The 57803-nt window shown below is 27.3% G+C and overlaps 2 protein-coding genes and 1 pseudogene across 3 annotated transcripts; 2 read left to right on the top strand and 1 right to left on the bottom strand.

The window, feature by feature from the left end:
- Positions 1-9291: 9291 nt before the first annotated feature.
- Positions 9292-19900, bottom strand: LOC145837957 (3'(2'),5'-bisphosphate nucleotidase 1-like). Of its 2 annotated transcripts, XM_082945457.1 has the most exons (9): positions 19758-19900; positions 17848-18054; positions 16852-16900; positions 16545-16648; positions 15627-15665; positions 13973-14155; positions 12968-13019; positions 12336-12410; positions 9292-9941 (listed from the first exon to the last, which is right to left on the bottom strand). In XM_082945457.1, exons 1-9 carry the CDS (start codon positions 19872-19874, stop codon positions 9793-9795), a joined length of 975 nt encoding a protein of 324 aa, XP_082801583.1. In that variant the 5' UTR covers positions 19875-19900; the 3' UTR covers positions 9292-9792. The 2 variants fall into 2 exon arrangements, with proteins under 2 accessions (XP_082801583.1, XP_082801584.1); XM_082945458.1 differs by lacking the exon at positions 15627-15665.
- Positions 19901-36129: 16229 nt separating this feature from the next.
- LOC145839172 (prolyl endopeptidase FAP-like) lies at positions 36130-48002 on the top strand. The gene is made up of 20 exons (XM_082946780.1): positions 36130-36133; positions 36399-36465; positions 36656-36782; positions 36967-37091; positions 38405-38616; positions 38928-39061; positions 39412-39527; positions 39819-39966; positions 40566-40715; positions 41023-41150; positions 41373-41459; positions 41882-42050; positions 42340-42500; positions 42774-42898; positions 44505-44630; positions 45093-45158; positions 45412-45512; positions 45984-46091; positions 47562-47757; positions 47965-48002. The coding sequence occupies exons 1-20, from the start codon at positions 36130-36132 to the stop codon at positions 48000-48002; spliced, it is 2388 nt and encodes a 795-aa protein (XP_082802906.1).
- Positions 48003-54621: 6619 nt separating this feature from the next.
- On the top strand, positions 54622-55545 carry LOC145839173 (ubiquitin recognition factor in ER-associated degradation protein 1 pseudogene; annotated as a pseudogene).
- The last annotated feature ends 2258 nt before the right edge of the window (positions 55546-57803 follow it).

A 57803-nucleotide genomic window follows, 5' to 3' on the forward strand; every position in this document is an offset into this window, starting at 1 on the left:
TGACTGCATTGAAAGTATCAAAAAATTATTGTAAGTGTAAATTAAACTATATTTTGAGTTTGATTTGTACATTTCTTAAAAATTCTTTAATTTATACCATAATTACTCTCTATTGACAAACCTTATAAACTAAATAAGTAATGATATGTAAAATTATAAATCAACAGAAATTCAAAAGAACTATTAAAAAATTAAAACACTTCTGAATCTATTTTTTATATCTATTTTTATTGATAGAAAATCAAATTATTTTTATTAATATAACAATTTTTTTAAAAGTCTTAACCTAGACTAAATTTTCCTATCTTTTCTAAGCTATCATTTTTAGCATAAGTTTATTCTGATGCATTTTATAAAAGAATACAATGCACAGCAGTGTTAAAAAGTTATTTTACTAAGCACACAAAAGTTTTAAAGATATCAAACATTTTGATTTAATTTAATTTAAGTTTTAATCAAGGTCTTTTTTTATCTTTTTTTAAAGTTTAGCAATTTTTTAAACTAATAAGTACAACAAAACATAATAAGAGTGACTTAAGTGTTCAAATGAATAAACTATTGATAATTTTACGTACACGGAACTTTTCTATTAAACACCTTTTGTAAAAAGCTATATAAAAGTATGGGAAGAACTGGTTAAGACTATTTGACATAAAAAACAACTGAAGATTATAAAAAGCATCAACAGAATATCCTAAAAAACCAGTTCCAAGAATTTCAAAAAATAAAAATTCTTGAAGTATGTCATTCTTTACTTTTATCAGTACACAAGCTAAAGTTCTCAACTAAATTCTAAACTTTGACATAGCAATTGCAAGTAATTTGTTATTAATAACTTTTTAAATTATAACTAATTAACAAATTGGAGCTGATTCAGTAATATTCTACGAGTAATAATTAACTTCTAATTTAAGTTCACAATAATTACATGTGATACAACTTTAAAAGCTGCATGAAAAAAAAAATAGGCAGCATGTACTCACAAGTAAACTGAACTTATCTGTAACTGAAATTTCTTGTTTTTTTATAACTAACTTCATAAAAGTTTAAATAAATAAATTCAAAGACACTGTCCGCCTTTAAAAAAAAAAGCAACATACTAAGCAATAATAATTAACATACAAAATAACATGTAGAGCTGTGTTGAATTTTAAAATCTTTATTAATTAAGATGTTATAGACTAACTTTAATTGTTCAAAGTGACCACTATACTACAAAACCTGATTCTTAGTACTTTAGTCTGGACAAATTAACATAATTTAAAAATTGTTTAAATTTATTTTGTCTCAAGATATGCACCTCATTAGGAACTTTTCAGAATTGCAAACTAAAAGATTCTAGATGCATTTTTAAACCTTAAAGTTACAGAAAAAAAACTAAAACACTAGAAATATAACAAAATTTTCTTTTCTTATTTTAATATGTTTGGCTGTAAACTTTTAGACAAAAATGAAAGTTTCTGAAACCATTTAAACTTAAAAAATATGTACAGCTATCCCAAGACACAAGATAAAAGTTTTTTAAGGGTGTATAAAATTAGAAAATAATTAAAGTTTAATTTTTCTTTTCATTCATCTACTTGAATTAAAATATTCATCATTGTATTAAATTTGTCAAAAAATACTTAACTTTGATGTTAAAAACATTATAGTATTTTTCTGTTTAATTTGAAAACTGAAAAAAATTAATCTAACTATGAAAAACCAGATTACTTTTACAATATTCAATTTTTTTTTATATTAACCAAGGTTTTTCAGATTTTTACAGAATAGTTTTTAGTTTTATCATGTAGTAATTATACTGGTACTGAGTTAAAACAGAAAAATTCTTGAGAGGTCATATTTTTGAAGGCTATTTAAGTTGACTTGGTTTACAGTTGCTACCTAAGTTTTTATTTTAAAAGTAAGTTGTTGAGATATGAGGGGATTAAGTTATAGAGATTAATAACTTCTTTATTGAAGGGCCCAATAAAATATACAAAAAGACTGTTTCATAATAAATCTATTTTCTCCTACATTTTTAAGTTCATTTTCTATAAATTTATAAGCCTAAGATAAAGTTCATAATAAATAAATAAATTTGATTGGTCATTAAGATGTTTTTAATTGTCACAATATAATTTTTTCTTAAAATGCAAGGAGTTTTACCCAAAAATTTGAAGTCAGTTCTTTAAAAAATAAAGAGTATATAGACTTTTGTTCAAGGTTTTAGTTTTCATATCTAAAACTTAATTTTAGCTGATATTTGGTAAAAACTAACTTATAGTTGAAGCTTTAATTCTAGAGCCAATTTTTATTTTTCATAAAAAACCTTAAATACTTTCTGATCTCTAACTAGACTTTAATAAAACATTTAAATTAAAGTTTATTTTTCAAACTGTCTCAAGTGAGCCCACCTAAATCTCAGTTTTAAAAAACTTGAACCAAGTATAAAACAGGGTTGCCACTCTTTGAGCCAAAAAATCTTCCCTGAGTGACCAAAAGTTTCCCTGAGTAACCTTAAATTTCCCTGAGTTTCCCTGAGTATTTTTCAAATCTTAAAAAAAATTTAGCTTCAACACCGGACTTGAATGCACCATGAATAATGTGCAAGCTGCAGAACCCTGTGTTAATAAGTTGAGGTAGACCTGAAGCCTCTCTATCAAAGTCAACTTTTTTTGCAAGAGCAACGTTCACATTTGGTCCCTCCATTGAAATTTGGATCAAATTTTTTAGGTTTAACTCTTGAATTTCGGTCAATAGGGCTTTTTTTAAATTATCTGCAGTACAGTGACCTAAAAATGCTGAAGTAAAATATTGACAGTGTACTTTTTTTTTTCTTCATGCATCTCACCACCAAATCGAGTTGAGCTTTTTGCAAGACTTTATTGAAACATTCATCAAATGATATGGAATAAAAAGACGAGCACAGAACTGTTTTTTTTAAGACATCTTTAAAAAAAGGGGCTATACCAAAGTTTGTTATATATGAATATTTGGTTCTATTCATGCAGAACTTTTTTGCAATTTCACTATCAGGAAACATGGTAGTGAATAAAGTGTTATTATTATCGCAAGAGTTTCCTGACCAGTTTTCTTTGGTACACTTGAGAGCCCAATAAATTTCAGCAGCTGTTGAAGAAGTTGCAGCTGATATACTAGTTGAACTATTAGCCCTGGATTAGCAACTTAGAAACTGGATTAACTAAACCTCATTCTAGATCTAGAAAAAATTTCCCTGAGATTTTCAAAAACTTCCCTGAGTTTCCCTGAGTTAAAAGAAAAATGCCAAAATTCCCTAAGTTTCCCTGAGATTCCCTGAGATTTTCTACAGTTTGAAAATTTCCTGAGATTCCCTGAGTTCCCTGAGTGTGTGGCAACCCTGATAAAAGTATACCCAAAAAAAAAAATTATAGTATAGAAACAATACATAACTTATTGTAAGTTAGGTAACATTTTAAATTATAATATATTTCTATTAGTTTGTTGTTCTTATAATAAATATCAGAAAATATTGTGAAATTATTTACATTATGATAAGATTTAAAGCAAAATTAATTACTTTTAAAGTTTTGTAATAATTGATTTATGATTTTTTTTTGTGGTTTACAAAAAAGTCAGCTTTTGAAAATAGGACAAAACAGTTCAAAGTAAGTTAATCTACTATTACAATACGGAGAGTTAATAACTTTTTTGATGCTAGTCTATTTTTACATTAATAGCTTAGCTACTTGAGGTTTACTGCTTTAACTTTCAAGATATCAACAATCAGTTGGAGAGCTTAATACAGAGATTCCTTTCTTTAAGACAAAAACTTACCTGATTTGACTCAAGTTTATAAACTTATTTAAAAATATAATGAAAAAAGTCAAGAACCAAATAAATTAATGTTTGTTTAAAAACCTAATATACCACAATAATAACAAATGGTTTGATATATTTACAAATTTAAAGAAAAAATATTAAAGAAATTAACCAGAGATTTAGCAAATTATTAAAATTACTCAAAGTATTTTAATTAGTTAAATAAGCAGGAGTCAGCCTAAGTTTTTCACAAAAGTTCAAACTAGCCTCTTGACTTAATCAAAAAATTCAAGCTAAACAGAATTATTTTGAGTTTCCTTTGAGTGTGACAACTCTTTTAATAGTTTTCTTATTAAAGACACAAAATAAGTTGGGTGAAAAAATATTTATTATCAAAATCTTTTTTTTTCTTGAGGTTTTCAGCAGTTTTTTGGTAGGAAAAAATATTCTATTTTCAAAATTAAGTAAATAACATTTTACTTTTTAGTGTAATCTAAAAACTTGTTTTTGTTTTTTCAATTGCTTGATTAACTTGTTCTTGTTACTACAAACAACTTTTATCAAAAAATAGAGGTACATTGCTTTAAAATTGTAGCAGGAAATAGATTTACAGGGTAACTCTTTGAGTGTGTAAAATATTTCAGTATACAAAGATAATCAATTTACATCAAAAAATGTGCATGAATCAAGTTTGCAAATGGTTTTTTCCAGGTTTTACTAAATACAAGTTTACTTGAACATTTTTAGTAGAAAGTTAAAGTTACAAAATAAAAAGTGTTCTTAACAACTGAAAAGATACTGTAATTCTACTTTTAATTGTCATAAAATAAGTTATTTTTACCACTTACCACCCCTGGTAACTAACTGAACATTTCAAACAAAGTCCAATGACAGTTTTTTGTAAAAAAAATGTGATCTTTTATGGCCACAGTACAAAATCTTTTTTTTTGTAGAAAAACATCAGTCTTTAATTGTAAGAACATGATGTTTGCAATTTAATTTGCTTCTTTGTGTCATTAACAAACACTTTTGCTCAAATAACAACAAATTTCAAAACCCTCAGTAACTGTTATTTAACTTTGCAGCAATGAGAAATTCATTTCTGCTTTATGTGAATTTACATGTGTGCTATAGCATGAGCTGTTACTTGCCTAAAATGTTGCTTTCAAATTAGAGAGTTGATTCAAATCGAAATGCGAGTATTCAAAATGTGCAAAATATTCACTTTTACTAAGGCTGGTGAAAAATATTAAGCTTATACTTTTTTCAATTTTGAAAAATATATTTAAAAAAATTAAGCTTATATATAAGTTAAGTAATAAGTCTTAGATTATCGATTGAAACATGCAAAAAACTTTTAATTAAATTTAATCGTGCAAGGAATAAAACTTTTCTAATGTATAACCTATATATTTAACAACGTTGTTAGCATTTTTTTTTATTTTATAGACAAGTATTTAGACAATAGGTAAGAAAAATTAAAGCTGTTTTAAATTTAATCATTTTTTTTACAAGCTCAAGTATAATTCAGCAAACAGAAGTACAAAATGGTAGCAGTAATTCAAAAGATTTTTTTAACCTTTATAGCTTGGATTTTTAAATAACAAGGACTAGTTGTCATGAACTTACGGCTTAAAAAGATGATTAGTTTTCCGAATGCATAAAAAATTTTATTTTGGTTAAATTCTGAATAAATAAGAATAAATGAAACTTTTTAAAACAACAGGTTATAAATTAAATTTAGAAAAATCTTATATACAACTACAATATATTATCAATAATTGTAACATTAAAGTGTGTTTGTTTTTACATTAGTACAAAACTCAATCTTTTCTTTTCAAGTTCACAGTTTTGATCCCAGATTTGTTTTTTTTTAATTTAAACGTAAAAGTTACCTTTTAGGTTTATTTTGTAAATAAAAGCTTAGGATAACTAATTTTTGTATTAATTCTATTTCAATTTTTTACCTAACAATAAATGTGTGACAAACTGACATACAAAACTTGTTTATGTCCTTGACAAACCTGGACAAGACATTAAAAGGTATCCAAGTGGTGTGCGATTCAATAAGACTTTTTTGTGCACCAGGTCCTAGGACCAAATATTTTGAGCCCTTTTTTTGTCGTTAAATAAACTATACTATGTCGAGATCGAGACGCTTCGGTTTTGCTCAAAGACAGTTATGCACGTAGGATTACTTTTGCAAAGAGGGTCAACTTTGCACGGTTGACTTATTTAAGCCACCAATGCTCACCAAGCCAGAACTAAGCGCTAACAGGCCAAACAGGTAAGGCCTAACAGCAATAGTAAAAAAAATAATCAAATTTTTAAAGAATGCTTACCGACCAAGGGCAAGGGTTAGGGGTAACGGTGAATGTAAGAAAAAAAATAATAGTCAAGCTTACTGAACAAGGGTAAGGTTTAACAGTGACAGTAAAAAAAAATAAGTAAACAAAAACAAAAAAAAAAACAAATAACAAACTTTAAACCGCCTGTTCTAAATTGACGCCGGGCAACAGAATGCCATAATAAATCCCTCTAAATAAATAAAAGTGACCCTTTAAGCATTTCTGACACATACCCAATAAATGTATACTAAACCTATTTTGTGTTAATAAGCTTAAATTGTTTATAAATTTTGCATCTCATAAATGTTATTTTATAAAGACAACCGAATGATGGGTTGCACTGTGGTTCTCTGACCAAAATATAACATCAGCTTGCTAGATGTCGTAACGACTGTTCTGCTGCTATATGGTTAATAATAGAGGGGAATCATTTTTCAAATCGATAAGTAAGAAGCTATGAAAAAACATTTTATGGATAAAAAATATACTTGTATCAATTAAACCTGTAAAAAAACACTATTAATTGATAAGTATGTAGTGTAAGCTGATAAATTGAATTTTGTTATGTGTCACACAGAATAAAATACTTTCCTCCAATGTTGCAGCAGTCATTAAGATATTCAGAAAATTGAAGTAAAATTCCTGCACAGAAAAACTTGAAATTTTAATATAACGTTCTCGAGACTCATACTTAGAAATAATTTCTAAAAACATGCTTAAAAGTCAACAATAATACGTCAACGAAATTTTGTAATCTGTTATATGGATTTGTGTATGCAATTTTTGTCTTTTTATGAAATCTTTTGTTACAAGTTTTGTTAATTTTTTTAGTGTATACGTTTTGTTCCTAAAAAATTAAAAAGAGTCTTCTTTAAATAAAATTGAGTCAGATCAGTATATCTTTAATTATAAATAAGGCGCAGTATAGCAAGACTATTATGAAAACTTTACCTTCACTAATCACTTTTTATTTAAAAGTTCAAGTTATAGACTGTTTTTAATTGAATTGTTCGAAATTGAAGCGTTTATTGCTCTATATTAAACTAAAATGGTGAGGGAGAACCTGTAAAATTTGTCTACTTCCAACTTAGTAACTTACTACATTGTGAAACATAGTTACCACGAGTTGTAAACCAAACAAATTAAAACAAGCCACATTATTATTCTTGTAACTCTGCAGTAAAAATTCATTTTATTTATCTCTTCTATTGTTGTTCATATGCGATAGTGTTGTAAGCCCTACTAAACAAACACAATAACTGATAGTTTTTGACAAATAATTTTGCACTTGTTGTTCAAAAAATTTAGTTCTTTTGTATAAAAAATCAAACTTAATTCGCAAAAACTGGCTAGCCATCTTTGATATGACCTATTAGATCAGAGTTTCCCCATTATTTTTACATAAGGCCCCCTTTCACGAAACAAAAAAAAAGCTATGGCCCCCTCCGACAAGGTTTCTCAAAAAACTACCCATCTCAAAAATACGCCGAAGACCTTTTTTAGCTTTTCATTATCAAATTCAGAATATCTTGTGTAAGTTTCAAATTATGCTCCTTACCTTTTACAGCTTATGGCCCACTAAATTTCTGAATCTTTGACTTAATATCTAGTGCAAATTTTATAACTTTTTTTATTTTGCTATTCTTCATTAATTCAAGAATATCTGGTGTAATTTTTAAATAAAGACTCTCCTGAATGTCTGAAATGGCCCACTCTGGGAAACCCTGTCTTAGGCATTTTAAATTTTAGTTTCCAACATAAAAAGTTCAGCGGGTTAATTTCATCGGAATAAGTCAAATTTAAATAAGGTAGTATCAATTTAATTAATCTTAATTTATTAACTTTGAGTTTACCAGAACTGTTGTAAAATTCGAATATTACAGAACATTGTTAACACTAATTCCACTATCTCATTTGCTTCTATTTTATCTTATTAGCTATACAAAAAGAATCAGAGAATTTTATTACTACTACTTATATCAGGTTTTAATAACTAAACAGGATTATTAGTAAGCTTCACTTATTTAGTTAAATACAAAATATTGAAGTCATGCTGTGTACAAACTTAGTATATTTAACTCTAAAGTTGTAAAAATATCCTGATCAAAAATTTAATTTAGTTGGACAAAACTTTTTTTGAAGCACTTAAACTTGACCATACACAGGTTTGCAATTTTTTTAAAGTACACATTTATGGATTTATTTTTAGTTTAAAGCTAAGTAGGATTTTAAGTTAAATAGTAAAAAAAAATTGAAAAGATACTCGAAAGCTACTTTAAATGGGTATTTTAATTTGAAACATTTTTGATGGTGACAACATATTTTTATCTATATGATAGCTTTTTGAGTGAAATCGAAATTTTACTACTCAACATGTAAAAACTGTCAAAAATTCCAGGTTTTTTTTAAAGTTTCTCAAATTCAAGGCCTTTTAGCCTAATTAAGTTGTCAAATTTCAGGTTTTAATGCAACCCTGTATACATAGTAAAAATTACTATGCACTGTAGTAATTAATTATTAGTTAGACAGGGTTGCCACCTGTTTGTCAAAATTTTCTCTAAGTTTTCAAAATTTCTTCCAGGTTTTTAAAAAGGTACACATTTTTGGGTCTATTTTTGGTTTAAAGTTAAGTATAAGGTAAGAAACTGTGTAAAATAGTATTAAAAAATTGAAAAGATAATATAAAGCTACTTTAAATATGTTTTTAAATAAATAAATTTTTAAATAAAGACAAATTTTTTTATTTGTATGATAGATTTTTTGAGTCAAATTGAAATTTTACTACTGAACATCTGAAAATTGTTAAAATTCCAGGTTTTTCCAGGTAAAGTGGCAACCCTGGTTAGAGTTTGAGCTAGTTTATTTTTTTCATTCTTACTTAAAAATGAGTTCATCGTTTATTGTAAAAAAAAAGTTATGTTTTAGCATTTAAAAAAAATCAGCACTTATTACTTACTTATAAATTAATTCTCTTGCAAAAATAAAAATTGTTGTAGCTTGTTTAAATATATTAGTTATAACGCGTATTAAGTACATTTTATTTAAATAATATATATATAGTTTAAAATACTTTAATACAAATCTAGCCTTTTTTTTTGTTCTACCAAATAAAAAAAACAATAATTACTGTTTTATTCGCAAAAACCTGAGAGTTATGTAAAAATAAATATAGTTTTTTAAATAACAAAATAATAAAAAATTAAAACAGTTTTACTAAGTTGATAGGTTAAAAAAACTAAAAATGATTCATGAAGAAAAAAGAATTAAAATTTGGTTAACTGAAGCAAAATCTCATTAAAATTATAAAATAACACATACTACTTATAACTATACAGCTTTTATAATATAAACAGTTAAAGAATTTAAGCCACAGATTGAGTTAAATTTTTACAGATTTCCAAATCTTCTAACAGGAGAAGGAGTTACAACTTTTAACAGCTGAAAGCATAATTATGTAAGTTATGAGAATTTATAAATTCTTGAAATTAACCACAAAGGCAACTTGCGGATTGATAGTAATTATTACAAGATTTTCTAATTTCGATAATAATTTGATGCGTTGCTTTAGTGTTAAAATTTAAAAAGACATAAAATAATTAATCCGAGTATAATATCAGAATAATATAATATTAGAAAACGTAATGTAAAATTCTTATTATTTCTACTTCTTCGGCCTCAGCTTGATGTTCTTAATCTCCTCGAGAACCTCGGCGGGCACCAACCCGACAATTTCCTGGTGGTTCCTCAGCGTGGCGATGGTTCCCCGCATGTTCTGCACCTGAACGTCCGCGTGGTACTCCATCTTGTTTCCTAGAGGGATTATTTAATTCTTTTTATTCAATTGAATACAAACGTAATATGTATATAATCGCAAAACGGTACTCCATGTTGTTTCCTTTTGATGAAACAATTCAGTTTATGCGTGATTAAAGTTTATATTTTATGTTATTTTATTCTAAAGTTGTCGTGTTGTTAATTGAAAATACTCCACCTCGTTTTCTTGTACCGAAATGAGTTAATGAGTTTAATCATTAATTAAATGATTGAAATATTATTAAGTTTTATCATAGTCGGGATTAACATTATGTATTTTATATAAAATTAACTTTTAATCTACAATAATTTATAGTACTTATTTTGATTTTTAATAAACACTTATATACATATCTATTTTAGCTTCTATTCTTTCCTTACACTAATTATTTTTTACAGAGCTCCGTTGAAGTGTGTTAATCCGTTAACACGTAGAAACATGTGTTTGTATAATAAAATAAGGATACTGTATAGTTTTTTTATTGTTATATTTTATATATTACTATTATAATTGGTTCATATTATTTTGCGAATAACAATTAAACTACCCCACATATCAGTATGATATAATGAATACAAACCCCACATATCAGTAATAATATAATAAATACAAACCCCACATATCAGTAATAATATAATAAATACAAACCCCACATATCAGTAATAATATAATAAGTACAAACCCAACATATCAGTAATAATAAAATAAATACAAACCCCACATATCAGTGATAATATAATAAATACAAACCCCACATATCTGTAATAATATAATAAATACAAACCCCACATATCAGTAATAATATAATAAACACAAACCCCACATATCAGTAATAATATAATATAATAAATACAAACCCCACATATCAGCAATAATATAATATAATAAATACAAACCCCACATATCAGTAATAATATAATAAACACAAACCCCACATAACAGTAATAATATAACAAATACAAACCCCACATAACAGTAATAATATAATAAATACAAACCCCACATATCAGTAATAATATAATGAATACAAACCCCACATATCTGTAATAATATAATAAATACAAACCCCACATATCAGTAATAATATAATAAATACAAACCCCACATATCAGTAATAATATAATAAATACAAACCCCACATATCATTATTAATATAATAAATACAAACCCCACATATCAGTAATAATATAATAAATACAAACCCCACATATCAGTAATAATATAATAAATACAAACCACACATATCAGTGATAATATAATAAATACAAACCCCACATATCAGTAATAATATAATAAATACAAACCCCACATATCAGTAATAATATAATAAATACAAACCCCACATATCAGTAATAATATAATAAATACAAACCCCACATATCAGTAATAATATAATAAATACAAACCCCACATATCAGTAATAATATAATAAATACAAACCCCACATACCAGTAATAATATAATAAATACAAACCCCACATATCAGTAATAATATAATAAATACAAACCACACATATCAGTAATAATATAATAAATACAAACCCCACATATCAGTAATAATATAATAAATACAAACCCCACATATCAGTAATAATATAATAAATACGAACCCCACATATCAGTGATAATATAATAAATACAAACTCCACATATCAGTAATAATATAATAAATACAAACCCCACAGATCAGTAATCATATAATAAATACAAACCCCACATATCAGTGATAATATAATAAATACAAACCCCACATATCAGTAATAATATATTAAATACAAACGCACATATCAGTAATAATATAATAAATACAAACCCCACATATCAGTAATAATATAATAAATACAAACCCCACATATCAGTAATAATATAATAAATACAAACCCCACATATCAGTAATAATATAATAAATACAAACCCCACATATCAGTAATAATATAATAAATACAAACCCCACATATCAGTAATAATATAATAAATACAAACCCCACATATCAGTAATAATATAATAAATACAAACCCCACATATCAGTGATAATATAATAAATACAAACCCCACAGATCAGTAATAATATAATAAATACAAACCCCACATATCAGTGATAATATAATAAATACAAACGCACATATCAGTAATAATATAATAAATACAAACCCCACATATCAGTAATAATATAATAAATACAAACCCCACATATCAGTAATAATATAATAAATACAAACCCCACATATCAGTAATAATATAATAAATACAAACCCCACATATCAGTGATAATAAAATAAATACAAACCCCACATATCAGTAAAAATATAATAAATACAAACCCCACATATCAGTAATAATATAATAAATACAAACCCCACATATCAGTGATAATATAATAAAAACAAACCCCACATATCAGTCAGTTCTCCTCCGCAAGCCACCAAAACTGCTTCTGGCGCGCAAGTGTCCCATTTCTTGCATCCTGGAAATGTATCTTTTTAAATAACATAAATAATATTAAAATTCTTAAATTCTGTATATACAATAAGCTATTGAATAATCGAAAATAATTCTTGCAACCTGTAAACATATTAAATAAATAAAAAAATTTTACATCCTTTAAATATTTATTAACGATAATAAGGGTTGCTAAATATTTTTGAAAAATTTCTTCCAGGTTTTCAAAATTACAAGTTTTTTGTATAAATTAAGTTTAAGGTAAAAAGTTGTATAAAATAGTATAACAACATTGAGGAGATATTGTAAAACTACTTTAATATGTTTTTTGATAAAAAAATTGTTTTGATAATAACAAATAATTTACATTACAGATTTTTTGTGTCAAATCGAAATTTTATCAGTGTACATGTAAAAGTTCGTTAGAAACCAGGTTTTTTAGTGACTTTAGTTCAAAATTACAGGAATTTTTTTTGAAAATTTCTCAAATTCCAGGCAATCCTGTAATAATAATTCCTTGCAAACTTGTGATAAATGAATTAAATAAACTGTTATAATATTTTAACAATAATATTTCAATACCTGGCGATGGAAACACGTAAGCGTCCGCAGCACCTTCCATTACTTTCAGTACCTAAGAGAAAAAAAAAACATATAAATATCGTAAAAATACATTACAAACTATAAATATATAAAAGCATTGCATTACATTGAATACCTTTGAAGAAAAATTAAATAAATAAATTGAACTGATAAACAAAAATTCTATAAAATATAAATATATAAAAATATTCCATTATTTTTAGTACTTAAGAGAAAAAAAAAACATATTAAAAAAATAATGTTATTTTTTATAACGCTTAAAAAAAAATTTCCATCACTTTAAGTATCTTAAAAAATAAAATAATTACTTTTTCAATGCATTGGAAACTTTATTAAAAATATTAAAACAAATACACTTTAACAACTTTCAAAAGCTGAGAGAAAAATTAAATAGCTCCATCACTTCGGAAGAAAAAAAATTAATTCCATTGTTTTAACTAAAAATATTCAAAATTAAATTTCAAAAGCATCACTCTAGAAACTAAATAAATGTAAGATAAACTAAAACAAGTTCACAACTAGTCTAAAACAATAATTATAAAAACACAACTGCTTCATTAATTTATGCGTTTGTCAACAATGCTTCAATTAAAATAACTGAAATTTAAAAACGTCTTGAAAATTACAAACAAAACAGTAAAAAAAATAAACAAGTTTTAACTACTCATCTATATGTGACTGTAAATAAAGAACAGAGAATTAAATTAAGCATTTAGTTATTTCCTTAACTTTAATATCTAAAAACGTGTTCAAGTATTTTTAATTAAATTATATTAAATTTGTTTTTTAGATGTATTCTTCTCAAAACATGCAAATATCCAAGACAAAAATCTAAATTATAATAAAACAAGAAGTTCATACAAATGGAAATATATTTTCTTAAATTTTTGCTTAATTTATTTCTTTGAAGAAATTCCTAGTATTAAAATAAATCTATAAAAAATTACTTGTATTGAGCAAAGGTTTGATTTTAAAACATTTTACCTTGTTTCCGGCGCCGCCCTGTCGTTCCACTTGAGTGGGTTTCATGTTGTCAAGGCAACTGGTAACCAGCTTGTTGCTATGCGACCTGGTTGTTATGAGAATCCTCCTGTTGTCAGGCACCTCGACCTTGTCCCAACCAAAAGCGCCCAAACCGACAACTCCCCAGATGGTTCGACCCATTTCCTGCGTCGAAAAAGTATTGTGTTTTTATAAGAAAACAATAACAATTTAAGATTGGGGTTTCTGCATTTGATAATAAAAAAAAGAATATTGTAAATCTTTTTGTTAAATTTTCTGTTCATGCTATAAAGTTTATCGATAATTAGTAGTGCATAAGGTAATTAAAAAAGTTCTTCATTTAAATTTACTGATTTCTGCAGATAGTTGGGGGAAAATGGTAACAGTTCAACTTAGTTGTGTTTATTTGAATACAAAAAATTGCTTAGCTTGTCGTTAAATAAATTCATAAACTAAAATAGTCATAAAAACGCCTTTAATTTCTATTAACTTGTTTTTATGATAATTCGGATAAAGCATTGTTTGATCAAATAAATAAAAACATCGTTAAACTTTCAGTATGAACAAATCAAAGCTCTTGACGGTTTTATTATTGTTTCATTAAAAACAAAAAATTTATTAGAATTGTAATTAAGATTTCAACGACCTTTTGTTAATTATTAATAGTGACTTACACACTGAAGCTTCCAATGTTTACTTATTACTCAAATTTATTTACTTTGCGCGTTGTATTACAAATTTTACTTATACTGGTTTGATAAAAAAAAAAGTTTACTTAGCTTTTAAAATACAACCACACAAGCTCATGACTTGAAGAATGTATTGAGTATTTTATTAAATATGTTATAACCATTTAAACTATATCATTATGTATTTTAAATTAAAGTTTCTTAACTGAGCATGCTAAAATTTTTACTAACTAAATTTTCATATGTATCTTTCAACAAACTAGTTAAATAAAATTTAAAATATTCTAATTACAAAAAAAAAGGTAATTTTAGAAATAGTGTTTGCAGGGTAGAGAAAATTGATTATGGTAAAACTTTTGGCAGGCTATTTCATGAATAAATGTTTTACCAAGTCTCACAACAAAAGATGCACTACAAAAACATCAACACAAAATATTCCTTGGAAAAAAAAACTGAGCGGTTCACAAATTTCACAGCAACTTTTATATATCACCTGTATAATTTTACACTTTTTATTGTTTTGTAAGATATGTTTAACATCTTATTTACTACACCAAACTAAAATCTAAAATGAAGCCATGTATACAAGCAACTTTTTTGGTAGCTTTTTAGTTATATTTTATGTGACAAACACTTTACTGCAAACCTATTTCACACAGTTTAACACAAAAACAAAAACAAGGTGTTTAATTCTATTAAAGATTTTTTAAACAAGCTTTTAAATAAAGATGTGCGAATTAAATATTTAATTAGCACATCTTTATCTAAATAAGCTTTTTACATTTCAGTAAATTAAGCAATCTTTTTTAGTTAAAACAAAAAACTATATAAACAAGCTTTTATAAATATAGTAATGTTAACTATCATCAAACTGAAAAAAAGTATTTGTGTTAAAATGTGTGATCAAAAGGCACACAAAGCAAATTGACTAACAACATTAAACTTACATTTTGATATGACTGTTGCATTTTTTCCAGAAAAACTGTCTTAAAAATAACAATCAACTTGGATTCTATCATAAAAGTAATTATGAGTAAATTTAATAGATAACAAACAACTTAGAAAAATGCCTCCTGTTAGTTTCCCTTAACTAAGAAGGTGTTTATATACTTGCTACAATTTATTACCTATTGTTTTAATTAAGTACTTACAACATACATCTTTAACTAGTTTCAACTTCAAGCAGGTAAATAACTTGAATAAATTGTATAACATTAAAAGTTTAGTCAAGTGTTTTACTCAGATGTAATTTCATAAAAGTCATCATATAACTTTTTATGAATACTTTTGAATAAGCTTTAAGACAAAGTGCAAACATATTTTGTCTGACTTTTACAAACCTATCGAGAAAAAAAGATTAAGGAAATTTAATGAGATTATAAAGTAATTACTAAAAGACAATTTAAATGTTATTGACAATAGTAGCTTTAACTTTAACTTTTTATATGTTGTAAACATTATGGCTTCTTACACTCAAAACTTTATTAATATAGCTTTGACAAATTAGGAGCTAATAAAGGTAAGTTTTAAAACTGCTTTACTTATCACAGCTTTGTTATAAGAACAACTTCACAATCCACTGGCTTGCTGGCAAAATAGTACATTGTGCTACTAAATTGATATTTTGAACATCCTAAGTTTTTAAGAATGTGTGGCAACCCTGTAGCAGTACTAAAACTATGAAAATGACATTATTAACAATATTTCAAACTTTACTTAAACTGCATTGCTACAAGAACAAGTTTTCAATAGGGCACTGGCTTGCTGCGAAATGGTACATTTTTTTTCAACAACCTGAGTTTATTTTAGTCAATGACATTACGTAGAAATATTTATAACTTTACTGAAACTGCATACTAACTAACCTTGGTTTTGTCCTGGTAGTTGAAGAAGGGTTGGTTAATGACTCCTCCAACAGCCTTGCCTCCGACGGCCACTCCGATCAGAATGGTCACGTGGTCCAATAAACCTGAGAAAATATTAAACAATTATTTTAGTTCGACAGTGTTGGCCATGATTAACTACTTTAATTTTCATAGAAAGCATGTGTACTAAAAATTTTAATATTCAAGACTTGTAAAATACTTATTGTAGATTATTTTTAAACTAAATTGTTCTAAGTAAAATTATAAAAACAAAATTAATCAATTTTTTGATCAATAATGAAAAAACCTTCAGTGAATTCAGCAGTTCCATCCAATGGATCTACCCAGACAACAATCTGAAAATTAAAATAAAATTAAAAGAAACTAACAACAGTTTTAGATATTGAAACAATTACGTTTAAACCAGAGCAAATTTGATTAACTTAAAGCCTCAGTTGATAAGAAATAACAAAAACCAAAGAATTTGAAATTAAAATATAGTGAAACCCATTCAAGCTCTTAAATGCAGGGGTTGGCAGAAAATTTGGCCCATTGATCATATTAGCTTGAAATGAACAAGTGCAAAATAAGCAACTTAAGATTTTTCAAATGTTTTTTTACATTTCTTAATATTTAAACTGTGGGTAACCAATGGGCTTATTTAAAGACAGTTTACCTAAAGAGTTGTGCATAAAAAGTTTTTTTTTACTTTTAAAATATAATACTCAAAGCAACAGTGTCCCGCAAAAGATACTTTTAATAAATCTAACCTGTCACTTGTAAAACTCTGCCAACCCCTGCCTTATGGTTTTTAATTAAAGTCTTTTATGAATACTGGTACTGTCCTTTTCATATATGAAAATAGACAACCATCTATTTTTTAAGAAATTAAAAAAAAACTTACTTAATAAAAACACATATATATAATGAAATAAATATAATAGATGATATTTTTATTTTGTATATATATAAATATAACTATATTTGTAATAAAACAAATTGTGTTAAATTAATTCAATAGTTACCAAATATAAAATAACTTATTCTCATCTTTAAACTGCTGTTGATAAAAATAGCAAATTAAAAAAATCCAACCATAGTAGTCAGAATTTTAGCATGATTTCATTAAATTGGTTGTAAACACTTGAGTTTATTAAACTTAGATCATAAAGCGTCTAGTTTATTCATAGTATTAACTTAAAAAATTATTAGCAAGTATTGTCTCATTCTAACATATTTATCCAATACTTACCAAACTTAAATTTAAACTATTTTATGATCAAACTACAAAAAAATATCCAACCTCTTGCTCCTTCACATCCTTGTACTGGTCCGGGCACTTTTTACCCGCCACATTCTCGTCCAACCCCGCGTTGGCGTCGCTCGCAGGGTCCAGGGGCTCGTCCTCCTCCCCAATCAACGTTATGCTTGGGTACTTGGACATCAGGGATGCTCTTATCACCTGCTCGCATTTCCTGTCCGCTTTCGTCTGCAAGTTTTTCTGGCCTCCCTGTGTGAGAATTTTGAAGGTGTTTTCATTTATTGTAATATATATATATATTAATTTAGCTTACTGAGGAGTACATGAAACTTAATATTTTATGTATGAAACAGCTGTATAAATTATAGTTTTAATATAATTAGATATATATAGAACTAAAATACACTAAATAAACGTTTGCTTGGGACAGCTGTTTCTGCGTTTATTACGTGTCTTCAGCCAAGTTTTATTCAATGAAAAGCAAACTTGTAAGTACAGCAATAAAATTATACAAAATTAGGTATTACGTAATAATAAAATAGATAGTTATTTTTAGACAAAATTATTAACAGAGTTTTTAGATAAATTGTTTTCGATAATGTATGTAGCCAGTTTGTAATTTGTTTCTTTTGTTTAGAGATTCAGATTTTTTAACTTTTAAAATTTCAATTTTTTCCGCATTGCACAATTTACATCCATTTTTTAAATTATACTTATTTTTTGTTCTTGTTATTATTTTTCACTGAATTTAAAAATTGACTTTGTAATTTTTTAGTTTCCAAACGTACTGCAATAATGTCGTCGTATTTTTATGTTTGAAGCTGTACTTGTGCTTTGTGTAGCAATTCTTGAACGATAGACCAGTAGAGCCAACATAAAACTTAGTCTGATTTTCAGTTATGACAGTCGCTTTATATATAATGTTTTCCATTAGGCAACTTCCATTTACCAGGCATTCTTGTTTTTTGCAGTCACACATTCCCCTCTCTGTGTCCTGCGTGTCTAACATCTTTCAATTGTGTGCCATTATAAGTTGTTTCATGTTTGGCATGCAGGAATAGGACACTTTTAGTGTCTTTCTGTTAAAAACTTTAAAATATGGACGGTCTTCAGTAGAGTTTTTGTCGAAAACCTCTAGGAAGCGCTTCCCAACCCGTGTTGCCACACTTTTGCAAAATGAAGCATTGAAATATAAAACATTTCTTCTCCTTCTTTTCTTGTTCTTACCCTTCTCGCTATGTATATGTATATATATATATATGTTTTAAAAAGGTTTCTCTGCCCTCCCTACTATAATTTTAATACAACCTTGGATTTCTCAATAAAAAAATCAAGCATATAAAATGGTTTTTTATTTTTTATAACCTAAAAACTTTTTTCCAGCCTCCCTGAATGACAATTTATAAAAATATGTATATAATTATTATACAATTACAGATAATATTTGATGTATTAAATAACATTGTTTTACTTTTAAAGTTGAATATTATTTTGAAGGTCAACCTCAGAAATCTCAGCAAATATTAAGCATTTAATTTAGTTGAAATTAACTAACATTTTCAAAATAATAAATTAAGAAAATAATTCTTTTAATATAAATTATAACTTTTGGTTTCTTAGGCAAACTAAAACGTTAAATGATAAAAATAAAATGGATTTTTTTAGTAAGAATTTTGAACTCCCAAAAAAAATATAATTAAACTTTTTGAGTAGTAAAATGTGTAATTATATCAATACTTTATATTCATATAACTAAAAATATAGCATCTTTTGAATCTGTAGTATTATTAACTCACACACAAATTATAAATTACTAAATATACCAAAATTATACTAATTATACCAAAAGAGTTTAAAAATCTTTTATATATAACAACTATAATAACTAATTTAAACCCTTAACTTTTTAAGAATAATATAATTTGATTAATAAACTTAATATTACAACTGACCTTGTCAACAATGCCAAGATCACCAGAATTGAGTATTTCCCTGACAACTTCTGCCGCTTTTTCAGACACCCTGACACAAGATGCCATCAGCCTCATGAAAACTGGTGTGGTTGCCATTTTTTTATTAATATTTTAATAAATGCTAAACACTAAACATATTTAAACATTTTAAATAGTTTTAAAAATATTTTCTAACAGCAAACTGTTTTAGAGTCATAGCTTTAATCAAGCATTTAGTTATGATAAAATTTTAAGTTAAATAGTTGTATAAACCATTGAATTTATAGAAACAATCTACTTAATTACTACAAATATACATTACCTGTTTAACTAAAAGTTTGAAAGTTTTTCATTTTTAACAATTTTTTTTTTTTGCATTTCTTTACAGTATGAATAGCTCATCAAAAATATATATAATTGTTTTAGTTTCCTTTTAAAATAATTACATAAACAGCGACACAATTTTTGAGGCAAAAATTGTTAATGTCTGTAAAGTGTGCCATAAAAATTTTGAGCCTCCAATGTGGATTTATCTAATTTAATAAATGTATAAACGATTCATATAAATTTTTGTGTAATACCTGGGCATAAGACAGGTTTTCATGATGTTAATGTAGATCAATTTTATTGTATAAGTTGTGTAAATAGACTAAACTTTAACATTGTTGGAAGTGATGATTGTTGCAAGTTTTTAAGTCTTTTTTCTCTTGGTACTGTTTGTTTTGTGAAGGATTTTTTAAGTGAATGCATTTTTAATTAGGGTTCCCTAATTAAAGGCAAAAAAGCTAGCCTGGATGACCAAAAACTACCCTGAGCTACATCAAGCTAGCCTAAGTGTTGTTACACCAAACAAGCTTGAGCTTTACAAAATACTCAAACTAGCCAGGAAGTGTGGCCTGATGGTGTAGGAACCCTAATAATGGGTTTGAAAACTTATTGAGTTGAATATTGCAAGATTGAAACCCAGTAGTTGATACTGTATGAAAAATCATCACTGTATTATAAAAGTTAAAGACTAAAGCCAATAGAATATTAATATATGTTTAAATTATAGAGCAATATAAACAACAAAAGTTTTAGTGGGAATCTAAATATAAATCATAAACTAACAACACTGAAAATTTTAGGTTGAAGCCCTAGTAGTATTCAAAATCTTTACATAAAGGCAATCTTAGCTGAAATGACTAAAATTAAAAGTTGAAATGTTCCTATAGATGTGTTGTGGCTGATAAGTAGATGAAATGAAAACATTAATTTTGGTTTAAATTTAATATTGAATATTTGAATTATCGAACTGTTGAAAGATTGGATATCATCTTATTACCAGAATCTATAAACTATTAGCCCCAAAGTCACTAAACAATGAGAACAATGATATTATAAGTTAAAGTTATGAACTTGGTACAATTGTTATACATACAAGAATTTTTAATTTATAGCAAACTTGCTTGATAGTTTTACTAACTGTAGTGTCCAACAGCTGAACTAAAACAACACGCTGGTGATAAATAGCCTTAGTTGAACATCACAAAGCTCAAAACTTGTTAGTTTGCACGTATATAAGTAAAAGTACTTGTGTAAACTAGAAGGTTTTGATTTTTAATACTATTTAATCTTAGTTTTCAAAACTATCATTAGCACCCTAAATCACCAAGCTACCCAAAATAATACTTTTTACAGTTAATTTTAAAAGGAAATAAATCTAAGTTTATTGTTTAAGGTAAAAAATTCAGTATCAAACTCTGCCCTTTGCAGCAATATTTTACATATGTACTTTTGAAATCTAGACTGTCATTAAAGTAGACAATCAGCAAGACCTGTCATTACATAAATAAGACAATAAACGTTTCTGGGAAAAGTACAAAAACCATAGCATTCAAAACCATTAGACTTACTAAACTTTAGCAACTATACTTGTTAACTTGTATTGTTGAGTTAATACCTTTCTCAAACATCTGTTATACGCTAAAAGTATTATCAATTGATTTTAAAATACATATGAGAGATTATAGTGATGGCTTTCTTCTTTTTAATATAATTAGTTATACATTTTATTTTAATCTTGAATGATACAGTTAGTAAAACTATTTAGTATTCAGTGTGAGTGTTTTATACAAACTCGTACTGTCATTTTAATTACTCAAGTTTTGACTGATTTTTAACCACTACATTTAAGATAGCTTTATTTAAAATGGCTCTTGTATACAAACAAACTTGCATTTGATTATTGCAACCAAACGTCAACAAGTCACAAAGAAAATTCAATGTTGCTATTGCCAAATTATTCTTAAACAGATAGATGACTTGACTAAAATGTAAATCATTATATACTTGTAAAGATAAGAGAGAAGTTGCATTTTAGGGACTTAACCTTAATATAAAAAATAGTTTGACAAAAGGGCTTACACGACAGTTGAAATTCTGAAAAATCTAATTCTTAAAAAATGTTTAAATAGCCATTGAAACTCAAAAATTACTATATAAATGAAAAAGATCATTAGTAGGTCTAAATAATGAGATTTTACTAAGTAAAAACTTGGTCTTTTTTTTTTTCAAGGTACTCACTTGGTTACATTTTTATTTTATGTTTTTGTTTTTATATGAAACATTTCATTTCAAAACGTATCAAAAAGACCTAATTGCTTTAAACGCTTTAATAGACTAAATAAATCTTCACTGAACACACTTAAAAGAGTTTAAAAATATTATTTCAAAGTGTAAAAAAAATAAACAGTACAATTGTTACATGTAGCTTGTTGCTATAATCGTCACGTCATCTGTTTAAATTCATAATGACTCGATTTTACATCACAGTAAAAAAAATTGAAGTTATCATTTGTTTTGCACAGACGCATATCAGGGCAAAAATCCAACTTCGTTCGAAATAAACAACTAAAAAGTACAAAACAACAAATAAGTGACTGTTAACAAAAAATATAAATTTGTTGAAATTCAAGAAAAGCTTTTTTAAGTGTCAGAAAGACGAAACAACTTCAATACTTCCTTTAAGCACCTTTTTTTGTTTTAACGCATACACATAGGCAGTAACTTCTTTTAAACATTGCCTACAGTGAGGTACCTTAAAATACGACCTTCAAGTTTGTTGCTAGAATTTTTTTCTTCATGTAGCAATTAAAAAATACTTAATTTAAAGCGGAATTTAACATTATTAAAAAAATAATGAAAGCACTTCTTGGATTTAAAAAATTCTTAAAGTTAACAAAAGTGTTTAGAATTAAAACAAGCCTCCGTAAAACTTTTATTAAACTGTCTTAAGTTCTACAGAATGTGTCTTGTTCTTATTGCTACATGTAGAAAAGTTTCCAGCCAAAAACTTGAATATAGAATTTTTAAGGTCCTTAAAAGTTTACATTGGGGTTGTTTTCAGAAAATTTGATTACAAGCTCTACATTTCTTTAAATCAGCTAAAATTTTGAACAAAGTGTTTTTATGATAATTTTCAAATGTAAACAATTTCAAACTAAAACTGTTGCAGTTTTTATAAGCACCCTAATGGTTGATGTTTTTAAAAACTTAAATCCTGTGCTAGAATTAAAAATCTTTAATTCTTCATGTTTAATCTATCTATTTTAACACTTGTATATGTTGTGTTTTAACCCTTTTCCAAAGTTCAACTTTTCCGCGGAACCCCTAATTTTAATTTTACATAAAATGTTTAATTAAATAAATATTCTTTTTAAAATTTCGAAAGTCTTTGCAGAACCCCTTAGAGGCGTCGAGGAACCCTAGGGTTCCGCGGAACCCCATTTCAGAAGCACTGTATTAGATCATCAATAGTTTTTGTTTTTACACTAGATCCTACGACCAAATATTTTTAGCCATTCAATAAACAATACATTAATGTACAAATATAATGTATATGTGTAAAATTCATATACGTATTTATAGAACCAATAGTTTTTTTTTAACTTGAGGTTTCAACTTTATTTATAGCTTAATATGTTTTTAAATAGATAACTTACTTTAACTTTAAGCATTATTTTAATTAACAAGAGTTGAAGTATCACTAGGATATGACCAAACAATTCGAGCACAGTAGTACTAACTTTTATTTAAATAAGAAGGCAGCTCTAATTCAAAGAAGATATTGAAATTTCACAGTAGGAATGTCATTGTCGAAGAATTGGAATGGCATGGTCAGTTCAAAAAAAATACTCCAATAAAAAACTTTAGAATCAATAAAACAGTTTTAAAAATTCAATGTCTAAAAAAGATTCATGCTAAAAAATCTACGGGAACCTGCTTTAATAAGATCAAGGTTATATCTCTAAAATAAATTAAAGTTTATTACACGTAAACCTACATTCTCAATTATTGAAAATAACTGACTATTGACAATATAACATTAATATATTTTAACTTAAAACACACTTTCAACTTCTAAAAACCTAAAATATTAATTTATTTATTTATAATACTTTTTTCCAAATGAAAAACTTATGCAAACTACTTAAAAGTTTTATTTTATAAACAGGTTCTAAAAGTTAAATTTTCTATGAGACCCTAATGAATTTAGAATATAAAACTGGTAACGGCTGTTTTTTAGTTGTTTATTTCATATTTGTGATAATTAATTTTTAGTACTTTTAAGTATTAAATTGCAATTTCGGCCCCAATCTTTTGGCCAATATAAAGTTGTTTTTAAAGCAGCGCCGTTAGAAAACAAGTTTTCTTAATTCTTGCGTTAGTAAATCTCAAACTTTTTTTTTGAATTTAATTTATTAATGCTTGACACGTGATAACTCAAATACAAAATACCGTAAATTTCAGAACCAATTAAAAAAAGTAACTATAGAACTACTGCATAGTGCTTAGTAGTGTTTTTCATCGAATGGTTACATTTTTAGAAATCAGTTTATAAATTCAACAACTAAATAACTAGTAAGAAAGTGCAGGCAAGTCTTTATACAGCAGTAAATTTATTGATTGAAAAAACTAGAAGAAAAAAAACTAAACTTTTTTATATTACAAGGGCAGCACAGGCTTCAAGAAACCAGCCAGATTTTGTAAACACTGGCGGTCCAGTCATTTTCACTACTCGGCCTGTACGTTACCCACCCCTATTTTTTTACCGTAAAGCTGTAAACATCTGATGTATGAGAAAATTTATACAAAACATTCGTAATCGTAAAAATTTCATAAGCTACAAACAACTTCATATCAAAATTAAAAGTGGCAGTGTACAGTTTAACAAAGTTAAGAATTTTTTGAACTTGATTAACTAGACTGTTGATTACTAATACTAGATTAAAACACTTGAACTAGCTGTCTAATAACAAAATAGTTCATTTACTTAGTAAAAGTATAGTAAACCATTCGCTTATTGGTTTTTGTAAATAATTGCACAAGTTGAAAATATTGTGTCTTGTACAAAAAAAGTATACAAAATCAAACGTTTACAGCAAAAAGAATAAGTTGATAATAGGCTAAACTAATTTAAAAATCAAGTTACTGTGTTATTAATAAACACAGAATTTACCACAAAAACTTACGCAATATATCAAAATGTATAATTAACGTACTTTTACTTACAAAAAGTCGAGTTTTTATAATTGCTAGTAAGTAGTTAGCGGTTAAAAAAAATCTTTTTTTAAATTTAAACACTTATTATACTAAGCATAATTAATATTTAATTAATAGAGTTTGAAACTTTATTCAGCTTTTGATAATTTAGACTTTTGTGCTATTTTGGAACACAAAATGAATAATAATCGTCGTAAGTTTTACGAAATTTTCTGCGTTAGTTTAAAATTAAAAAAAAATCTTGATATATGTCAATAACTTAAATCAATAAAGAAGGTTAACATTATTTACATGAAGAAAACACTTGACTAAAAATAATTTAATCACATCAAAACAAATGATTTTTTTTACAAAGTCTGAAGAAACTTCATCAGCACGTTTCTCGACCGCCTGTGCTTCTGGTTGTAATCCTTGAAAACGCCGCTGAAGTTCAGGCTGTTGTCCTTGACCAGCGTGGGCAGGATCAGCCTCGATTGCTTGGACGGCGGCCGGAAAGTCCCGTTCGGGGTGAAGGACCCCACGGAATGCCTGCGGGGCTTGGTCTTGGGGCCGTGCTGGAAGTAGGACCAGGTGAACTGCTCCGTGAAAACGGGCACTTTCTCCACCCACTTGATCGGCTTCACTTCGGAAGGGTCGAAGAGGGTAATCTTTGATGATCTCGCCGGCACCGTCGCCCTTCTCGTTTTCTCTCTGACGATTTTTTTGGGCTCCTCTTCTACGACTGCTTGCTTCGGAGTTTTCTCTTTTATTGTTGGCAAGTTTTCCTGTTTTTAATTAAAATATGGCAGGATAGTAGAAAGTTCATACAAAAAAGGTATTCATTTTAGCCGAAGTTTTACGTTAGACATTTAAATTCGTATTTATCTTGGCTAAGCTTCATATTTTCTTAAAATCATCACATTTTGTAAGACTTAAAAAAGACCAGAACTTACCGGCTTAGTAAAAGAATTATAAAATACAAAATATAAAAAACATTGAATATATTTTCAACGAAAGTTACCGTGTGATTTTGAACGATGGGGATGACTTTTTGCACGGATTGACTTGAACAGACGACTTCTGCAGGCCTTGATTTTTGTGAAATTTTATCAGCTTCCTTAGCGATTTTAACTGTTTATGATTTGTTTAATAAAGCAATTGCTGTTGAAGAAAATAGATAAATTTATGGCTGTATAATAAGCTAAGTATACCAAAAGTTTCACAAACTTTTAGCAAGTTGTATAAGTTTGACAAAAAAAACCTTGGAACTGTAAAAATTTGTCATCAAGTTTTTAAAGATACTTTGGAAACATAACGAGCACTAGTTTTTGTTAAAATGCTTAAAAATGACCATCTTAAAAAAACATGAATTTATTTATAAAACCGAAAACAGCACAGCAAGTTTACAAACAATTCACAAACCCTTGGATGTACTGGGCTGGTAGGCGATGACGTTTACGAAAGAGTTCGATTCTTTGCTGTCGACGCCGTTCAACCGGGACGAAACCACCGACTTCGACGAAGCCACTTTCACCACAGGCGGCTCCTCGTCTTGCTTGGGCTTCAGTATTTCCTGAAAAAAAAAACTCGAATTGGACAATTACTAGTTGGTAAAATTTTTACTGAACTCATAACAAATGTGAGCGCCTCTTCAAGTATTTTGTTTGAATTGTTGAGTAAAATGCTTGAGTAAATTTTAAATGCTTTTTAGCTTCAACTAAAAGTGTAAAAAAGAGCTTGAGCAGGTAGTAACATAATATCATTTAGTTTTGATTTACCATTTGGTTAGATTTGATTTTTTTTACTTCATCTTTAACTTTAAAATCTGCGTTGAAAGTATCTTTTTTTTTGTAAACTCTATCACTTTCTTTGCTATCGTTGCTAGTTCGTTTAGGTATTGATTTTTTGTAAGGTACGCTTTTTCTTTCAACAGTACTTTTTTTTTCAGAAGTACTTTTTCTTTCAAAAGTGCTTTTTCTATCAGTATTTTTTTTATCTTTCGTCTTCATTTGGTAGTTGCCTAAAACAATAAAGTTTTTTGAAGGTTTCTTTACGGGAAACATCAAGAAAAACAAGTAAGGAGTCTAATATAGAATATATTTATCTATTAGACAATGCGTTATTGAATAAAAAGATTTGTAGAAAAAAACAATAAAAGTTAATTTTTTTTTTAAACTAAGGATGTAGATATTTTACAATACAACTTTCTAATGAGACTAGTTAACTTACTTTTTTATAAAAACTTTCAATCAAATTTTAAAAAAGTATATTATTCTAGACGCATAAAACATGAGCAAAAAAAGTTAAAAATAACATACTTTTTTCTGATTTCTTGAGGTCATCATGCTTTTCCTGTACTTCATGTTCAACATAGTTTACTTTGTCAGTCATTTCTTGGTTGACATTTTTAGATTTGTCTCCAGCAGCCACCTCTTTCTTCGTGATCACTTCTGATTTCTGTTTGAGCTTGCTTGTTCTTTTCGTAGTGTTAACAGTTGGGGGTTTACTCGACTTACTCTCCTTTTTAGTCGTCCCTTGATGGGTCATCGAAAAAACGGTACCTTTGCTGGATTTTCTCGCAACCGAACAATCAGCCAGTAGCTTGCTGTTGTCAACTTCAAAACTTTTGCCACCAAAATCGGTGCTGAAAATATTTTCTTCTACGACCAGCTCGGCATTGGACGTCAACTTTATGTTGTACTGCATTTCGGGCACGTAAGCGATGTCGCTGACCACTCTGTCCGCCACTTTTATGTCCTCGGGATTGAGTTTTGACTTGGAAGGCTTAGCCTTGGGTTTTTCAGACACGTCCAAAGCGCTTTTGCGCTTTTTGTTTTGCGACGAGTTCGAAGCGTTTGATATTGAGATTTCAATGTTGTCAGAAGCTTTGAGCAAGTCAGGTTTTGGTTCAGGAGATTTTTCTTCAGTGTTTTCTTGCTTTTTTATTAAGAGCTGACTCTTGTTGCCTGCAGAATTTCTTTTCACTTCCGACTTTCTCTTATTTTTTTTGTCCTTGTCGTGCTTAGCCACGGTCTTACTCGAGTCCTCCGCGTTTTTTTTCAGCTCTTCCTCGCCTGGTTTCCCTTCACCTTTATCCTCGTCCTTGCTCGTATTCATCTCGCTCGAATTCACCTTGCTCAGATTCACCTTGCTTGGATTCACCTTGCTCGGATTCACCTTGCTCAGACTTACCTTGCTTGGATTCACCTTGCTCAGATTTACCTTGCTTGGATTCACCTTGCTCAGATTCACCTTGCTCGGATTCACCTTGCTTGAATTCACGTTGCTTGGCTTCGCGTTGCTAGGATTCACCTTGCTCGGATTCACCATGCTCTTGTCCTCATCTTTGCTCACTCGCATCCGCGAGCTTGTTTCGGCGGGCTTGGGTTTCGGTTGCGCCGGCGACATGACGTGAATTTCGGACTCAGGTTCGTCGAGGAAGGCGGGTGCGGGAAGGACGGAAGGCTTCCTGACGGTTTTCAGGACTCCTGAAGTATTTTGCTGGTTGTCGATCTCGGCGTTAAGGTAGAAGAGGTCAGACTTGTTCAAGGTGACTTCGTTGTCGTTGGCGCTGAGGAATTAAAAAAAAAGTGTTTAAAGGAAAACTTTACAAGGTCTTATTCTTGGAATTCAATATAAACGACTTGAGTTTAAATGTAGAATTATTAATATAAAAAATAATGCAAAATCACTTCTATTTCAGTTTTATTTTATTTTTATGTTTGACTATTTGTGGCTTCGTTATCGTTGGCACTGAGTACTTTAGGTGTTTAAGGTAGATGATTTTTAAAATAGTTACATGGCACTTAAATAATTTGATGCAAGATAAAAAACTTTGATGCTTATTTAAAGATTAAAGTAACTCATCTTTTTGTTTGCGCTGAGGAGTATCATAAGAAAGTGCAGGATTTAAACAAGTAAAATATTAAACAAGCTCTTACTCTCAGAGTTACAGAAAAGAGTTTTCAATTTAGGTGTAGAAATACTGATGTAAAAAATCATAAACTACAAGTTGTTTAAAATTTTTTTTAATTAGTTTTTGCTAAGATTTTGTGTTATAGTTAGTTTGTGAAAGAATTTGATTAGTTACACTAGATAAAACAGCAAAATTAAACTATTTACAGAAAATAGAAGTATAAAATTCAAACGTACTTGATAACAATATCTGTTTTGTCCTTTGATGAGTTTAAATCAAAAAAACTGTCGGCAATTCTTTTTTTAGTAGCATTTTTCAAAATCGTTTCTGAAAATTTTACATATAACTAGTAAAATTGAAATAAATTAAGTTCAAATACTAGTTTTTTTCTGTGTTAATTACTATATAAGATAATATATGAAAACTATTGGAAAACAACTACAATATGATTTAATGTGAAGTAAAACAAATTAACGATAAAATGATTTAAAAACTAATAAGGTGATACAGAAGTTTTAGTACACCGCAGTAATAAAACTAAATACTAAAAGTTGATACAAATCGCTGCTATACGATAATTTTTTTACTTATTTTCAAATAAGTTACAATATCTTATCAAAAGCGCTTGATTAAATTTTAATAGTATTTAAAAATTTAGACATTTTACATAGGTGTAAAACCTGTAGTGTTTACTACTTTAGCTATTTTAAAGTATAATCTACAAAAATTTATATATTGTAAAAGACTTATTTTTAGTTAAGTACATAAGTTAAGATTAAACATTACTGTTTTCAAAAGTCTAAGATAATAAAAAACACTTTATACTGTACACTTAAAATATTTTTAAAACTTTTATTTTAGTGTTATTATAGTATTTTGAAGTATAAAATTTAAAGAAATATTATAAACAAATATAATAATACTAAACAATTAATATGCTAAAAATGTATTTTTATAATTTCTATTTAATATCAAAAATATTTATCCCATTAGTATTTACAACACATGTACAAAGTATCACTGTTATTTTCCTTATGTATAGTTGTATTACTACAGAAGTTTATATACATAGTGTGTACAAAATGCTACAATTAAACTAAAAATAATTTTTGACTGAAACTTTCGAACGTTAACAGAATAAATTAATAAGTAATCCGCAATTATTAAGCATATTTTAATGTGTATATATCTAGTTTTAAATAAATACTTACTGTACAGTATAATTTATAACATTACATAAGCTTGACTAAAAACCTATAATTTGTTATACAGATTAAATATTCCGTTAGTATTAAAGTTTGTTACTTGTTTAATATATACTTAACAACTTTTTTAAAGTTTAGCGTACGTAAAGCACTGCCTTAAGTTCTTATTGCAAACACTAACAAAATGAGAATTTATATTAAAAAAGCTAAATGTTCTGCTGCATGTATGCAAAGAATTCAGGATGTTTTATTATGAAAATATTTGTTACTTTTGTTTAAGCTTTAAAGTTACAACAAACAAATTTAAAGTATTTTTATTTTATTTTTTGCTTGGAGAAAAAGTGGTACTACATTCTGTTTTAATTTACACAATTTACTCATTAAAAAACCAAAGGAGACTTAAATTTTGTAATAAACTTATTTTTTAATCTCAATAATAAATAACGTTTAAAGCTTTTTTTTATGTTGGATTTAAGCTCGATTTTTAAGAACTAAAAAAATCATAGTCATAATTCATTTTCTATTTAACCCTAGATAGAGAAATACTAAGATAAACAAATTATAATACAATAATTGTTTGCTTAAATTAAAAAGTCAACCGAATTACTTAATTTGAAACGAACATCTTTACTTGACTCATATCAAAAACATAAAATTTGAACAAAACGGTAAAAAAGTGATAAGACAGACATACAAAAATGTTTTGATATAAAACTAACTAAGATAAGATACTGAAATTAAAGAATTAAGAGGACCCCTATTAAAAATTAAATTGCTACAATTTTACCCATCACTCACCGACGTCCTCCGATCCCATCCTTCTTCTTTGAAAGCTCTTCATCGGATCGTGCAGTCCGTGGAACTGCGCCTGATACTTCTTGGGGACGATCGGCATCAGGCTCTCCAGCTCCTCTTCCCGCCTCGCCGTCGTCAGCATCTGCAGCATCTTCATGTTGGCGTTGTTGGTGAAGTTGTCCACCGGCTCCGACTGCCTCGCCGTGTCCCTGACCACGTCCACCGTCGACCAGTGCTGCTGCGAGGAGCCGAGCATGTAACTGCGGAAGACGTAGGGCGGCGGCAGGGAATGCCTCATGTCCCTGTTATCCGGGTTGTACAGCTTCGCCTTGGTGATTCCCATGACGAAGCCGAGCTTGAAGAGCGAACTGCCGAAGTCGTTGGACGACGACGTCTTCCTCAGCGAGTTCCTCAGCTGCGTCCCGGTCGTTTTCCGTTGCGACTTCTTGTCTTCCTCGCGGAGCTCATTCCCGTCGATCAGGTGCTTGGAGGTGACCAGCACCCTCAAGCTCTCTTCTCCTCCTCTGCTGCCCAACAGCTTGTACGAGGAGTTTTCCCTGCTGTTCCTGAGCAGGCTGAGTGCGGACCTCCGGTCATTTCTACCTTCAGTCAGCAGGTGCTTGTTCTCCTCCGTGTTGAGTTCCTGCTTCTGCAGCCTGGAGATGCGCTTCAGCGCCTCGCCGAGGTTGTGCTGGAACACGGCGTCGTTTGAGAGGAACTTTTCTCCTTCGACGCCGCTGCGGCTCTTGACGCGCCCTACTTCGCCGAGCTTGCCTCCTTCCGGGCTTCGGTGGTCGCCGCTCCTACGTATCTGGCTCCTCCTGAGCTCGTGGCTCGTCGCGAACTGCCTGTTGCCGAGTCCATGGACCAGGTTTTCGTCTAAAATGTAAAATTTCCAAGTAAAAAGTTTTTTTTTTATACTGTAAGTTTCAACCAGTTTAAAAAACTTTATAAATTAAACTCTACACCAGGGTTTCCCAAAGTGGGCCATTACAGAAATTAAGGGAATTAAGGGGGCCATAAGCAGTAAAGGGGCTAAAGGGGGGTCCATGAGGTCATAATTTGAAATTTACACTATAAATTCTGGAACTGATGGCGAAGAGCAAAAAAAAAGGTCTTAGGTGTATATAAGGGCAGTTTTGAAAATTACACTAAATACATCTTGTTGGAGAGGGCCATAGCTTTTATTTTTCATTAAAGGAGGCCTTATAAAAAAATTGGGAAACCCTGCTTTACACTAAGCTGATTTAAATAGTTTTAGTTTGTTTTTTGAAACTTATTTGCCATAGTTTGACTTTTTGTAATTCTAGCAGTTAAGAATGTTATGGTTTCTTACACTTAAATAAGTTTTATTAAGAAGGTAAAAATATATAATTTAGAACAGTTACATTTAAAGACTCGTTTATAACGAATCTGCTTCAAAAAAAAAACTCACCTGCAAACCCGTTAGGAATGACTAACAAGTGGTGAACATGTTCGGAAAAATATTATTTACATTTATCATACTATCATTTCAACTTAAACTGATCAGAGTAATTTTTACCTAAGTTATTGCTGAAGCGACCATATTTTAGCGGAGTGTTTTTTGGTGGGGTGTACTGAAACGTGATTCGTGGTCTTTGCTTCGAAACTTTCTGGTCGCCAAGGATTGACAGTTCATCCAAGTTTGAGCCCACACTACCCTTCTGATTGAACTTCAGACCTGTTGTCAAATGTTAATATAGCTTTTAGAAATATCGTATACGGCTGAATTGAGGGTAAAAAAGATAATTCAACTGCTGTGAACTTATTTATTGCTATTATCTGTTTAAAATTAAAGTGTACTAAACGGCTTTTTTGTGCACCAGGTCTTTAGACCAAATGCTTTGAGCGTTTTTTTGTCGTTCAATAAATCAGTATTAAAAATGTTGAAGATCAAACTAGTCATTTTTTAAAATTGAATAAGCTTGTTTAAATAGTTTAGTAATTTTATAAATTTCAATTTATAGTATAAAAAAAACGATAAAATTATTTACTACCTTTGTTTTTCAATAAAAACTGCTGTAGTTATTTTAAAGTGGTAGTTATAAAACTGATTAAAATTACTTTTTTACAGGAAGGCAATTTTAATTAACATTTGGTGATGTTTTAAAAAAATTATTAAAACATATAACATCTCCAAATTTAAATTTTGTAACCCGTAACTAATAGTTGAGAGTGAAAAGTTTAGCAAATTAACTTTTTAGTAAAACTTTAAAAATAAACTCAAAGTAACCTGATCCGGATTTTCCGAAAGTAGACGAGCTTTCATTTTTTTGCGTTTTTGGCCTGCATTTTGGTGAAAACTTTTTAAATATATAGTTTTATAGTGTATTTAAAAGCATATAAATTTCTATAAAGCCTTTTCAATCCCTAATGTTTATACCTTGTAAAGTTAAAACTGGAACGCAAATAGAAACTATAAGATACTAATGAATTTTAGTTTAATTTAGTAGTTTTATCTGTAAGTTTAAGTTAATAAAATCTAGCTTTTTTAATATTTTGACGAAGTATTATAAAGTTTAGAATAAAAAGAAGTTATTTATAAAACTAGAAATTAAGTAGACATATAATAAGTTTTAATAAATTAGACAAATCGAAAACTTAAACAAAATATACAACTTAGTTGAAACAAAAAATAAAGAAACTGATAAAAGCATGAATCGTACACTAATTGAAAAACTTTGGCTTAAATGTTTTAAATAAATAAGAGCTACAGTAAACTAAATTTAGTTTTTAGATGGTAAGATTTTTAAGATACACTATAAAATAAGGTTTTGAAGAAATGAAAACTAACAAATGCAAAAAACAAACTGAAAGTATGAATCTAACCTTATACCGAAATCAGCCCATCTATCTCGTCTTTGAAGACTGGTTTTTAACCTCTAAATTAAAGTAAATAACACTTTAAAACTTCTATAAAGGTTGTAATTGAAGTAAATGCATATTGTATAAAAAGTCATATATATACATTTTAAACATTTTCTATAAAACTTGTAGCTATCAAACTATTGTAAAAATGTTAAATCCATAGACAAACTCTTTTTAAATCTTTGCTTGATTTTCTCGCAGCTTCATTGAACGGAACAACAGTAGGAGCCTTGCTAGTCACAAATGCGTAGTTATCAAGGCCTCCCTGAGGTAATGACCTGCGGTCGCGTCCAGTTTTTTTACTTTCTGGTTCTTTATGATTAATCTGTTGATAACAAGTTTTGTTATAGTTTGATTAGTTTTAGTTCCAGAAACATTAATAAACAAAATATAATAGTTGTTTAAGTATTAATAGAAATATTTGACTTGGTCAGAAAACTTCTTATTAATAATTTATCAATGTACGTGATGAGCATTGTCTACTAAATAAGTATGTTTAAAATTTATAATTGTAATAGCTTAGGTAAAAATATAAGTAAAACTGAACTTAAAAACAAAAATTTACAGATAAAGTTAATATTTACAAAAAAAAAGGCTACGTTTTCTACTTGTTAAGTAATTACTACTATTTGACTCACATAACTCGCATTTAGCGTCTGTCTACGTACAATTTTACGTCTTGGTTTGTTGTAACCAAAATTCATACTCGGCTTACAAAATTAAATACTTTGATGCTTTCAATTGCTCATATCCTACTTGGAGGCAAAAGCTTAAAACACAATAACACAAACAAAGAAAAAAAAAACAAGGTTAATACAACTTATCCATCAAGATAATGACAAATTGTTTTTACTAAGTTGTACAAAACTTCATAACAATAAACTACGTCATAATCAAACGCGTTTAATAGTTTCAAAGAGTTTATAAAACAAGCAGTTATCAGCTTTAGATTTTTAATTAAAAACTACTTCATACAATTTATTAAACCCAAACAAATGTGCTTCTTGATAATTAAAAAATGTATAACTATATTTCAATATTTTAAAACATTTAAAAGTAATTTATGAATGAAAATTTTCTTTCAAATGGTTTGCTTTTATCAGTCATGTTTGAAAAACTATTAATTTACAAAATTACTAGGATAAACTTATTTGTAAACATTTTTTCTACTTGAAATGCCTTTAGAAAAATTGAAAGTTGTTCATGAAACACAAAATAATTATTGAATAGTTAAAAAACTTAGATACGAATCAGAAAAAATAATGAATAACATACAATCTTAAAAGTCAAACTAGCACTTGAATGCTTTACAAAACAAAAATTTTTTGTTCTATTTAAAATTGAAACATTTTACAAACATAATTATGGATGTTTTTAAGCTGCATTAGTATATTAAATTTTAAGGAAAATGAAATAATAAACTGTTGTGAATATTTTAAGTTTTGGTATTAGTTTGTAATCAAAGTTATACAAGAAGTTAAGATTTTTTTAAATGTCTTTGTCAGTAAAGAAACTAAGTTTTATAATTAAAAGGATGCGTTTTTTAAGCTTACACTTAAGTTAAAAACTGTAACCTTAATAATTGTCTTCCTTCGTACAAAATTTTTACGATTTAAAGATTTACTAAAACAAACATAAGGGGTAAATTGCGTTAATTTATGATTTTAGTCAATTATTAACCACTTCTACAAACTTACGCGTGCTACTGGTAATAAAAACAAATTGTTTTTGTTTGTAAGCTAGATGTGAAACCATTTATATTTACTAAAACTAGGACATTCTGAAATATTTTGTTTATTTATTAGTATACTACTCTTAACTTTTTGAAACATTTTTTAAGCTATGATTGTTCTTTCAGATGGCTGTTTTAAATAAAAGTAGTGTATTTTATTCACTAATATTTTTATGTTTCTCTTTTGATTGGGTCTTTTCAAGTTCCTTGTACAAGTATGATCAACAAGTTAGAGGTAAATAACACTTGAAAAAGTTTTTGATACTGTAATTTTGTATCTTATAAAAAATAAATTTTGAAAGAGTTTAAAAAATGAGTCCGTAGTAATTAATAATATCTTAATGTAAGGCATAAATGATTTATTTTTACTTGACATTAAAGAGCCGTTATAATAAAAAGGTCATTAAATAAAATAAAAGTATTTTACATAGCTTTTGCGATATTTGACATATACAAGTGTGAAAAAAACTACTACTAAAACATTGGTATTAAAAACTTATTTAAAACTTTTAATTGGTCGTGTATTTCTTCTTTTCATTAACATAATAGTAAAAATTTATCAAAGTTCTTAAAATTTACAGAAGGTAGTTTAAGAGATGAAGACCTACCCCCAGTGTCGTTTGATGACATCTACAGTTCCGATTTCAGGTTTGGGATAATTTAGCAGTTTTATAGTTATATATAAGTTAGATTTTTTCCAGGGCTTTTTTGTTAGACACATTTTAAAGCTTGAGTAATAGTTTTCTTCGATTGTAGCTAATACAAATAGTATTGAAGTTAAGCTAAACAGTTTTTTCTTGATATCAGTTGTTTTTACAATTTTCTTTTTTGGTCGCAGCTACAGCTCGTTCAGTCCAAATTGGGTCAATGAAAGCACTTACCTGTACCGCGATACCGACGGTGCCATCAAGTTGCACAACGTCCAAACCGGAAGCGACCAAATTGTCGTCAGCAGCGAGTTATACGTGAGTTTGTACAAAAAATAAATAGAAATAGAATTTTGTTTTTATGTTTTTTAAATAAAAATAAGAAATTTAAAATACTTTTAAAGTTTTGGACTATTTAGACTTTTAGAATGTAAGGTTTCAAAATAAACTAGTATAATTAGCTTAATAAAATTGTCTTAAACAAAAAATTAATTGTGGTTAGGAAAATTCGGGAGCTAACGGATACTCGATATCAGAAGACCAAAAATATTTTCTTGCGCGAACCAGCTACGTGAAACAGTGGAGACATTCGTACAATGCCACATACAAAGTGTACGACATTGAAAGGTATAGTTTGAACTTTGTGATGTTTAAAACATTGTTTGAGTTTTTTTAGTTGTATGAACTTTAGATGCGAGAAAATTTTTAAACAAAAGTTTTCCAAATACTTCAATTTTTAGTTCTAAAATAAGCAGAACATGTGTTAAAAAACTAAAATGTTTAAAATCTCTTTTATTTATTGTCAAGTGCAAGTAAAACTCATTTACCAAAAAAAAATAAATACTTTGAAAATGATTCTAATAATAGCAAAAGTATAAATCTGAACGATACAACTAATATGTATAAACTGTTAAATGTTTGATAATAAGTTTAAATGAATTTTTAATTACAAACAATTTATTTATACTATTATGAACTAAATTTGCTTTTCGTTATAAAACATTAAATCTGCGAGTTTTTGGTGAAAATTTTCGAAAATGTTTTTGAAGTCTAAAAACTATCACGATACAAGATTTATCATTTTAGTAAAAGTAATATAACTCAAGTTGTCGTAAAACTTGATTGTACTTTTTGTTTTACTTACAGAAAGTTTTATTTAATAATAAGTTACTTAGCTTTAACTTGTAAGTTTACACAAAATTAAAAAGTTATCCGCAAACTGAAAAATGCACCTTGACTTTGAAGAAATTAAAACTTTAATGGTCTTTGAACTTTTTTTTAATCCTGTTAACGTATTAATACTTTTTGTTTAGCCTTATCTTAAATTAAAATAAACTGAATTTACGAAAGTTTTTATGTGTGTTATGAGTTAAAAGCAAAAGTTTTAGGTCCTGAAACAAAGCCTGTGATCAATTCTGTTTACTAGTTATATATAAAAATATTTCTTACTTTGAGAAACATTTAAATGCTTTTTTAGGAATCAAATTATGACAAATTTTGTTCATCCGGACATTTTAAGCTAGTTACTGGACATTTACCTAACTAAACTTTTTTAATTATTTTTACCGTATGTTTTTTCAATTTTTGCTAAATTTTTAATTTAACCTGCTCAGAGTATCTAAAATAGAGTTTAAGTTTTTCTTTTAAAACTTTTTTATTAACAAAACATTTTCTTACGAATTTTTACATAATTATAAAACTTGTGAATACGAAATAACGAACATTTGTATTATATATTTTATTTAAATTATATATTATACACTTGTATCTTATATATGCGTATATTATTTAGTAATTTTTAAAACAAAAGTATAATTTTTTTACACTGAACAGTGAAACACTTGTATTATATATTTTAGTTATATTATATAAAATACACTTGTATCTTATATATGTGTATATTGTTTGATAATTTTAAAAACAAAAATACAACTAAACAGTGAAGCACTGGTGTTTGAAACACCCGAGAACACGGTGCAGTATATCACGTGGTCTCCGACCGGAAGTCAAGTGGTTTGGGTGGAGAACAACGACATCTATCTGATAAAAGACCTGACAACAAATCTGACAGATCCTGCAAACATTTTTCAAATCACTAACAATGGGGAGATGAACAAAATTTTTAACGGGGTCCCTGATTGGGTGTATGAAGGTTTAAAATAATTATTTGTTTTTAGGATTGTTTTATTAATCTATACTTTATCAATTAAAACTAAGTATTTCCGCACACTTTTGACTATCTTCATCAATTCCCTTAATCCTTACCTGATATAGCTATATTTACAGTAGCATTCATTTTATCTATGAATATGTTAACTACTTTAAAGCATTGAACATTTTTATAAAATTAAAAGCATTAGTTATAGTCGCAAATTAGGATATAAAAAAGTTAAGTAGAAGTAGTATAAAGGTTTTTTAATTGACGTTATCATTATTAATATTATACAACTTACTTTTAAACAGAGGAAATGATTTTTTCTCGTGACGTCATCTACTGGTCACCAACTTCGAACCTTATTGGTTACTTGGTAACCAATGACACGGATGTTGAACAAGTTGAGTTTTCAATGTACAACAATGGTCAATATCCTAAAACGGTTAGTTAAACATTTTAGATTATTTGAAATAAAAAATTAAAGTTAGTAACGATATTTCAAAGAAAAACGTACTATCTAATTTATCTTTAATATTTTTATTTGCTTTACTATGACTAAGAATTTTATACACTGGTTAGTAACAGTTTAAAATCTAACAACGGCACCACTCTAACACATCATAAAAGTACAATGAAGATTTTATAGTGATAAAGTATTATTAAAACTACTTGATTGAGGTTAAAAATGTAACTATACAGTATAAGTTTACAATACATTTTCTTAAAAAAAGGGTTAAAAATAAATGATGGAATTAAATAGGTACAACTATAAACAAAGCTTTATCTGTACAGGTAAAAGTTGCTTACCCTAAAGCAGGATCAAGTAACTCTAAAGTTGAGCTCAAGGTTTATGACGTCAGTTCCGGTAAAGTTTACAACAGTCTCGTGCCGACTGAACTAGCCGACCAGTAAGTTTAATGGTTTTAGAAAAAAAAGCAAGGCTAACATTTTTTCGTTAAATATGTTTAAGTAGTTTTAACATTATATAATATGAATAATAAAATATTTTTTAAGCATGTATTAGTTAAGTTGGTTCCGCTACTTTCGCTTGATTGATTCCTAAAAATTAAAAATTACTTAATATCAAAGTCACTTATTTTATTTAAAACTACAAACTACTAGAAAAGTACTCTATTATCAACAGTAGAGCCGCATTTAAGAACTTGTTTTTAGGTTACTGACTTTATTAATTTTATTAGAGACCACCTGTTTTCTCGATTGTACTGGATACCCGAGTCAGATGAATACCTGGTTTACTGGCTCAACAGAGTTTCAAGCAAATCTGTTGTTCAGAAATGTAAGCTTCCTGCAACAACTTCATCTGACATGGAATGCTCAAATGTAGAGGTGCATATAAAAATTTAATCACGACGATTAGTGTAAATTTTGATACATTAAAAGTTTTATTTGCTACAAAGGCGTGTTTTTAAAGCTACACATTTACTTTGCTACTAAAATTTATTAAATCATATTAATAGTTCATATTGTTGCTGTTACTTGTAAACAAATTTATAAAGATAAAGTAAACTGATCGTAAAGTAAAGCTATTTTTTATCAAGCTGTAAATGTTTTAATGTAATTAAAAAAAATTTTTAATTTAGAAATATTTAAAGTAAAATTTGGAAAGATAAAAGAAGTATAAATCGTAAACTATTTTATATTCTTGGTAAGTTTAAAGAACTTTACTATAATTAAAAAAAAATATTGAATAATAGTTTTCCCGCAAACTAAAACAGTATTTAAACTATTAATGCGCCTCTAAGGATAACGAAACTAATTAGATAAAAAATCACAATTTTGCTTTTGTTAAAGTTACAAACAGCAGGTTTTGAATTTTTTCTACCAAATTTACTTTAATAAAACAGGTGTATTATTAAACTTCACTTCAAACACTTAATATTTTTCTAGTCTTACATTAAACAAACTTGCATAATTTTCTTTTTCAGTCGGCATCGGAGGAATCGGAAACGGGTTGGGTGGGAGATGAGGGGGGAATTCCCTTTGCGCCATCTTTTAACCAATCAGCAAGCTCCAAATTCTTTTCCGCATTCTCCGACGATGCAGGATTCTGGCAGGCGGCTGTGGTAGACACGGAGGTTGTTTGCATACTTTATCAAAAAAAAAACTGTTCAAAATTACATTACTTTGCATGTATATTAAAAAGTTAAACTAGTTTTTGTGGTTTTTAAGTACTTAATAACTTATAAAATCTTAAAGCGTTTTATTTTCTTTTAGTATTCAGAATATTTTAGAATATTGAAGTTTTAAATTAAAAACCCTTTTTTTGTTTTGACTTGAAAGTTATTAATCATTTTTTTAAAGATGAAAACTGTTTCTGTTTCTAGTTTCGTTAGAAATTCAAATTGAAAAAGTTAAAATTTGATTTTCAAATTTACATTATAGAATGACGTAAGGACACTTTTAACTGATGGTACAAAGGTGGTGACAAATATCGAGGCTTACGACTCTGCTAACGACGTTTTGTACTTCATGGCGGCATACCCACTACCAAGAAACAGAAACTTGATGAAGTTTATATAATTTTTTCCATGTAAAACATAAGTTAAAATTTTTTCTAAATGCTTGAATATGATACGTTTTAAAAATATTTTAAAAAAATTTAAGTCGTATGAAAAGAAGTAGATAAGTTTAACACTAAATAGTTGATAAGTTTAAATTTACTTACATTGTTTTAGTCTAAATAAACACAAAACATTATAAATACCTAAAATTTATCTTACTTTTATTTTTAGAATAAAAGTATCTGATGCAATGGACAACAAAGTTACTATCACTGATGATAACTGCATCACTTGTTCTAACGATTTTGATAGAAACAGGTGAGGGCAAGTCATTCAAATAACTGCTTACTTTGTAATTTTCCTAAACTTGTTTTTATTGAAATTTTAAAATAAATTATCGATTTGCTTAACAGTTTATAGATAAAAAAAAACTTTAGTTTTATTTAAAAAAATTAAAGACCATTCTTACTTACAAATTCAAGTTTATTTGGTTTAAATGCATTCTTAATATGATTATTTATCAAACAAAAGAACCTCTATTATAAACAACTAAAAAAAAACAATACTACTCATACAACAAACAAAAGAGATGCTAAGGGCATCATTCAATTTTTATAAAATCATTAAAGAATTTTTCAAAACACCAAACCAAATTTTAATTTTTTGATTAAAAATTTTTAAGGCATGATTATTTTCTTTTAAAAATTTTGGTGTAATTAATTACTTATATAACAAACAAGGTGCGGTTGGGTGTCATCGAGTTTCGGTCCGCAACTCAAGTACCTGGTGGTCAACTGCGGTGGTCCGGACGTGCCAATTTCGTACTTGGTTGAAATGAACTCGGACGGCACATGGGGCAGTCCAGTGGTCATGGAGGCCAACCAGGACCTGGTGGACAACAAAGCCATGGTTTGAAAGTTGTTATTGTGTGAAAACTTAAATTTGTTTAATATAATAAACACTTAACAATTTTATATGTAAGTTTTTATAGTCTTACGTGATTAAATAAGAAAACTTTATACTTGGAAATGTTTTACTACTATTAATTATTATAAGTAACAATATATTTAACAGCTTTAAATGTATATTTTTTTACCTTTAATTTATAATGTATAAAAGTATTTTCTTTAAACCTGTATATAAATACTTTTGTAGTTTTAATACTTTAACTTTTTAACTAATACTTGAAGTTTTATAGAGAAAATGGCCTACGAAAACATACGGAGAGTTCGAAAGCAAAAATTCAGACACCACAATATTATACCAGGAGCACAGGCCATTAGACTTTAATGGAACCAAACAATACCCGCTGCTTATTGAGGTATACGGTGGTGCCGGGTACCAAAAAGTACAGGACAGGTAATTAAAGGAAAATATTTAGGCATAAAAATAAATTGTACTAGTGTTAATACTACAAGTGTTAATACTTTTCTCTCACGTAATTTTTTTAAGCTAGACGATTAATTTGAGTATAAGCGAGAAAAGTTTAATCTAAAACAACTATAGCAGTTTTAGAATATATCATTTTTAACATACAGTAGTCAATCTAGTTATAAAATTGTTTTTAAACAACTTTTAGTGCTCTAGTCCACCGATATATTTTCATGATAAAAGACTTGACATGTTTAATAGATGGACAAGAAGTTGGGCACCCATACACATGGTGTCAACTTACGACATGATAGTCGTCAGTCTCGACGCTAGAGGGAGCGCTTTTCGAGGAAACGATATTATGCATTCAGTATACCAGAAGCTAGGTCTGAATTAGAAATATTTTAATGATTTGTGGTCGGTGAAAACTTGTGTTTCATAAGTTTAAAATTGTTATTTCCGTATTATTTTAAGGTGTAAAAATAAAAAAAGTAGAGACTATTGTAGAAATTTTTTTAAACGTTATTTATGAACAATTTGCTTTTTGATATAGTGGTAGAAGTTTTATTATTTTAAACGCTTTAACATGGCTGCGTGTCATAAAAATATTATTTATAAGATTAAGTTAATGTTATAGCTTGATTTTGTTAATAGCTAACCCAAATTTATTAAGTGTAATTTTATACAGATATTTGCATATTATATAGCTAGTGGGAGTTTGAAGGTGACTAAATAAAATCAATTCTTGAAAGTATATATTCGACTTTAAATAGATAATCATAACAAAGTAAACTGTATTGTTAAACACAGGTATCTTAATAAGCGTTGTTAACATTGTATATATATATATATATATATATATATACATAAAGTTTATATCAAGATGCAAAATCTTGCAGGACTCGAGTTTCGTGCCTGTGCACTCCTCAACTGCAAAGTTTAAAATAAAGCACAAAATAAAACATACAAATGAAAGTTTAAAATATGAGCGTAAATAGATTATGACGTAATTACTATATATATATATATATTACAGCAGAAAAAACACAGTTTGCGACACACTATAAAGTGGAGTTTTCTTAAAAAGTTTCAACTTAAAGTTTTTCTAGTTTATAAAGTGAATATATTTGTACTTAAATATTTGTTTAGCAACTTTATACCCTTCTAGATAATGTATTGTGTTTCTTGTAAACCATCAAAGTTACTTAACAAACAAGTTATGTTTGCATATAGTCAAAATGTCAAGTTTATTTTATCATGGTTTTGTGCACACAAAAGGTTGATAATCATCGTTTCAACATTTTATGACTTTTAATTATTTTTTGAGCCAAGCATACGACTTTCGTTTAACTGTTATTTACAGTCACATTTAGGTCGTAAATAAAAAAGCAGAACTTATATTTATCTACCATACAACTTTAAACTATCTAAAAGTAATCTGTGAAGCTTCATTAAATATTATGAGTAATACATTTGTTTACAGTTTTTCGTTACAAAACTAAATAACAATACCAAAAAAAGCTATTAAACTACATTTTTTAAATACATTGTGTTAATTCATAGTTACCTTATAACATTGTCTAAGCTTGTATACAGCTATAAATAGGTATTCTAAATACTAAAAAAGTTTAAAGTTTGTAAATAACTAGTAGTTTTGAAACACAAAAAATACAAAATAAGTATACTGTTTTTTTAACATATAATTTAGACTTTAAACAACGTTTTGCTTTTAAAAAAAGTTGTAGTCACTAAATGAGTGTATTAAGTTAAAATTTATACACATAATATAAATTTAAGCACAAAAAATTTTCTATATGCTAACTTACTACAGGTTATTAGTTTGTAATTTATCGTTGAAGAGTATACTTTATGACACTAACTATTTTTTTTATTTACACTTAAACTAACTAATACTTCAACTTGTAACTAACAAGGCATTTGTGTTTTTGTAACTACTGATTTTAAACAATAATCTTTTCAAAATTTTCGCAGGTCAGTTTGAAAAGATAGACACAAATGAGGTAGGTGAGCATTTCGCAGGAAAATCCTACATTGACGCGGGAAATATTGCAGTTTGGGGTTGGAGTTACGGTGGATATACAACCAGCTTTACTATTTGTTAGTTATATCTTTAACTATTTGTTTATTATATTTTCACTTTTCTTTACAGTGGTAGTTTAGTAACTTAAACATATGTAGAAAATTTTGAATTAAGACAAGAGTAAACAGTTTATACCAGTTTTAATAAAGTTTTTTCTTATATACTTCGATAATTTTCTCAATCAGCTGTTTAATTCATAGATAACAGCTATTGTTTCTTATGTTTTTATAGTTCAAATTTTAAACTAGTCTTTTAAAATACCATTTTATTTGATGTTTTCTACATATGAATTAATTTAAATCTTGTTTTTCTGAAACCTTTTTTGTATGAAAAACCACTTTAAGTTTCCGAACTGATATTAATTATGTAAACACATTAAATCCTTAAGAATAAGTATATATTATTGTAATAAATATTTCAATATATAAAAGTATCTAAATAAACATTTTCAAACAACAATCAAAATTAAACACAAATAGCACTGGGAACCGGTGTATTCAAATGTGGTATGGCTGTAGCTCCATTAGCAAGTAGATATTACTACGGTCAGTTTATTCATAGTTTTTAATTTGTTTTACTTTTAAAATAAACCTTTTGTTTTTAATAGTAATGCACAAAAATTTATTGAAAAGCTTTGTACAACAACATACTGTTTATATTTGTTCACACTTGAGGACATTGTTTGCCAAAAAAGTACTTATTCTTGTGTGAAACTTTTAAAAGCACAAACATAAATAATTTCGTTTTAATGGAATTCTTATTTTCAGTATCATTCTTTAACTTTAATATTTTTTTCAGACACAATTCACACTGAAAGGTTTATGAGAACACCTGAAGAAAATCAAGATGGTTATGAAAAATGTTCAATACTTAACTCCAACATTCAAAACTTCAAAAAAGTATTTAAATTTTCATATTTAATTACGTAGCTGGTACTTAATCAAAAACAAATTATCTTGACACTAAATGTTTGCGAAAAAAAAAGAAAATTTAAAAGTTGTAAACAAAATTAAAGATACTAAAATGTCTTTGTCTTCTTTATTATTTAAAATTTTCAACGTTGGATAGCTGAAAAATAAAAGCGATCATAAACTTTTACTAATTTTCTGATAACTTTCTGATATCTTTTTTCTGATACTTTCTGATAATTTTCTGATAGTTTTCTGATAATTTTCTGATTTATTTTAATTTAATTGTTTAAATGCTATTTTCCATGACTGTCACATATCTTTTTTTAGATTTATTTAAGCACAGACGAGGTCTTAGACCAAAACTTAGCTTGCAAAATAAATTTTTGAAAGAATAAATATAATTTTCTGATAACCTTAGTTTAGATTATATATTTTATTCTACAATATTTTATTTTTCAGTCCTGGTACTCGATAATTCACGGAACAGCCGACGATAATGTCCATTTTCAAAATGCCGCATTGATAACCAAGGCATTAATAGAAGCCGATGTCGACTTCGACGATTTTGTTAGTTTAAGTTTTTTAGACCGTTTTGTGCTTACATATTTTGTCTAAGTTTGTCTTACTTACATGTTATTATCCAATACAATTTATATAACAAAAATAATTTTTTTTAATACTTTTGTTATAGACTAAGTTTTCAACAGAAGAAATAAATACTAAAGTAACTTCCAAGTTATAATAGAACTTAAATCTATTTATTTCTTATACACTGTATAAACCAGTAACGCCTACTGCCTACTACAAATTTTACGAAAAAGAAAAGAAAAAAAAAATTAACTTGACAAAAGTATACTTATTTAAAAAAGTAGTTTTTTTTTGCGAAATGCTTTCGTGTTGTCTAATATTTTTTAAGTATTTCAAATAGCAACGCAACAAAAAAAAGTAGCTTGTAACATGAAAAAGAAGTAAAAATGTGTCCCAGTGTTGTGCGACTCTATAAGCGATTTTATTTTGCCGTTCAATAAACAGTAATAGCTACAAAAGTTCTAGGTGTTATTTCTTTAGTGACTTAAAGATTCTTTTAAAGCTGTTAGAAAATAAAAATTTCAAACATCTTAAACTTTGTTGTTTAAATAGTCAGATTAGATTACAGTGTTACTTTAGGTTTTTAATAAAATTAACATTTAACTTAAAAAACTAGCTTAAATTAATCTATTTTAGTTTCAGTGTAGATACATCCTTTTTAGTAGGCGTTAATTAAAATCTAATTTTTGCTCTTTAATTTAATATATAAGTGAAAGCTAAGATAAATATATTAAGCTTTAAGAAGGTCGAAGTTTATAACTACTTAAGTGTCACTGTTGATTTACTTGTTTATGAGCATTTTATACATGTTTTATTACTAAACAGATAAACATAATGACAAACACTTTTTATATGAAGACAATTAAAGCTACAATCATCAAACCGTGTTTATTAAGATGACACAAGCTTTTGAAAATATTAACAAAAGTATCAAAAACAAATAAGATAAACTACTACAGTTTCTTAACCCATTATAAAGCCTTAATTAAATAATCTAAAAGTCTTTCCAAACAAAATGACATAACAGGACTTCATGTTCTATATGTTATTTTTAACTTTGACTATGTATTAAACTTTTAATACGAAAATTTCGATAGTTTCACTCTAAAGTTCGAACCTAACATGTTTTTTTTTGCTTTTTGTTTTCATGTTAAAATCTTAGCTTTAAAATAAACATAAAAAAACAAATAAACTTTTTTAAATTTGATTTATTTTATTATATTTAAATAATATCTAGTAGCAAGCTTTTTTTGATTAATATTTTAAATATTGTAAATGCATAATACACCACAGTTAAGTATTGAACTTTACATTTGATAAAATATTGTAACTTCAAAATAACCACGTCTGAAAGCTTATAAACACTTTTGTTACTTAGACATGTTTAAACTTCAAGATTACTACTCAAGACAATTAAAGAACTGAAAATTTTTAACATTTTTCATGCAGTTTTATGCGGACGAAGCTCATTCAATCAACACTGGTGCAAACGCAAATCGCAGTATTTACAAGCTGCTTACGAGAAAAACCCGCCACTGCTTCAACTTGCCGCTACAAAACCCTGTTTCGACAGAATCAAGAACGGTCAGAAGTGCCAGAAAATCAAAAAGGTCAAAATTTTCAGTATCTGAAGATGATGGCCTCAGTGAAATAATAAATAAAAAAGATATACCTTTTTATAAGCAATAAATTTAAAACTTATCCTGGGCAAAACGTTAAAAGGTATCCGTGGTGTACGATTCGATAACCGAAAGATTTTTCGTTCACCAGGTCCTAGAACAAAATACTTTGAGTGTTTTTTTGTCGCACAATAAACTATAATAAACTTCTATTCAAAATTTTATCCTTATAGTTTTTCAAAATACCACCGATATTGATGTATACAAATAACAAAAAATCATTTTTTTTAAAGTCAAGCATTTATATTTTTACAAATTAATTTTTTTTAGTTTAAAAAAAAGTGATTTATAATAAAACAGCAAACTAAAAATTATAATAAAAAAATGTAAGCAATTACAAAAATTTACAAATAAAGGTTAAAAAACTTACGTATGATCAGCTGTAAACTTTTACTAAATATAGTTTGTCACGTATATTTACTAACAAGTGATTCATCAACTTGTTATTACGGTTAGAGCTGCAAAAAAAAAACATTCTGAAGTGAGAGTGTAGAACGTTGTTTATTTTTATTTATAGTTTTTTGTTGTTTAAGTTATTTGTTTTAAAATGAACTTAGATTGTTTGAAAATATTTTGATAGTTTTAATTTTAAGCTTTTATTTAACTTTGACCAATATAATTATGAAAAGTTAGTTATTTAAAAGTGAAAAATGTTTATCTTATATACATGGGTATTACTAAAAGGTATATACGTTTAAAATTAAATTTTCATAAGAATTAAGAATGGTTTGTTATAATTATTGTTATACTCTCTTTTAATTTTCTTAAACTTTACTTAAAGCATTTATGTTGCATGTACATTTTTTTCATGGAAAGTATTTTTTTTGTTTTTATTTATAGCTAAGGGTCGAAAGGTTTTAAAACAATAACTTAGTAGTTTTACAAATGCCTGTAAAAAGTTTTTTGGTTAAAACACGTTTTTTTTAATAAATTTTTTTAAGTTTTTAAAATTTATGAAAACTCAGTAATAATGTCAGTTGTTAACTTTAAAATAATCAAAGTTAAACAAAATAAATAAAAAAAGGGTGTTCATTACTACACTACTACTATGAGTTTAAAGTATAACTGCTAAATCCTTTCACTGAGTACCTCCAAAGTTCCTTTGAGATAAATAAATAAAAACAATGTATTTAGTGTTTGACATATCCTCAGCTATTAAAAGGCTAGATAACTAATTGTAAATAACATTAGAGCTTCTTTTTGATATTTTAAATGATATATAAATAGCACTCAAAATATTTGATCCTAGGATCTGGTTTACGAAAAAACCTTTCGGTTTCGATTCATACATATTGGCTCTTTAGGTTATATACTTTTAGTTATCGAGTCATATAAAAAAACATAATCACAATAATATTTTAAACCTTATACTGAACATATCACGTAGCTTATACTTTAAGTAAGCGAGAGATGAAACTTATCTTTAACACTATTTTATAAACAAACTATTTTATAAAAACACTAGCTCTGTACTTTACTTGAACATTTAATACTTTTAAAAACAGCTTTGTATTATACTATAAAGGTGTTTTAAAAGTATAAAGCAAATTTTTTGGCAAGCTTTAAGTTGTAAGAAATATAAAACAGACTTGTTAATATATGGGTATTAAACTTCATAGCAGCTAAGTATAAACAAAAACAGTTTTATCAAAAAAACATAATTTTAAAGTATAGCTACATTTATTTTTAAGATAACTCTTAAATAAAATTGGAAATAAATTTGTTAATAATTTATTGGTTTTAAATAAAACTTATAAATCTGTAAATTTGAATACTAAAGCTAGCTACATGAAGCAAACTTAAATTATATCTCAAAATAGTTATCATTGAGTTTTTATTAAAAAGTGAATGGCTTTACTTCGCTTTTTATTAAATTTTTCTTTTCCTTTGCTTATTAAGTAATAATTTTTTTTTTTTTAAAGTATTATAAGCTTAATTAAAAGGTTACGTTACTCTGAATACTTGCATTGTGCTTACATTACAATAGTAATTAACTGTCTAAAATAACTTTTTTTTTAAATTTACCGTTTTGTCCTTTTGTATATAAGAAAAAGTTTAAGCTAATGACTATTAATAAAATATTAAAAAATGTTTTACATTTTTTATTATTTAGAATAAATTTCAAAATTTCTGCGCCAAATAAAAAAAAAACAATTAAAAATATTGTGTGTCCTGTTTAAGTGGCTCAGGTTTTGATGCCTGAATCCAACATTGCACAATAATTAATATAATAAAACTGATAAAAACAGATAATTGTCTTAAATTTTAATATTTTTCTTTTTCAGTTTTTTGCTTTATTTAACAAAAATGCTACTTGTTAAACTTTTAAGTTTGCAACGTTTTTACTCTCTATAAACAAAATCCAAAAGGCATCATAACAACAGTAAGCAACAACAAAAGCTAAACATTTTTTTAAAACTGATCTAGCAAACAAGAATAAGTTTCAATAAATTTCTTTGTTTATAAAAATGTGATCTTAACTTCCTTGCCTTTACAAACTTATGAGAATTAAAGTAATAACTCAATTTTATGGATAGGTGACAATGAGATTCTTGTCAATTAAGTTTACTCTGTGTTGAGTATACCTTAAACCAAATTAATTTTAAGAACTATTTTGATTAAATTTAAGTTTTTTATTTTGCTTGATTTATATGTTATAATTTAGAACTTGAAGAGTTTATCTCAAACTCAATTTCTCTAATATAAAAATTTAACAGTTGGAAAAATTAAAATTTAACACAACTACTTTAAAAGAGAAAATTTGACATGGAATATATTAAACATTTTAAGATTTTTTATTTATAATTGGTAAGGCATTTCTAGTTTATAAATTTGTTATTTAAAAACTTATGTTGTTTAATTATATTATTTCCAAAAATCAGTAAATCAATGAGTATGAAAAAATAGTCAGTATTTTTTGAAAAAAATGGTCAAAATATTTTAGATTAGTGATTTTAGTACTTATTTTAAAAACTACCTGTTGTCTGCAGTAACTTATTTAAAGTTGTTGCAAAATACAAAATTGACTTAGGCTTATTTAAGTAGTCCTGACTTATTTTTTTTTAAGGGCATGGGTTGTAGGATGCATCTGTTGCTACAACCTTAGAGTTAAGCTTAGTCTAACTTTTTGTGGGTGGCAAATCACTTAAAAAAAAGCTTCCTAGCAACTTATCAAGGGATAGCTATAGAATAGTTTAGTTTAATAGATGTTGCTATGCTAAAAATTGAAGAAAAGTTTCTTGAGGGAATTTCTTGGTTTCTTAAAATTTAAAGTAACCAAAAAAATTTTTTTTAAATTATTCAAAATACCAGGCATTTTAAGGGTAGTTTTTAAACTTATACTAGATTTTCTGTAGTTGATTGTGAACAGCAAAATAAAAAGGTCTTAGGCATATTTAAAACTATTTTTGAAGCTTATATTATGATTCCAATTTTACTATATTCTTTAATTAGTGATAGTATAAATAACTTTGTCTATCATGTTTTATAGAGTTTGTTTTTTGCTGTGAGCATGAAATGTTGTGTAAATTAACAAAGTATAAGTATAAAATTGTTTTACTGTTATTGTTATTATATTGTTTAGAAATCTGCTCTGTTAATTTTTATGTAAGTTAGTTTTTTCAAGTATCTAACTCAAGTAAAACATAAAAAACATAAAAATAGCCTCTTTCAACAACAAATACAATTTAGAATATAATCTACTTACTACAACTTTAGTAAGTAGATTTTATTTTTAATTGTATTTGTTGTTATAAAAGGCTATTTTTATGTTTTTCTAAGTTTTTAATTAAAATACTAAAGTTTAATAATATATATTTCAACAATACTAACTTTGCATTGACAATTCAAGTATTTTTATTTTCAAATTTAAAGGTTAAAAACTATCAATTTTGAATCTTTAAATAAACATTTTACGTTTAACCTTTTGTAGGTTTTTGTTTAAGACTAGTTTTAAAAAGTTTAAGTTTTGTTAAGCTAGTACTATTTTAGTGTTTTACTTAAGTTATAATTTTAATAAAGTTCAAAGTCCAATGATAAACAAAAAACATTTACTATTTTTTTACTCTTTAAAACTCATGACTAAAAACTTATAATTTTATAAAACTTAATACTTTTTTATAAAGTACTAACCAAAATAAAAAATTATAATACTTAAAATATATACACATAAAAGTTATAATCAATCAACAGGTACTTAATTATTCAAGTTAAAGTTTTTACAACCAATTATTTAAGCACAAAATAGTCTCAAAATGTGTCTTTTGTTTAGTTTTGATATACTAACCTTTTTTTAATTAAAACATCTTTTAAGTTATTGTGTATTTTTTACTTTTTAATGAGTTTTAACTAGAATGAGCTAATGATATATAAATGTTAGAATAAATTTAGTTAACAAAACAAAGTTTTAGTGTGGCACTAAAAAGAGTTTTAGACTAGTCTTTTTAGTCACATCCCATATTAGTTTTTATTGCAAAGGAAGGCTTTGAAAAAAGAAATTGTTTACAATCAAAATAATATATATTTTTAGTTCGATATATATATTTTTTGTTTTATTTTCTTACATCGCTGAAATGGTTTTAAAACAAAGTTATTGTTTTGATGCCTTTGAAAGTAATCCATATGACTCATGCTAAGTCATTAAACATACTGTAAAAATTAAGAAGTTTTTTTTCCATGTTATGTATCACAAAACACTAACTCAGTTCTTGAGGTCGCTTCAAATTTGTTTTTGACCAAACTGATATTTAAAAAATTATAGCATTAAGTTAAATAAATTAGAAATAATTGGAATTTTTAAAAAGATTTAATTTAAAAGATGACATTAGAATCAATTTAAATTGCTGCATTTCTGTAGCATATTGTTTACAGAAAGCTCTTTATATAGATGATACTCATAATTATGGTCAATGGACATAGTGTATCTCTAGAAAACATAATTTTGTCTCAGTAATAATAAGTATTTTAATTATAAAAAATTTTGTTGAGCCAATAATAACATAAACAATACTTTATAAATATATTTGCTCTTCAGACAAACTAAAACTCTAAATCTGAGAGTTCATCTAAATTAGTACAAAACTACCTTGATTTTACTTGTTTATCTTAGTACCACAATCTTATTGACTGTACCTTACTTTAATTCCTAAATTTATACAAGATGCATCCAGTACAAAATATAGGAAAATTCACAATACTATTGTATCAATTCAAAAAATATAGTATATTTGTTGTTTTTGCCAGAAAAGCTTAAATACTAAACTGTTAATGTTTTCTTTGTTCAAGTTTAGATTATTCTTTTTTTCTTAATTGTTTTTTTTATTAAACATAGACAATGCAGCTATCATTAATATATCTATCTACAATCTTTTCAGCATTTAAAATTTGTAAATATAAAATTATGAATTGCTATATGACTTGTAATTCTAAATTTTTTAATACAGTTATATGACTTTACTCAAATCAAATATTTTGATATTGGAGCAAGTTATTGTTCAATATTGTGTGAGAAGTATTCTTTTTGTTTTGATATTCGTTCTAGAAGCAACTTGAAATGATAAATTTTTTAATGTTAAGTTGTTGTATATTTTAACTTTTAATCGGAAAAGGACTTTAAATTTCATTAAAAGTGTTAATATCCATATTATTTGATAAAGTTAAAGTTAGGCATTGTCCCCTTGATTTACATAGCATTTGGATGTTAAATAAGGAATGCCTATGACTTGATTTTCGTTGCTGCCAAACACAGCTAAAATGTTTAAGTTGAAATAAGTTGACTCTGAAAACTAAACAGCATGTAAAGAGATAAGTTTTAGTCATAGTTTACTTAATTGGCATTTAAAATTTTTAGTACTATAGATTAGATTGTTAGAAAATATTTTTTTAACTTAATAACATAATGAAGCTAATCAATAAATAACAATTCACTAAAACTAGTAAAGTTATTTTATGTTTTGATTTTTAGAAAATAAATAAAGAGATCTCAACTACTAGAGGAGAAATAATGAATTTAATCTTTCAAGACTTTATTTTGCAAACTAAGTTTTGGTCAAAGACATCGTCAGTGCTTAAATAAAAATTCTAAAAAGATATGAAACAGTCATGGAAAATAGCATTTAAACAATTAAATAAAAACAGTTTTTTACTTAAAAACAAAACAAATTAAATTTTCATAGTAAGATAGTTAAGTTTCAAAATCAATATAACAAGAAAAATAATAAGAAGAAGCTATATGTAGCTTTCTTTTTTCTTCTAGTTAATTTTCAAAGTAAACATTGCTGATATAAAAATGTATTTAATAGTATTAAGTGAGCTTTAAGTTTAGATGCATTTCAATGTAGCTATTTTTTTTACTTTTTAATATAAAGTTATGTATTTATTATATATTTTTATATTAAAAAGTTTGTTTTTATTATTATATTTTAAAGTATATTTTAAAAAATAACTAGAAGTAAAAGAAAGCTGCATATATCTTCTTATTATTATTTTTGTTGTTATATTGACTTTGAAGCTTAACTAAAATTTAAAATTTACAGTAATTTCAATCTTAATATTAAAACTTAATTTGTTTTTTTTTTAAGTAAACAATTGTTTTTATTTAATTGTTTAAATGCTATTTTCCATGACTGTTATATATCTTTTTAGATTTTTATTTAAGAACTAACGAGGTCTTTCACCGAAACTTAGTTTGCAAAATAAAGTCTTGAAAGAAAGAAATTTATAAGTAAAATTATAAGTAATACAATATTGATATTAAAGTAAAGGTTCATTCCTGGTTGTCTTTTACACAAGCTGAATTTCAGACTAGCAAAAGTAACTAAAAAACAAGCAGTATGTCCTTATTTGGTGTGAACATGTTCGACGAAAACACCTCCATTTTCACCACCTCCTACAAGTGCTTCTCCCACAACTTCTCCTGCTCTTCGGACTCCATCAAGCAGGAGCTGAGCAGGGGAGGGAAGATCCTGCTACCGTCTGCCGCTTTGGAGAAGCTGTCCAACCTGAACGTTTCCTACCCAATGCTGTTCAAGCTGACCAACGACAAGAGCAAGAAATCAACTCACTGCGGGGTGCTGGAGTTCACGGCGGACGCCAACCAGGTCATACTGCCCTACTGGATGATGCAGAACATAGGGATATGTGAAGGTGAGGACCTGAAGGTGGAGTACTGCAGTTTGCCTTTAGGGGAATTTGCAAAGTTCAAGCCAGTTTCGACCTCCTTCATGAGCATCTCCAACCCCAAAGCGGTGCTCGAAAATTGTTTCAGGGGTTTCGCCTGCCTCACCAAAGGTGATGTTGTGTCAGTTTACTACAACAGCACTTCCTACCAGCTCCAAGTCACAGAGCTGAAGCCGGCAGACGCGGTGCTGATCATAGAGTGCGATCTTCACTTTGAGTTTGAAGCTCCTGAAGGATACGTTGATCCTGAAAGCTCAACCAGTCAGCCTCAAGACTCGCAAGCCGCTCTCAAAGTCCAAAAAGACGTTGAGGCTTTCCTGAAAAACGCCATAAAGTTCAAGGCTTTTAGCGGGCAGGGCAAAAGGATTGATGGGAGGAAGCTGAAGGCAAAGCAGAGGACAGTTGAGGAGAATGTCCTGGAAGGCGGATATAAGAGGGGATTACCCAACTACGACTGGAGTTTTGGTGAACTGAACTTCAGCAGGGTTGAAAGTAAAGCCAAACAAGAAGCTGAAGAAGAAAAATTTACAGCGTTTTCTGGACAGGGTCAAAGCATAAGAAAAAAAGCAAAATTATAATTCTTAATTGTTTTTAGGTTTTTTAAATTTTGTATTGTGCAATTATAATCTAAGTTGAAATCTTCATTATTTTCAAAATTATAAAACTTTTTATCTTACTTAGGTTTTATGAACTTTATACTGTGCAATTATAAACTTATAAGTTTGAATTTTTTTTTCCATAACAGTATATTTCAAATTGAAAGCTAAGTTAACTTCGCAACAGGCAATTCAACAAAATTAATGGAATTTTTTTTTTTAAGAATAACATTAGAATTTAATATGTATTTCTTTAATATTTTCCCACCCTCTCTTATAAGAAACCCTACTTAGGTTTCTTTTGATAAAATTCCGGAATTAAATAGAAATTTAAGAGAAGTTTTTTTCTGGTAGTACATAAAGCATTTATTTTTTTCAATCACAACTATTTTTAAAAATATTGTGGGCATTCTGTAAACTTTATTTTACAAATGTTAAAAGTTTTCAATTTTTATGAGAATTTTATATTTTTGAAGAAACTTTTTTCTAGCTGATTTTATTTGACTTCATAAGTGTTTTTAAATATAATCCAAATAGAGTAAAGACTACATTATAAAAACCATCTTATGGTTATTTTGATTAAAGATAGCCAGTAAGCTTCTAATATGTAATGTGTAATATTTGATTCTTTGTATAAAAAAATACAACAATTCAAAGAAAAGTTATGCTAAGAAACTTTTAGTATGAAAATATTACTTACAAAGTCATGTTTAAAATGCCTATAATAATTTAATCGATATTTAAAAAAAATAGTGCAAAAGGTATATATATATATATTGCTAGGCTCTAAAGTACTGTTGTGTTTAACTTTCTCAAAACATGTGTTTGTTATAACTTAAGTTTTCATGCTCTAGTAATTTTAGACTATAGGCTCATCGCCACACTAGCAAATTTGCTGCCAGGTTTATATACAATTTAAATTTCTTGGAAATAATTCACTTAACTTTTAATATAACAATCATATTTTAGATTTCCAAAGTTTGACTTACACTAAAAATTACAATATATAGCTGGTAAAAGTTTCATTACCTCTTACATTTTTTGTTTGTTAAAAACTGAGATTTATCTGCAACTTTTTACTATCTTTACTATAAGTATACATTTATATATTCAGTTTTTTATAACTAAAAGCAAATTATTTTGTTTATTTCAACATTTTTATATCTAATACTAATCATAGATTTGTCACTAACTTAGGTTGAGTTGGTGTAAAAAATATAATTTCCTCTGATGATTTTTAAACTTTGGCTAGTTTAAAGCATTCTTTGTGCAATTTATATTTGATTCTTTAAAATTTTGGCTTAATCGGGTCAAATTACTAAAAGTTATGTGATGTTAATATTTAAAGATTTTCTAAAACTTTATGCTAAGTTTGATGTTTTGAATCTAATTACCTATTTATTAATTTCGCTAGGCATTTTTGCAGTAACTCTTTTTAACAAGTTATTTTTCAGCCATGCAAATAGTAAAACTAATTTTTATGTTTATTGAAACATTATTTTTCTATTACTAAAAGTAGTTATATATATAAAACAAAAAGTTATATAAAATTTAGTTAGTGATTTTTATTCAAAATTTACAATCCAATTAACAAACAAGTTCAAAGCAAGCATCTCATAATAAATAGTAAAACTTTAGTTTAAAAAAGTCACGTTGGCATATAAGGCTACATACGGACATTTTTACTTACTATCTGTTAGTAAAGGTCTTTTAAAACTTGTTGCAACTTTTAAGCTGTATTTTTACTTTAGTCGTAAACTGAAAGTCTAGCGATTAGTATTACAACTGACAAACTTTAAACAGTTTAAAGATACTAAAATTAAAACATAGCAATTTTAGTATTTTAGCAACTCTGTCATACAGTTCGAAGATAAATCTACGCCATATAAAAACTGGCTAACATTTTCGGAAACGTGTTGTATTGTAGTTTATTTTAAAGTTATTTTTTAGAAATAATTGTGTTATATTTGCGTTAACAATTCAAATACAATATTTTAGTTCTTTTAACTTCATTCCTAAATAAAATACCATGAATTTTTACTTAATATTTGATAACTATTTTTTCAAAGGTTTAGTACGTACCTTACGCAGCAAGCGACTTATCAAAATGCGTACTTTATTCATGTCCATACCGTATCCATGTCCAAACTGTATAAAGTTATGTGATGTTGAAGTTTTCAAATTTTACCACTAAAAAGTATATGATTTGTTGTTTTTATTTTACACTTCAATTTTGAGTA

This window comes from Thalia democratica, chromosome 6 (assembly GCF_965202585.1).
Source record: "Thalia democratica chromosome 6, ktThaDemo2.hap1.1, whole genome shotgun sequence".
In the NCBI taxonomy this organism is placed as follows: Eukaryota; Metazoa; Chordata; class Thaliacea; order Salpida; family Salpidae; genus Thalia; species Thalia democratica.

Excerpts from the sequence above, each read along its gene's own strand:
- LOC145837957 (XM_082945457.1), bottom strand. The coding sequence starts at position 19,874 with ATGGCAACCACACCAGTTTTCATGAGGCTGATGGCATCTTGTGTCAGG. Across the intron at positions 16,901-17,847 it reads AGGATGTGAAGGAGCAAGAG|ATTGTTGTCTGGGTAGATCC; the intron begins GTTGGATATTTT and ends TTTAATTTTCAG. Across the intron at positions 9,942-12,335 it reads AGAACTGACTGATATGTGGG|GAAACAAGATGGAGTACCAC; the intron begins GTTTGTTTTTAT and ends TAATCCCTCTAG.
- LOC145839172 (XM_082946780.1), top strand. Across the intron at positions 37,092-38,404 it reads AAAGTGTACGACATTGAAAG|TGAAGCACTGGTGTTTGAAA; the intron begins GTATAGTTTGAA and ends ACAACTAAACAG. Across the intron at positions 39,528-39,818 it reads CCGACTGAACTAGCCGACCA|AGACCACCTGTTTTCTCGAT; the intron begins GTAAGTTTAATG and ends TAATTTTATTAG.